General features: G+C 45.2%; 2 long non-coding RNA genes across 3 annotated transcripts; both read left to right on the top strand.

Annotated features, from left to right (window-relative positions):
* The first annotated feature begins 31705 nt into the window (after positions 1 to 31705).
* On the top strand, positions 31706 to 51378 carry LOC109145113. Of its 2 annotated transcripts, XR_002046360.3 has the most exons (5): positions 31706 to 31934; positions 32018 to 32139; positions 38233 to 38307; positions 38684 to 38737; positions 41665 to 51378. It is a non-coding gene; the product is annotated as an uncharacterized LOC109145113 (long non-coding RNA). The 2 variants fall into 2 exon arrangements; XR_002046359.3 differs by having other exon boundaries at positions 31706 to 32139.
* A 6048-nt stretch (positions 51379 to 57426) lies between these two features.
* LOC109145114 lies at positions 57427 to 58957 on the top strand. The gene is made up of 2 exons (XR_002046362.2): positions 57427 to 58130; positions 58661 to 58957. It is a non-coding gene; the product is annotated as an uncharacterized LOC109145114 (long non-coding RNA).
* Positions 58958 to 71480: the final 12523 nt, after the last annotated feature.

Genomic DNA, 71480 nt, shown 5'->3' with positions numbered 1-71480 from the left:
CCATACTTCTTTCTTTTTTAAATGTGCAAGGATATTTTTTTGAAAGGGGATGTTGTTCATTGGCTTGTCAGTCCAATGTGTATTTGCAAACACTGGGGTTTGGGTCTGGCAGAGCACAGACTCGTGGTTTGAACAGATTTAGTTTATTCATAAAACCAAGTTGGAAGAGAAGGTGACTGACAACAGCATACTAAGCAAAATACAGATCATGTGATTTCAAAGCACCAGAAATGCTTTTTTTTCTCCCCAAAAAAGCCTTTTCCATAGTTATCTTGTGTGATATATCACGTTTTAAGAAGAAAATCTTTTATTTTAATCCAAATGAATGGAAGTCTCGAGCAGATTTGAATGTGGCAAACAAAATAATCTCCTGCATATTTCTAATATGATGAGAATATTTCTAATAACTGACGAGAATCAGCAGGAGAAACCTTTGCTAAATTAATGTCTCTATTAAACACGGGCACAGGTAGAAGCCAATTTTATTAACTAATACTTGGCTGTTTTATGGCACTCTTGCCCATAGGTCTCCACAGTTGTGGGTGACTGCCCCATCTGCCCAGGGAGGAAAGGGAAGCAATGTTGTATCCAGGTTTTTGACCCTTCGGATCAGCTCTTAGCAGCTGCTCCCTGCCCCAGTTCACCACAGTTTTTCTGCACAGCTTCCCAGACTGGCCAACTTGCCTATACTGACAAAGGAGGACCAGATAATTAACCCAAAGCACCTCAGACTTCCAGCTGCTTTCCCAGTAAAGAAGGTGGGCAGGGGAGTGAGGAAGTTTATGGAAGCAAGGAAAATCTGACCTTAGTGGGAGCAGCAGAAGAGCCAGAGCTGTGTAAGCATTCACACAGCGAGGCTGGGACACTGCAGTAAACACAACATCAGGTGCATTTTCAGCTGCCATATTCGGGTGAAAGAAGGAAATAAAGAGAAGGAGAGAGGGGATGATGAGGAATGCCTGCAATCACTGCAGTAGCCAGAGCCCAGGGATGGGATCTGGGGCAGCAGAGAGTGGCAGGCACCACTCACGGATTGCTGGGTCCAGCAGGGAAAACGCAGCCAGCCACCTCCAGGGGATGCCAGGTGATATTTAATACAGACAGCACAGCGTTAGCGCTGGGTTTGGCAGCTACTCAGGAACCCCCTGAGAATTCCTGCCACTAAAATGATATTCTTGGGCAGCATTTTGGAGAGAAACATCCTCTCTGAGCATTGTTGGTGTGTCCCGAGCCACAAACTCCTCTTTGAGACAACTCTAATCCTAGCATTGTTATCAGAGTATACAGCACCCTCCTCCAGCAGGATCAAAATAAACCTTTGCGTAAAGTTTTTTCCTTATTCCTCTGAGATGGGATGAGAGGGGAGAAATAAAACTGCATTTCAGTTGCAGTGAGATATTATTCTAACCAGAAGTGTGCTGGGGAGGTAGGAAATGCCAGCTCAGGGCACTCATTTGCTCCATCAGTTGAACAGTTGTCCCAAATGATGGCTAATCAGAGATAAAGCAGGCACCAGCCGTGCAGTTTCAGTAGTGCAGCTCCAGCAGATTTGCAAGGGAAATTCAGATCGACAGGTGGTCCTTACCTTTGGCAGAAGGTCAAAAGAACATCACAACTTTCTTATCTCCCTGTTTTATCTGCCAGAGGTGGGGAGAACTGGGGAAAATATCTGACTTTTTGTAACCTTAACCATTTAAATTGAGACACATCCTTGCAGGGGCTGAATGATGTTTTCAGGATTTTAAGGATGGCAAAATTAGAGGGTTTTTTTCCACAGTACAGAGCTGCAGTTTAGAGCTTGTTCTCTCCATGGAAAAGCTATGAATCCTGATATTCAGCTCCATGAATATTTGTTTAAAAGTTACTGTGGCATTATTTTTGACAGCTTTTTTTGCAGAAGGAAAAGAGGTTTAAAACTGTAAATTTTGTTGATTCTCATCTTCTGTATCATTTTCCCCTTGCTCAAGCCCTACAAAAATCTTTGTTACGCTGAATAACCCCAGGAGTTCAGGTGAGATAATGACTGATCCACACAGCCCTTGATGTCAGGTCATTGCTGGATGCCAGGGTCAGGAGTCAGATCCAGATTTCTGACACTCCTGCTCAAAAGGCTGGAGGTTTGGAGCACCACAGCAGCTCCTCAGCAAGATCCCTGATCAAATCAACTGGAGATTTTTCCAGTCTGAGCTATCTTTGGTATATTGGTAGTGATATCCTGGTGTCATTCCTTGGGGATCTGTGAGGATGGGAGAAGTTTTGAACTGGTGTCAAGGTATTTGTGTGTATTTTCTCCAGCAAACCACATCCACTCAGGTGGTTTTCTGTGCTGGAGCTGTCCCTGAAGCAGGTTGGCAGTGGGTACAGAAATCTCCAGCTGTTCGTCTGCCATCTTCTGCTATGCAGCTGGAGCTGTGTGGGTGATAAAGTGGCTGCAAAGCCACTTAAAAATAATGTTTTAAATGTAATTGAAGGAAAAATAATTAGATTATTCACAGCTGGAGAGCCAGAATCTTTCTTTGTAGATCAATGATGAGCCACACAACAGAGCCAAATAAAAATTATGAATGTTCCTTTTCTTTTTGCAAGAATAAAAAGTTCTGGCTCATTCACAGCATTGTTGCACAGATGGACAAGGGGGACAAAAAGTAAAGGTGATTAATTAAAAGAAGAAGAAGAAACAGAGGGTCAGGAGAGGCAAAGTGATGTGAAAGACAAGACAATTTGTACTCTCTGTGCTGTATAGTTGTAATAAACGTTACAGATAAATTTGTTGTTTGAAATACATGCCACAATCGTTTACCCAACTGCACAGCTAGCTCGGGCTGTCAGCTGAATTTCTGATTCTGTGATAAAAACTTGTGTTTGGTCTCCCCAAATGCTGAACATCTCCTGTTCCTGGGACCTTCAGAGACCCCAAAGCATTATCATTGTCTGCCTTTTCCTTTGGCTGAGTTTTAGAGTGATTTTAAATTCCTCACTCGGATGGTGTTGCTGTTCCTTCCTTGGGAAATTCTGAATACCTGTAGATTCCTTTGTATCTGCTCTTCTGGATAATTCTTTGAAGAGAAACACGACTTTCAAAAGAACAGGAAAGTTTATTTTAAGTGTTTGATTTCCTAGTGAAGAGAATCAGCTTTGCTTTTAGAGCAGATCTATGCATCTGTGGGCAGACAAGATAGGTTTGAGTTCCAGTTTACCAAGTTGGAGCAGAGCAGGTAAATCTTTGGTTCACATCTCTCACTCTTTTTTGACTTTTTTGTGGTTTTTGGTTTTTTTTTTTTTTTTTTTTTTTTTTTTTTTTTTGTTTAGGAAACCTAATCAAGGTAATTGACATTTAGCAATCAGGTTTTAGGATCTTGACAGTTCTGCAATGTGGTTTGTGTCACTGCTCTGGGAAAGCAGCACTGAGGAGGAAATGGGAGCTATCATGTCATGGGGATGAGTAACTGGCTCAGACAGAGCTTCCTTTGTGTCAATGCTTGAAGTCACACTGCTGCCTTATTACAGCCTGTGGCTATTGCAATAAAAAGCAGGTGCAGAAGGGAAATAGGAGGAATGGGAAGGTTTTTAAAAATTCCTCTTTTTTTATATATGAACTCTCGTTTTTTTAAAACTAACTATAAGTCTTGGGATGTATTTGAATTCTTCAAATCTCTGTACAAAACTGACTAAGTAGATTTTGTCTGCAGTGTAATTTACTTTATCAGTAATCTCAGCATGAAGCAGATTTTTAGCAGCCACTCTTGGGTGTTTGTATCACTCTCAATCACACACAGGTAAATGTTTAGCTCTTAGGAAAATGACTCACCTGTCTTAGGTGCTTGTAGCTAAATATTTATGTTCTTTCAACCAAATAAGAAACAATACACAATTTAAACACTCGGCATGTTCTAAATCATAATTTGCTTTTGAAGAACAGAATTGAAACTAAGTACAGAGTTGAACATGGAAATGCATTCACCAAATCTCCCTGCTATCAATTTGGCAAAGTAAAAATCCTTCAGATGCTTGGCTTTATGTGTTTAGCTTCTCACTCAATTCCTGTTTGCTATTTGTTTTATTTAAGCTCCTTTATTTCCTTGCTGGGAAGAACTCAGCAGAATAGCGCTGGGAATTAATTACAGGCTCAGGAGTGGTGCCCCTCAGATGTCTGCACAGCTTCTCAGGCACCAGAGAAGTACAAAAGATTCTTTTGCAGGATCTAGCCTGTGTTGCAGCACAAAATTTCAGATAGATGTGTAAGTTGCTGTTAAGAGCCTGTAATTGCACTTTGACTGATTTAAAAAAAATCTATTTAGGAGCAGCAGTCTGTGTATCCTCACAGAGAGCAATTCTAACTTCAGAGCTTTGAGTAGACTTGAGTGGGTTTCTTGTGGTAGGTGACTTTAATTCCTGCAAATCTGCTTTAGAGAGTTGACCATCACAGTCATCCCTGGATTCCCCGGTACAGTGCCTGGATGCAGCAGGCTGTGTGGACAAAAGAGGTGGTGGGAATTCTTCATGGCCCTCTGATACTGATAAAGATAATTCAGCCTCTCATCAGCAGCCCTACAGAAGATTAAAATGTTTCCATATGCAAACTCTCCAGGAATGCTGGTTTTGGGAAGCACGGCTCAGCTGATGTGGGTTACTCTTCCAAGGTGTCATAGCCAAGTTTGAGACACTTGTTGGGAGGTTGAGTTTACCTCAGGCTGGGCAAAAATATCAGTGGGAGTTTTCCACAAACCCCTGCTGTATTCCCATGTCTGTGTTTGCATTAGCAGGGCTGAGCAAGGCCATGCTCTGCACTGCTGGGCTTTGGAAACACTTTGCAGGTGCAGCAGCATTTCTTTCACCTCTGACAGCTCAGGTTGCCCTCAGACTGAGGACTCCCCATCCCTGGAAGTGTCCCAGATCAGGTTGGACAGGGCTTGGAGCAACCTGGGATATTGGAAGGTGTCCCTGTCCATGGCAGGGGGTGGAATGAGATGAGAGTTAAGGTCCATTTCATCCCAAACCATTCTGGGATTCTATGCCAGGATGTCAGACCTCAGCTGGCAACAGCTCTGGGCAGAGAAACCAATGCATTTCTTAAATTCTTAAGCTTCCCTCTAGTAATATATGAATAAGCCTAAAATTAGTTAAATAATTATGAAAAAACCAGAATTGTTGGTGGCTGTAAATTGTCTCAGCTGAGCTCATGTGAAAAAAAGGTGGCTCTAGTTCTAACCCTGCAAACTGAAAAATCAGGAGTTCCCTTCCCTGTGGGGTATTTAAACCTGTCTCATGCTGGGGAATACAGATGAGAAAGGCAGATATCAGCATATCTGAAATGACTGCACTCACACCAACCCTGGTATCTCTTCTATGCTTTCTATACAGCTAAAAACCTTGGGTCTATTTTTATAGAATGTCATTATTATTATTATTATTATTATTATTATGATGTTATGACAACTGTAGAAAATGTTTTGAATTGCAGGAAGTTTGTCAGGGAAATAGTTTGTCATCTTGTTTGCCTCTAGCACTGTTTTGATAAGGAGTACTAACAAAAGTTTATTGCCTAAGGTGTTAGTGATATGTGTTTTGTTAGCAATCTGTATGGAAATGCTTTCATGCTCCCAGATTTTCCTTCTCTGGTACCACTTCTAAGATTTGTTTCTCTCTTACATCAATACCATCTCGTTTATGTGCCTGGCATTCTGGAACTAATAGAAAGATCACAGTTAGGGTAAAAAAAATACCCCAAAATCAAAGTAAACCCTGTTTCCTTGTGCTTAAACATGTCCCACAGTCTTGACAGGTGTGAAAATTAGAGGTATGTTGCCAATAGGTTAAATCATGGAATGGAGTGAAGATCACTGATTTTAATGTTTAAATAGTCTCCAGCACTGCTTGGGAATAGCTGCTATATATCAATTACACACGGAGTAGGAAGTTTTAAGACAAGTGGTACTGCTAGAAATTCTGCCTGTCAAATTTGTCATAGTTTATTTAATTACAAGTATGAAGAAGAAACAACCTGGTAGCTTTTCACAGGCTCCCCCCAAGGGCAGATGGGTATTAAAGCCAATTCAGTCTGTTTCCTGATTGCTTCAGGCTACAGAAAATTGTTCCCCAGGGAAGAGAAGTAAATCAGTTATGATCTTTAGTCTCTCAGAGGGAGATTAGAGCCAGCACACTGGTGAAACAGCAGTAGGCTTCCTCTGTGTAACTGATTTCACCTTTAATCCTGCCATTGATTGAATATTGCTAAGAACACTGCCATGCATTTTAAGGTCAAACCGATGATGAACACCCCAGGGAAAGGAAGTTATTTACACAGAAAGGTAAAGACGAGCCTTTAGCTTTACTATTTCAAAAAAGCAGTAAAACATCTACTTTGGGGGAAAAAAAAAATATTCCAATTTCAGCCATCAACCTTTCCCAAGGTTTTGTAAGGCTGCTTATCACAGTGGTATCTGATCATCTTCCAGGTAATATGGAATTGTGAAGGCTTTTGTGGGTTTTACTGAATGTCTCACTCTTCTTTCTTTTCCAGGTAAAGGTTGTCCTTAATGTGAGGCTTTTATTCTTTGTCTGTTGGTGTTAATTTTCTTCTAGGATTAAGTAGAGTTGGGACAAAAAGTGACCCTAAAGTTGCAAGAGTGATTTTATGGCAGAAGACGGTTTTATAGGAAAGGGGAAAAAAAAGTTTTCTAAGAACCCCTAAATTTTCAGCTACTGCTGAACCTCCTCTCTTAGCCTGTCATTTTATTTTTCATATCACAGTGTGGTTTTTTTTTTTCCTTGATCTATTATTTGTTTTTAATCAGTACAAGAGGATTCTTCTATCTCTGCTGGACTGGAAAGCACAAAATGTGCCTCACAGGAAAGCTTTGTATGGTTGTATGCAAAACCTGTGTGCACAGAGCTGTGAGAATTACTGAGTATAGGCTGTGAAAAACGAGCACAATGTCTTGATATGGCTGCAGGTGAGATCTGGCACAGAGAGGTTCTCTGTTGATTTTGTGTTGCTGCTTAGAAACACTGATTGTTGAGAGATTCATTTGCCTTTTAATAAGGATGCACCTACCCCTGGAAGGAGAGCGAGGGTAATTTCTTCTGCCCTGGATGTTTCAGTAAGCCTTGTAGAGCTGTTTATTTGACATGATACTTGATTAGGTCTGCAGATGTTAGTCTGCTGGGAATCTATAAAGATCAATCTCTTCTTTTTATTCTGATTCTTTTGTGATTTTATATATCCAGCCATAGCAGGATTTGTTTCCACTCCTTCACACTTGAAATGAACCTCCCTGGTTTTCCATTGCAGAGGTTTTCCTCTAGAGTGAGAACTTGTATTTAGAGCTCATAATTACGTGTTCCTGTCTCTGGAATGCAGCTCTGATCTCTTGGGTTATCTTGGACTCCTATTTTCCTTTCCAAGTGATATGTGTGCCTCTTTCTTATACTGGACGTTGTTGGGGGCAGAAACTTGGAGGAGCCAGCTCTTAAAAGAACTTCAAAACTTTTGGGAATTCTGATGATGACATATTTAGGATAATACAAGCCACAGTGAGACCTAGAAATACATGCAGAATAGGTACTTGGAGATAAATTACTGGACTGAACCAAAGTTGAGAAAATATATTAAATGAGAGGCAGCCCTCTTTTAAAACAGCTTTGTTTATTGCTTGGTGTTTGGGACAAAGTCCTGCCTCCTTCATGCGATCACAGACTTTCTGAGGTGACCTTTGCCTGCCTTAGGTATGCCCTGTATCTCTGGTTTGTTGCTCCCTGCCCAGGACCCATCTCACATGATGCTGCTTGGTGCCAAATGTCCTTTATCTGCAGCTTGGGTCCCTGCCCTTTGTTGCCTCTTAATCCCAGTATTGTGGGAATCCTGTCAGCCACTTCTGTGCGTGGGAGCATGGTTTCATCAGTAGCCACAGAGCCAGTGCTGGTCCGTGGGCAAGGAGCAAGGACCCAGCCACCTCCCTGCCACGCCAAGGCCTGACTTCGAACCAGCAGGTCCCTTGCAAGTCTGGGGCCATTTAGGACCTGCCACCCACGCCTGGCCTTGTAGGGGAGAGTTTGGAGTGGCTCCAGCGCATCTCCAGGATCAGTGGGCAGCAACCATTTGGGCTCTGTCCGACACCATCAACTCCCCAGAGCAGGTTCCCCCCAGCCCAAGGCAGCAGGGCCTGCAGTGCCTCTGGAAGGTGGAGGTCAGTGCTTTACTGACCACTGCAGATCAGAAGCCAATCCCCAGGCTCAGGCTGACCTTCTCCTCTGCACAGGAGGGGGGCACCCAGCAAAGCTGGCCTTATTCTCAGGGGCTCTTGGTCGCAGCTCAAGCCTGGCTCCTTCCTGCCCCTCACACAGGGGATTAGATGGATTTGCCGCTTCACTTCGCCCAGGGCAAGCCCCACTCCCCTTCCCCCTTCTCCTGCCTCCTGCTGGGAGGAGTTTTAGGGCCAGGACTCCTGTTTGCATCCCAGGACTCTGTGAGGGACTGGGGGGCACGGGGGGAGCAGGCAGGCAGGGGTTGTGCCCTCCTTGGCAAGGAGGTGTCTGCAGAGTTACACCATTATTTTGCAGCCTTTTCTTGCTGTTTTCCTGGCTCACTTCATGCGCGTTCCTATTCCCAAGCACTTCTCTGGGTTAGCCACAAGGTGCCATCAGTAGACACTTCTACACCAGTATTCCGGGGGCTGGAGGCAGAGAAAGCCAGGCAAAAACGCCCTGATGGAGACGGAAAGGCTGATTAATAAAAACCATAAGCAGGAGGAGATCAAAACACAAAGGAAAACACACCAAGGACAGGCAGCTGGACCTGTGTGTCCCTTGCAGGGTTTTTGCTGCTGCACTGACCATCTCATCAGTTCCGATTTTGGTGGGGTTTTTTGTTAAACTGGTTTTAATCCCCAGTGCCCCTAATGACAGTGGCAGCAAGCAGTGTCCGTGCAGCCCTGCGTCCCATTGTGCTGGCTGCTGTGAGAGCACAGATCAGAAGGCGTGGCCCCTGCCTCCGATGGAAGGCAGGAAGCACATCAAGGGGAAATAATTGCGAAAGGGAGAGCCAGAATAAAAGAAAAGTTAGGGGGAGAGCAGATCTCCTGGAGCATCTTCCTGAATGTGGAAGTGCATTTTCTGGTGAGCTTTTGCTGGGTCCCTCTCAGGTGGCTGCTTCACACAGGCAGAGGTCTGCTAAGGCAGGTGACAGTGAATTTACAGAGCAGCTCTGGAAGGAACAGCAAACAGGAAGGGAAATACAGGACCCACTTGAAATCCCAGCAGCAGATCTGGTGGAGACAGGTGTTGTTTACAGAGCAGGGCAAATTGAAGTCTTTTCAAGTGTGTGATGCCTCTGCAGAGTTAACAGTTGTTTTCTTACAGGCTGAACTTTGGAAATTGGGATATAGCTCTTGGAAAAGCAGGTTATCCTCCCTGGGAAAGCAGAGGACATCAAGTTTTCCCAACATGAATAATTATATTTTTTGCTCTGTGGCAAAGTTTGGGTGGTAGGGGCTGATTCCCACTAGTCTGGAAAGGAAGAGCCAAGATAAAAGTAGGTGACAGTGGGAGAAGTGAAGAGGATAAAGATGATTTTGGAGGAGCTGCCGTGCACAAAAGCACAACACCAGTGCCAGAGCATGGGGGTGAACGGGAAAGCTTGGGAGGAATGTGGGCAATGCCTGGAGGTGAGGCATGTGTTACCTTCTTGGATGTGAGGAACTTCTCCCTAATTGCATTTCTGAGTGCCTCTGACACAGCCTAGTTTGTTTGCCGAGTTTCCTTTTTGGCTCCTTACAAATTGACCCATTTGCTTTACTTTGTGTGTTTTTTAATTTTCCTTTGCAAAATAGCCTCACTTTGGGCTCATTTGGTAAATTAATATTAGCGTTTCAATAAGGCTGCTATCACTCCTTATTTTACACTAAATCTTTCCTACAAGTTTTTCTTCCTCCCTCCTCCTCTCTATGACTAATAGATATAATTCCAACAGTTTGACTAACTGCCATGTTACAGAAAAGGCAGTAATTTATACTGATGTAATGGCTGTGATAAAAATCATTTGTGTGCTGATTTTATAAATTAGGTAGGAAATGTGAGTGCCTCTGAAAAATGAAGTGCTACCACATGAATTCCAGTGTTGTTAATGCTTCATACCTTTCTGCTTCATTAAACCAATTTCACGGGGAGATGAGTTAGAGGAGGAAGCTGTGCTGCTTAAGAGACGCAACAATGGTTTATTGAAAGAAATGGGGATAAGATTAAATTAAGTGCTACTTGAGAAATATGGAAATACAAAAATATTCAAGCTTAGAGATGGCGAATTCAAAAATACGATAAGTTAGCTCTTTCATACCCAAAGAACTGTCTCATCATAATTGCATAGGCTGAATTCACAGGCTACTAATTAATATTGAAGGCTTTCTTGAACCACTCTTATAAATGAATCAGAGTGCCCTAGAACTAATTTATAACTATTTCCTTTTGGAAATCAAGACAACTTAAAATGCTTTGCTTTCTGTGCATTCCTGTCTTGGCTGCTACATCCTTTGAAATGATTTCTGCCATATATTTTATATTTATTTATTATTTCACATGTTCCATTTATCAGCTGAATTTAAAGGGAGCACTAAACAAAAGGTGTAAGATTAAGAAGCCTTCAGGTCTGGTAAGACCCTTTTAATTTAGGATAATGATCTGGAGCAGCCTAAAATAACTTTTCTGACCACTTTTTGATCTGAATTCAGCTGCATTGAAACCAATGCGTTTCAGTTAGATTTATACCAGAATTTTATTCTGATCGAAGCTGTGGAATATGTAACTTAAGAAGGAATATGTTTATGTCCACAGAACGCCTTGGAGATCAGGTAAGATCTACAACTAAGAGGCTAATTGATTTTTTACCACTTCCATAAAATAGCTGCAACTATTTCCACCCCCCCCCCGAGGACGAGAAGTTTTCATTCTCAAACCACTAAACCCTATTTGTCCTGTGGATGGTGGAACATGTAAATACAAAGGGAGTCATTCATTAAATAAGAGGCTTATGCATACACAAGTTTTAAAAAATGCATAGTTTCAAAGCCCAACTGCGAGGCTGCCATTTTCCCCCTGCTTCACAATGAGAACCCTGTGTACAAGTGACCCAAGTGCTGGGATTTGGGCCAGCTCTCAGATTAGCACAGAAAACACGTCGAGACCCCATCCCCCTCCCCCCGATGATAATGGGGGCTCAAACTGTGCCCAATGGGGCCGTGTGTGGGATCTCAGGGACAGCAGCACTGCCCTGCTTTCTCCTGGCCACATCTCTGGGGGTGCATCCCTTCATGCCAGCACTGCTGCCCACATGCTCTGGTTTGAAATAAATCACCCTCCGAGGTGGGATAATGGGCCAGGCAGCTTTGAGGCCGCATCAAGTGCTCTCGATTCCCCACGAGGGGTAATCAGAGCTGAGGATGCTCAGCGCTTCTCCGGAGCAGCTCTGGGGTATCACAACACTGCTCATGGCAATGCTGGCAGGGATCTTCCCAACAAAGTGCTGGGCACCATCCAGTCCCAGCGCTGCTGGATAACTCCAGTGGGATTTGGCACCTCCTGGGATTGGCCTGTGAGATGTAATTAACCATTCAACTCATCTGCAAGCACAGTGCATAGCGGGGTTTACTTCTCTTCCTCTCTTGCTTCCAAATCTGTTTGTTAAGGAAGGAAGGAGGGAATAGGGTAGCAATAAGAATGGAATTTCTATTCGTGCAAAAATTCTGAGGGTCCAAAGCCTTCGTTACTGCACATAACAGAAAGTTACAACCTTGGAATTTGGAATGATGAGATTTTCGAAAAAATCTTGTAGAAATAACATGTTTTGACAATTCTTTTTCAGAAAAACAAAAGGAACCTGTACATCCCCATCAGGATTTTTAGTATAGACATCAATTTCCAAGAAAAAAACTTGTGCTTTGAAGTAGCCATAACTGCACAGGACCCATATGGCTCATCTTTGAATTACTCCTTCTGTGAGCTTCTCCCTCCTAACTGTACCAGAATAATGTTTTTCATTATCCTGTGGAGATACCCAGACATTTTCTCTGCAATTTGCTGAGGTTTTCAGGGGTTTGAGCAGGAAATTTCATTCTCTGTGTGAGTTTGTTCTTGCCCATTTGCAGGCAATCCTTTCTTACTCCTGCTTGGATGCTCAGGATGGAGCTGAGGCTCATGCTGGATTTGGTGTGAATTCCTGCCTGGCACTGGTGTGTCACTGGTATGTCACTGGTGGTGGTTGTTGTCACCCAGGCTGGCAGTGGTCAGATCTTGCTGCCACTGGGCTCTTCTGAGCAGGGATGAGGAGCTCTGCTTGCTCCTGGGGGAACTCAGTGTGTTTATTTTTAAGATATAGATTTCTTTCTCTCTTTGATCATGTATTTGATTTTATCTTTCTGTCTCTTTTGAATAGTTTTTTTTCCCTTTTTTTTTGTCTCTTATTTTTTCCTCACTCTTTACCTTCCCCTTTACTTTTTCATCTCTGTACTCTGCCTTTTATCCTGCACTGAGTGAATGCAGCTTGTTTTGAGTCCAGGAATAGAAATGCTTGCCACTTCCCCTTTGCTCTGCTCCAGGCATGTGTAAAGCAGCAGATAAATGTTGACAGCATTTTGTCTTTGTACAAGTTGGGCTTACTGCAGGCATTGAGTGCAAATTGCAGAATAAATTCACGTGCTGAATACTGGAGAAGAATTACTTCAAAGATCTAATAATGAGCAACAGAAGCTGCCCACAGTTGCTAAAGCATTTAGCTTAGTGAGACACTTATAAAAGGTAAACATAACCACAAAAAAGAACTCTGTAGTTTGCCTGTAGAGATTCTTGAACTCCATTCTTTTTTGTATCAATGTGCATTTTGAATCAGTTCATTAGAAGAGAATGAAAAATAGAGTTTGGTTTACAGTGGCCACAAGATTTTGGCACGTTATGAGATATCTCACTCTTTTAAACACTGAGTGAGCTGTACAAGAAAGTCTCACTTCCTAACATGTTTTCTACCCCCAATTATATTATTACCCTGGTTGGTTTAATTTGGAGGCTTTCTAGACTGAACATTCAGTATGGAAGAAATGCATGTTTGCTTTTATTAAAAAACTGCTTGTGCATCTTGGGACCAGCTTTGCTGTTTATGTTAGAAAAGTTGTGGGTTTCTTCTATATTTTAGACAATCTGTATTAATTTCAGAGATTTAGTGGTAATGAGTGACTATGTCCAGAAGTAGAACTTTGTAACAAAAGTGTGAAATTCCCAGGATTGAGGCTCTTGACCTCTGCTGTTTGCGTCAGTTTGCCACAAGTCTTGCTGCTGCTGCTTCCAAATTTCCTTCCCATTGAAACCATGGCTTGGTAGGAGAAAGGACTGAAATATTCTTTATCTTGTCCTAAACTGGTTCTTCTTTGTTCTTCCCAACTGCTCTCAGCTCTACCAAGTGAACAGTTTGTGCAAAGGTGTGGGATTTAGATTCTCCTCTCTTACTCCCCACTGTCATATCAATGATTTCCTACCCTCAGAACTTCTGGTGCCAACAGGAGGGATTGATTTGTTTTGCACAGTGGGAATGGGAGGGCTTGGTATGCTCAGCCCATGGAAAATCTGGGCACAATGAAATGCTTTACTGGTTCACCTCTAGGTGAGTTTCATGCACATCTCTTGCAGAGTTACGAAACCAAACTCTCCAGAGTGCAAAACAAAAGTCTGAATAGTTCTGTGGCCCTGCTCATCAGCTGGCAAAAAATCATCAGCTCATTGAGGCTGGATGCCTCATGCTGTACACGGCACTTTCTGGAATGTTTTATTCACTCACTGAGCATTTTGAGCCGTGGAAGTGACTCATGAGCACAAATCCCAGTACGTTCAGCCTTTTTCACTTTAGGTTGTGTGCTTCCAGCATCAAACATTTGTTGGATTTTCCTGTCAGAATAGCAACCTCTAAAGTGTAGATTCAGTGCCGGCATCAGAACAGACTGGTAAAAAATCCTCTGTCTGATATCAGAATGGGGCAAATACCTTTCTTTTCTATCCCCCATTGAGATGCATGTTCAGACTTTTGAAAACAGCATCTGAAGTTTTGCATTTTGTCTGATTTCACAGCCAAGACACTGGGCAGAAATTTCTGGGGGGCTTTTAGTGCAGCTTTTCCCCTTTAATGAAGCTGAGCAGAGCTTGTTCACCACCAGCTTTAATTGTTCACCACCCCTGTGCTCACCAGGCTGATGATGCTACTGGTGAAGTAGAGATAAAGTTTACTCACCAAAGTTTTTTACTCACTAAAGTCTTGCCATCAATCATTTCTAAACAAGAGTGACAATCCTTGGTTAGCAGAAATGTCAAAGAGTGGGTGGAACGTTCATAACAAGGAGCTATCGTGATATCTCGAATAAAATAGGAGGGAAAACATGATCACAGAAGGGACCAATGATCAACACCATTTGTAGGCAGTAAGAGGCCTCCCATCCACTCCCCCAGCCATGGGCCTGGGGTTTTCATACTTTCTTATCTCTTGACATCACTGTTTCCTTTATGTTATTGACCTGCAGGATGTCAAGTGTGAGGAAATGAAAAGTGCTTTTGGCAATAATGTGCATGACTCCAGAGATGTGAGGGGAAAAGTTAAACTGAGAACTCAGCAGTGCAGTGGGAAGTGGTGAGTGAGCAGAACTGGCCCTGATAAATAGCTCAAGTCAGTACCATAACGAGCAGTGCCTCTGTTCAGGGTATTTTTCTGCAGGAGGTTGCTGTTCTTTGGCTGTAGAAGTGACACATTTGCCTTTTTCTGAAGGCAGTGGTCTTATTTTCTCTAAATGTGCCATAGTAAAAAAAAAGCCATGACACGCAACCATGATGACTTGGCCTGCCTTTATCCCCGTGTTCCCTTTCTGGCAGTGCTGGAAGGAGAAATGCTGCACTTGAAAGTCATGTGGCTGATGACTTAGCAGAGTTGGGCATCTTCTGGCACAACCAAATATATTCTAATGCCAGGAAAACATTTCACAGAGCAATGGGCCTTTGACCCTCTGTTGGAGCATTAAAACAAGGTATTATAAGTTAATTTTAACATCCAGCTTCTCTGTCTGTTGAGGAACTACAAATCCCCTTCCCTCCTTAAGAGTTTCAAAATCAAGTTGTGGCCTATGTAGCCTATTCTAGAGACCCTCATAAATGGGAATAGTGCCAAGACAGGCCATCAGGAAGGTGTTGCTATAATTAGTGCTCTTGCAGAGAAAGAGAGAAAACTAGTCTGAGGTTTCCTCTTCCTTTTATGGATAAGAAATATAATAATATATTACCTGATGATAGCATGATTCCAATGCAAATGGCAGGGGCTGGTGGCTTATTTAACAGGCCTGGCCTGTAGCAAGCCTCCCTTCCCCGCTTCAGTTTGAAATTGATTATTTTAATACAGAATTCCTGAATGAAAGAGGTTCTTGGCCTTTTCCTGGGCTGTTGAATAATGTATGTGGGAGAAAGCAAATAGAAGCAGAGGGTCTCAGCTGCTGGAACAATGGGCTGAGCACAGAGCTGAGGGGGCACATTAGTTTATCATTGCCTTGTCAATCCTCATAGGCTGGGAATCGTGGGATAGCCTGGAAAGAAGCAGCTGCTGAACGTGTGGTAAACTGACCGGGGCACTTTGGAGAGACGACTGCATTTACACATCTGAAAACAAGATATTGATTTTCCCCACAAAGCTGGGGAGAAATGGCCATCCTGAAAAAATGTATCTGGATCGTGGCTCGTTTGCAAAGCCCTGGTGCTTTCCTGGCTGTGCCCAGAGCTGGGAGCTTCCTCGTGATGGGGCTTGCAAATCTAAAAATAGTCTCTGCATAAACTTTGCTTTTCCTCCTCGTTGATTGACTGCCCTCCTAATCCTTTTAGTGATTCAGTACAAGTGAAATGTAAATGCAAGCCAGCTTTGTGAGTGTCAACAAAAATATTTTCCCTCGATTAGTAGATTTCTCTTTATTTTTTAAAAGTTACATACTCCCTTTCGTGGGCCAAATTGATCTCGAAGATTCATTTGTGTGATATCCCTGAAATCACAGCCCTGCCGTTTCTAATAGAAGTGGGATTCACTTCTGAGTGCCAGTTTTGGTTTAGGACACATCTTCAGGCAGAGGAGTTTCTTCAGAGCTTTCAGAAGCAACAAAAATAAGAAAGTGAAGCAATGCTTGACACGAGCAGAGTGGGATGATTAATTATTTTAAACAAGGAAAGGTTTAAGGCAGAGATGAGCACCCATTTCCGAGTGATTAATATTCAGTAAGATGCTGATGTCTTGCTCTAGGCCCAGTTATTATCTGGCTTTATTGCCACAAGTTTATGATTATTATTTTAGCTATCAAAAATCCTATTTATGACGCAGGGTTTTCTCTGCTGGGTGCATACAAGAACGTGTTCACCATGTGAATCACAGTATGTTAAGAAGTTTCAACTGAAAAAAAGTGGCTTTCCAGAAAGGACACATTTTTTGTCTGTGGAGGTCTAATTGTGGATCCAGATTCCCCACAGGAGTAATGAGCTGGTTTGTCCTTATCTTTGCAGCTTGAATGACATTGCAAACATGAAGATTCTTGGCTTCATGAGCTGCTTTCATGATTTTGTCTGTCAAAAAGCAGCTGCCTCAATACTCACAAGCTGGTGTAAACCTTCCATTTTAGCACTCACAGTATGTGTTGTAAAATAAAACACTTAATGCTTTGATATTGAATATCATCATCCATAGTCAAAAGGGCCTCCAAAAGCAGGACAAAATGAAGGCATGAATTTGCCCAGGGTATTTCCAGATTATTACAACGTTTTCCATCTGGGCAGATATAGGAAATCAGGCTCCTCATTGCCTTCCGGGCTGGTACTGTGAGAGCAACAGTAGAATAAAACAACAGAACAGAATAAAAAGAATTTTCTGCATCTTTTTAAAGTCAAAGAATGTTTAACACCTGTAGTGTGGTTGGATTCCTCTGTCAGTGAGCTGTATCACAAGCTATTACAAAATATAACCCCTTCAAATCAGGGTTCTAAGTCTGCATCTGATAAATGAATAAATGCTCAGAATAGTTTTCTGGTGTTCAGAGAAGCCAGATCTTCCTGCTGACTGCAATGAGAATTCAGTGATTTTAAAACCAGTTTCATTCATTCATATTTAGACTCATTTGGGTATAGGCAGCTGTTGTCTTAGTTAATCATTTCAGAATAAGGGATCGAGGCAGATTTTGCTCTCAAATGTGATCAAGGTTAACCTCTTAGGAATTCACAGATTTCCCATAGAAAACCAGAGGCTTCTCAAAACACAGTAATTGTGTTGTGTGATTTCCTGACATCTCTGGGCTCTGGTTTGAGCTGGTCCCTGTGAATGCTGTCCTCAGGAATACCCACAAACAGAAAATGTGAGGGGAGACACTTAAATTCTGTGGTGAGAGAATCCTGACTAAGCAGCGAGGAGAAAAGGCTGAGTGACATCAGCCAAAACCCAAGGTTATCACTTACTGGAACTTCACATTATATTTGCTTCAGAGATCTTTTTTGAACAGTCACAAGCTCAAAGTGCCCAGCCTTTCATTCCTTTCCCTGTGACTTCAGCAGGAATTTTGCACAGGGTGAGCCAGAAAGGATCCTCTTAAACTGTGAGATAAAGGAAGGGTTGTTTCTCCTCATAGCTGTACATTCATATAATCCTACAAGGTTTACTTGAATTAATTGCATGGGCAGAGAGTAGTAACAGAGCAAGATGAAGTTTTGACCAAAAAGATGCTGTTTCAGTATCTTCCCTTGGTGAAATAAATGCCAACAATTTATAAACAAAGGAAGATTTGGTGCAGTTTTACTGAGCACTTTTAAGATGAGCCACAGACTCTAGATTCATTAAAATTCATTAAAATTCATGACTTATAGAGTGATGTGCCTGTCAGCTCAGCTCAGTTTTCATTCTGGTGGCACAATCGTGCCTCTTGTCCATGGGATAATCTCATAAGCAGCATGTCCCAGGTTATATGTTTGTCCCTTTTCCTTAAACTCAAAGCAAGAACTGCCTCAGAAGTGAATATAATGAGGGAATACACCCAAATATAGGCAAGTGTGCTCAGTCTGCAGATGCAGGGGTTGTAGATCCCAGACATACCTGGAAAAACCAGTGGAGATGGTGGGTTACTCTCAAATACCACTTGCAGAGTTAGCTGTCACCTTACTCTTCTCCCAGCTGGACAAACACTCCGTTCTTGTCCTGCTCTTCCTCACTGAGCAGTGCCCAAACCCTGCTGTTCTGGCCATCCACTGCTGGCACAGAATCTCCTTTCCCCTCTTCCCACTGCAGGTCAGGGACTTTTGTGCCTCATTTCCCCCCCGGACTGGCCCTGCCTTGCCAGGCTCCTGCAGCATCCCTTGCTCGTGGCTGTTCCCATCACACCCCAGCACCTTTCCCTGTGACCTTTCCTTGTTTCTATTCACATTTCCCTTCTCCCAGTTTACAAAGCATGCTGCAAAGTTAAACACTGATCTGCCCTCACCTCCCAGCCCCAGAAAGGTGCTACCACGCTCTGAGTCCTGCCTTGGTAACAGGGCCTCTATTACAAGGAGAATAGCAATATTAAAGTAATTTTCTCAAAATATTTCCTTTCATGTGTGTGTGGTGTGGGGGGAGAAGCAAGAAGGAATACCTGCATTTTCCTTCAGAGTAAATGCTCTTCAAATTACTCATTCTGCAGAGGAGCTAAATGCCTTTCATATTCCCCTAAAATGTCTTATTAAAATAGGGGCTGAGAGGTATGCTCCCATTTCAAAATATTTTTGGAATATATGAAAAGTTTTAATACAGAATAATTAGTCTTGTTTTGTTTCCACTGATGTTACAAAAACATTTCATTCTTTTTCCAGACCAAGAATGCTTCGTAGAATACAGTTTTAGAAAAGGTAATCCATGTGTTTTGTTTCAGAGGACAGAAATAAGATTAATCAGAGCTGTCTCTGTAGCATAAAAAGTAGTTAAATTTAACTTCAAACAGTGAGGGGTTACAGAAAGACTTTCAATGCCCTCATTCCTTCTTGTCCACAGTGTTTGGCACTGGATGTGGTCTTTCACATCAATTTTTTTGTGTATAACTGGCACAAATTACCTGTTGGTAATGTTGGTGAAAGTGCAGGGAGCGAAGCCCTTGATTGAGAATCTGAGTTGAGTATCCTTTTCTTTTAGTAAATGGTTTGTTTCAAATTTGTTGCTTCTGTGCCCTTCCTGCTGTGTTAACCTAGAGGGAGAGGAAACCCGGCGTTTTTTGCTCCTCCTCTCCCTGAGTCCTATCTCTAAAATCAGTGATCTCCTTAATCTGGGTCCCCCTTATCTGCTAAGCGATAAGGCTCAGTGGCTTGGTCAGAAGTTAAACTCTTCTCTTCCAACTGGTTCACTGTGATTTATCACCTTGTTATTGTTCAGAGGAGATGTCCCAGCCAGGTGCAATGTCAAAAAGCAGCCCTTTGCTACCAGAGTGCCTGTTGGGTTTGTTGTTTTCAATACACTGCATTTTCTTACTGTTCCACTAGGAATTCATCTACCAGCTGATGGTCTCCGCTCCGCCTGTCTTTCATGGAGAAATTTCCTTCTCCTGCTAGCAATTGCACTGTCTTCCACTCCTGGAAGAGTTACCTTACCCTGGGGGGGGTGAGGAGGGGAATTTGTGAGTGCTGTCCCTCCGCATTCAGGGTAGTAAATGTGTTCATTTTCCCTTGGACTTAAAATGAAGCTGGTGAAATATAAATCCAGTTTAATGTCATCTGATGGAGCAGGACCTGTATTTCTCTGGGATATCTGCCAATGCATCTTGTTGCCACACCTGAGAGCTTCCAGGCTTCATCTCAGCAAAGCATTCATCAAATTCACCAGTTCTTTTCATGCAGGATCGAGTATTTCCAGATGTGGCCAAGCAGCGGCCGCAGGTCCTCTCTGCACTCAGGCCCACAGGGAGGCGGCTTCTTAACCTCACTTGTGGTGTGGAAATTGAAAAAAACAAACCATTTTCAGGTAATCTGTAAATATCTCTGTTACATTATGCACTTTTCACTAATTATTTTCCTGTATGAGTCAGACTGAAATCAAAGGCAACTTTCTGTCAAACCTTGCTGACACTGCTGCAGTACGTGCACCCAGGAATTCCCCTGTTTTCCTAAACCCCAGCATTGTTACACTGCTGCTGTCAGGGACCAAACATGTCACTGTCAGCACTCACTGCAGCTTCTCCTTTGTAGGAAAGGCAAAAACCTGGCCTGATGTGTGAGAGATCTTTATATAGGTGTCCATACAGAAGTCCATACAGACTTCTCTATTTAGTGAGGTGAATCCCCCCCCAAAACAGTAGTGCTGCAGAGGTTGTGTGTGGAAAAGGTCTCTGTGGTTATTTGTCCGGTGAAAATGTATTAATGTGGTTGGCATATGTCTAATGCCATCTGTATTCAGATAAGTCTGGACATCAGTGAGATAAGATTCATGCAGGAACTTTGTCTTCCTCCATTCCCCACAGATTTTAGGAGGTTATTAAGGTCTGTTTGACTTTGCTTAGTTTAATGTTGTAATGAAAAGTGACTTCTTCTACCTCCACAGCATCAGGAAACTCGGGTCCCTTCTGGGGGATAGGGTTCTAAATCAGAAAGTTCATCTGGATGCTCAGTGCTCCTTGGCCAGCCTTGGCTTCAGGCAGCACTGCTCTGCTGCTGGTGCCACTCCCAGTCAGAACCAACTGCAGGAGAGCAGAACTTTCCAGGTAACACTCTCACAATTGTATTCTGCACAATCCAAGGACTGCACAACCATTTCTGATCTCCTTGGAGAGAATCAGCCTCCTGCTCTGCTCCTCCAGCACAGACCTGCTCTGCTAAATGCTGAATATGGTCCATGTGGGAAGCCCAGAATGGGACCATCTGCTCTGGCCTAGAAGAGCATTTATTAATGTATTAATCTGTATTAAAGTATTAATACAGATTAATACCTCAACTTTTCCTGGTCAAAAAATATAGTCTGATGTGGCAGTGTAAGAGGAGAGGTGAAAGGAAAACTCAGTCCCCATGGGGGAAGGAATTTGTACATTGATAAAGCAAAGAAAATCTCAAAATTACAAATGTTTCATCTTGCTTATGGCTTCACTGATTGCTAAACTATGGAAAGGAAATTCCTAACCATTTTCTTAGAGGTTACTCCAGTTTCCCCAGTTAACCTTTAGATTGCCTAAAATGCTAACATTTTCAATATAATCCATGAAATAAATACAAAGTGAAAATATTCAATTAATGGGAAAAAAAGAGTTTAAAGATAATTGTGGGCAACTATATAAGCTCAGCTTATGAAAGATCTCTTTATCCCCAGTCTCCTTACATTTTTTAAAGTCAGCCTAAAGCATATTTTCTTGTGCCAGCACTGCTAGAATTCAAGCTGCATCTTTAACTGGTTTAACGGAGCCACAAGGCATTACATTAGACAGCTTTTTCCTAGTTCACAGAGGTCATATTGACATGTAACTCGTGGCATTTCCTTGTTTCCAAGATAAGATAAAACAAAGGGGAAGCGTTCAGTTCCAGGTGAGTGGGAGAGGGCACAAGAAATGGGAAGGAGATAAGAGTGTTTGATGCAGGTGGGAATTCATCATGCAGAGTCTTTTTCCTCTCAGGTTGCAGTTGCAGAGGAGGCTGCCTGCTCACAGCACCTCAGCCCTGGCTGAGGAATGCAAGCAAATAAGGGAATGATCCAGTGGAGGAATGAACTGTTGATCAGTCAGTGTCTCCTTTCAAATCTCGTAAGGCTGCAGCAGGTTTCACAATGCAGGTGGAAAGATGCTGGGATAATTCCCGGGCTCCTCTCATGTCAGAATAGCAGAATAAATGCAGGTAAAAGCTTCTAGTGGGTGGTTTTTCAATCCTGTCCTCCCAGCAGAGTCGAATAAATTCCACAGCTGCAAAAAACTGGATTGGATGTTAAAAGTGGAACGCAACTTCTTTTCAGTAAAGAGATTTATGAGTCTTCTCCTCTCTTCAGTGAAGTGTCTTCTACACCAGCGCAACCTTGGCTGGCAGTGATGGCAGTGGTCCCTCAGTGTTTACTGCTGCCCTTGCTGAGTGCAGCTGAGCAATGGCACAAAGCTCCTAAGATTCCCTTGTTCTAGGATTCCCCTTCCCACTGGGAACAACAGCTCTGAGCCTTCTGTGCAGCTCTTGTAGAGGTGAAGATGTCCTCTCAGTCTTTTTCTTAGGATTTTCTTAGCATTTCTTGGGCACCAGGAGGAATTTCCTCACAGAAAGGGCTGTTAAACTTGGGAAGGGGCTGCCCAGGCAGGTTTGGAGTCCCCATCCCCAGCGATGTCTGGATGTGGCACTCAGTGCTCTGGGCTGGGTGGTGAAGGTGGGGATGGGTCACAGGTTGGGCTTGATGATCTTGGAGCTCTTTTCCAAGCCATTAATTCTGTGATTCTGTGATTTTTTGCCAACTCGTGGCTGCAAGGGACAAACTGGAGTTCATGATCAATGGCATTGCACACGGAGGATTATTCTTAGAGTGGCTTTTTGTGTCCAGTTATCTTGAATGTGAGCATTATTTTTGCTTCCAGACTTGGGGCTCACTCTTCAGTGGATGCCATGGATTTGAAAGGCAGTGGGGATGACTGTGGTCATCTAATTTAACTTCAAAATCTGGTGGGAAAAGTTTCTCCTCACAAAATACATCTCAGAGCAGCTCTGTCTCATCGCTGAGTTTAAATGAAAGGGGGAAATAACCATAATGTTGCCTGCTCCCAAATTTTTCATCGTCCAATTAATATTTTACTAAAACAACATATTTAGGCAGAAAAAATGCTTTGGAAAAACCATGGTGTGTTGTCAATTGTTTCTCCATTATTGCCTTAGCAGTGCACTCCCCTGTGAATTATTGCTGCAAGATCAGTATGTCAGTAGAATATCATCTTTAAAAATGCTTTTACTCATTCATGCACCATTTCTCTTGACTCTTGGATTCTCTAGTATTTGTTTTTGTATTATAAAGGCCAGATTTCAGGAACAGTAGCACCAGTTCTGGGTATGAGGGTAAAAATCCTGCTGTTCCTGGAGATTCTTCTGCTTGTGTGCCCCAAGATTACACTGGCTCCTTGCTCCTTTATTATGCAGGAGATTAATTTTCATCCACAACCCCGCAGATTTTTTTTCAAAGTTTCTAGTCCCCCAGATAGATTCCCCAGCCTGCTATTGTGGCCTGCATACTTTATTTCCAGGTTTGTAATCTTATATTTGGCTCTACTGAGATGTGTATTTGCTCATATTTGTGCACAATTTACCAAGCCATCCAACTTACTCTGTATTGCTGGTCCAGTCTTTTTTAATTAACTCTAAAAATAATACCATTGAGACCAAGAAAATATCCATCTTCTTTACTGATGGATTATTTTTAAATAGGTAAAATAGCCAAAATGAAGATTGCACAGATAAACATTGTGATGATTTTTTTTTTTTGAGATCTAATCATCATGCAAAGCAAGAAAATAAAATTACTTTATGATACAGTGATAGCTAATGTTGAAACATGTTAATATCTAGGGGTAAAATACTTGCATTAGTATAATGCAGCACAATTATTTCTGTGCTGTTAGATTGTATCTAAGTACAATCTGGAGTAGCCTTTGTTCAAGAAAGCAGAAATCCGTGAGCAATAATACCATGTGTATATTGCCTTGTGTGTCTCTTTCCCTGAATATAATAAGCAGTAAATCACCTTCAAAATCTGATGGGAAAAGTTTCTCCTCAAAAAATACATCTCAGAGCAGCTCTGTCTCATCCATGTGTTTAAAGAAAAGGGGGAAATAACTGTAATGTGGCCTACCCCCAGATTTTTCATCATCCAATTAATATTTTACTAAAACTTCATATTTAGGCAGAAAAAAATGCTTTGCTAAAACCATGGTGAGTTGTCAATTGTTTCTGTTATAGAGCCTCAGTAGCTGCAGATGCAGATGAGCATTGCCAATAATTCTTCAACAGAAAATGCAATGTATCACCTGTATACTTAAATTCACAAGCCAGAAAACTGGATAAATGATACAAAGAAACAACCTGCCCTCTCTGTTCCATAGGAATTTTGAGCAAAGCATTCTGGATTTATAGAAAAATTAAGAATTTTCTGAGAACAGTTCTTAGAGCGGGTGCTGAGCTGCTGCCTGGTGTGTTGACACCAAGTCAAAAACTCATTTCTGGAAAGCCAACGCTGCTTCTTTCCCCCTTGGGGTGGGGGGTGACCCTCTCTGCTGTGGCTGTGGTGGCACAGAGGGTGCAGTGGGGCTCTGAGCAGGAAGGGTTACGCTTTTTGGGAAGTGCATTGTTCGGAGTTTCCCAGCGGGCGGCTCATCTGGCAGCGCTGCATCGAGGTGCAGCAGTCACGGAGCCTCATGTCCGGCAGCCACGAAGTCACCTAATCAGATGTGACTGACGCTATTTGACATGACAAGTCACCCAGGAAACTGCAGGGAAACAAAAAGCATATTTTTTAATGAAAATTTCTGGTGAAAGCCGCTGCGTTTCCCCAGGTTTTGTTCTACACCGCGCCAAAGAACGCGCGTTTGAGAACGGGGCAGGGGGAGGGAAAACGCATGAAAAGGTTTCCTGAGGTAGAAAAAACACAAGCTGCTGTCATGGGGGCGCAATAAAACTCGTGCAGAAAGTGGTTTCTTGCAGTCTTTTCACAGGGGAAGCCCTTGGGAACATGATTTGTGTTTGGGTGTGAGGAGCTGAAGGGCCAGCAGTGCGTTTGTGACGCAGGAACACACACACTGCACACACGGGCAGGAGGGCTTGGGACAGGCTCTACAAAAGAAATCGGCCACCTGTGTAACTTTATATCATACTGGAGATTTCTGCTGTTTGAAAGTACAGTTCTGGCAAAAAAAAAATACTGAAAAATACCCCTGGGTTTCGCAGACCTAAGGAGAAAGGCTCTTCTTCCAGCAGAGCTGCTCTCTTTGCTTCTGGCTCAGTGCCGTGCTCAGGCCATGAGACACAAAAGTTTCACAGGACTTCCAAAGTTATTCTCAGGATGAATCACAGCCTTCTTCCACTTCTGCTTTGCCTGAGCATCCACGCACAAGGATTGCAGCTGAAAAACCCCTTGTAAATCCTGTTACACCTACTTAGAGTAGGGATGTTCTTCACTTCGATTTCACTTCTCTTGGAATGCTGCATAATTAGAAATGTCCAACAGGTTTATGCAAAGAAGAGTTCAGCTACGCCTTTGCAATGGTGTTCTCTCTTTTTTGTTAAATAAATAATTGATGGCTGTATTTAAAAATTGATTTCTTTTTATTATTTACATATTTATATTATACAGATATCATTTATATATTTATTATGTTTATGTTTATGTTTATGCTTATGTTTATATTTTTGTAGATGTAGATGTATATTTATATTTATATTTATATTTATATTTATATTTATATTTATATTTATTTCTATGTAGTTTGGACATTATGACAGTCTTGTAGGAGAAATGCTTGGAAGAGGTTTGTGAGAGTTCAAACAACGTAAGATATAATAGTTAAAACTGGCTGAAGAATGTTCAGGTCCTAAGAAAATGATCCCATAATTAAATTCTTTGTGGTTTTCTATTTAGCTGTCTTATTCCTTGTAGCCTTTTCTCATTCTTTCTCAGTGGAGTTAAGCAGGCAACAACTTACGTGCAGGAAAGCATAAAAGTGTAATGTATACATACATATAATGGTATAAAGTTCAGGTTTCTACTGCCAGGCAATGAGACATCAACATTCAAAATAATGAAGGCATTTGCTTCCTTTGTTGTTACATAAATGTGGATTTAGGAGTTTAATTGTAAGTCCCTGAGTTGATGTTTTGTGCCATGTAACAGTCAGATCCGTGCTGTGAGAAAGTGGCACCTCAGGAAGCAAGATACTGACGGATCAGCTTTCAAGAAGCTGCCTTTCATTTTACTTCTGCAGTATTTATCCCCTAAGACTCCTGTCAAGCACAGGAGGAGAAGCAGCTGTTTAAAATTAGAACAGTACACATGTTAACAAGTGCCCGTACATCCCCTAGCAGGGGCACAGGAATACACTGGAAAATAACAGGCTTTTAAGGCTGCTTTAGCAGCACTGACAATTGTTGGTGTCTGAGAGCTTCAGGTTTCTAGGTGTGACGTGTTTTCCAGCCAAGGCTCCTCAGCTGCCTGCACATTTTCTGTAACCTGCCAGGGAGCTGGGCAAACAAGGAGGAGGCAAAACTGGCAGGACACCCCTATTTTGGCACAGATTTTGTATTGGCACAGAGCATTCTGCTCTAGAGGAGTTTCTGTGATGTGAGCGTTGCTCCCATGCACAGTGTAACACTGGAAGTCTCTGATTTCCTATATAGAGAAGTGTTTATATTCAGCCAAGCACAAACCAATGTGCTGAGTTGGTGACTTGCCCTGCCTGTGAGTGTCAGTCTCTCCTCCCAGGTAATGAGTGACAAGCTAGGAGGAAACAGCCTCAAGTTGTGACAGAGGTTTAAGTTGAAAATTAGGAAAAATGTCTTCATGGAAAGGCTTGTCAAGCACTGAACAGGTTGTCCAGGGAAGTGGTGGAGTCACCTCCCGTGGAAATGTTCAAAGAACGTGTGGATGTGGCACCTGAGGACGTGGTTTAGTGGTGAGCACGGTGCTGGTGCTGGGCTGATGGTTGGAGTTGGTGATTTCAGAGGTCTTTTCCAACCTGAGCAATTCCAGGATTCCACACCTGTGCTTAGGGGTAACTTGGCCTGAGTGGGGCTGGTGATCTTTAGTTTTGGGATAATTTTGCTCTCACTGAGAGCAGGGAGAGCATCACTCATCCTTCCCCTTGCCCTGCCCCGGATGTGCTTGGACAGCTCCACATCCACATCTGCTGCCCCTTCCCGGCTCCCAGGGTTGCCTTGTCCTCAGAAAGACCCTCTCAGCCTCCTCTCCCCTGGGGGACTGGAAACCTGAGCCTGTGAGCCTGCAGCTCCCAGGGGAAGAGCTCTGCATTAGCCTGGAATGGTGACCTGGCCAGTGGTGTTTCCCCAGGGGTCTCACAAGATATTATTTCAAACCTGGGATCGCCTTCCCAGAGCCTCAGGACTGAGTGTCAGCAACATCCCCTCTGTGTTTCCAGAGCTCTTCCACTCTAATCCTTCTGCTCTCCTTTTCTTTCCCTCCTGGCCCTCTTTTCCCCTCACAGCAGCTCAGTGTCCAGGTGAATCTCTGCATTCTTGGGCTAAGTTTGTTACTGTTTGTGTTCTATAAACCCCACCCTTCCAAAAACATGGATTATTGAGGTTCTTAAATATAGGTACCTTGCACTTCCCAATAGATGGTTAAGGGTCGATTTTGTGTGCTTAAAAATTTCTTCCTGGAGTTTTCCAAGTCCACTTAAATAAAAACCAAACAAATAAAACACTGTAAGGTGGCAGTAATAGAGTTCTTGAAGATGACAGTTGAGACCCATCTGTGAAGATGAGTCTGTATTACTTCTGTTTAAATCACATGGAAATAAGGACTGTACTGTAGACAAGTCCTTGGCTACTCTTTTGTAGTATCAAAAAGAGCCTTTCCATAGTGCTATGGTTTTGTTGCCTGTTACTCTGACAAGAGGTTGCAGAAAATATAAGGTTAAACTTCATGTTGCTCTCCCAGTTCCCTTAAAATTCTGTTTGTCATGCGTGATACAGTCATTAACACCTGGATGAACAAAGCTGTCTTGCAGAAGTACTTCTGAATATTTGATTCCCAGCTTAGTGGATTGAAGCAGGAAACATAATTATTCTGTAAAGTATGTAAAAAGAATTATTTCTCTTCTCAAAAATAATAATAGACCTTTCTAAATTAATTTGTACATATCCTTTTTTCAGAGGAGATTGTTTAATTCCTGCTTACAAGTGTTTGGCTTTTGTTACTGTGGTTTTGCTGTAAGTTCCCTCCCCCCCTTTTTTTTTTCTCTTTTTCCCATTAGAAAGCCATGCTGCAACCTATTTGCTCAAACAAAGATGTTTCCTCTCAATAAATCATCAGATGAGCTATTGGCTTCATAATCTTTACTTAAACCCAAAAATATCCACATGGGTGCACAGCATTTGGCTAATTAATTTCTGATAATTTGCAATGTTCACAGCCAGCTGCCAGGGGCTCCTGTGAGTGTTAATCTGTTAGCCATGGTAAAATGATTGGAGATCTGCTCCTGCTGGTTGCCAGATAAATTCTTCCTATGACAATGTCACTAGGTTAATTAATTCAATTAATGACTCCCAGCGCAATGTTTTTCTTTGTCTTTTTCATTTGCCACAGGCTGCTGAACAGGTACTCCCAGGGATGTACTCTGGAGCTGTGTCACAGATAAGGAATTATGTACCATTTTCATGCCTAGTTCTGAAGTGTCTTAATTTTTTAAAATGAACTTTAGAAGCTGTTAATTCCATCAGAAACCAGTTTGTTTTCTGTTTTCTCTTACATGTAAGCAGTCAAAGACCCATCACCTTATTATTTTCAGGTACAGTCATGATTTTAGGTAACTTTATTGTTAGATAATTTTTATTCACTGTGTAACTTCACTCTACAGATGCCACAAACTGCAAATTTGCTTTCATCCTTGAAAAGAGGAACTTCCAAGCTGGACCAGACCTCAGGTGTATCTTCCTTATCACCCCAGCTCCAATAATAGAACTGTTCTCTGTTTTGAAGTTCAAGAAGCAGAAAAATGTGTCTTACATAAAGCTGGTGGTTTTTTATTAAGGAAAAAAGTGAAAGGAAAAGTGCTTCCAAAAGGGACACGTGGAAAGAATCTCAGAGGCACCCTCAGAGACTCTCAAGACTCCTCTCTCCTGAATGCCACCTCATTTTTCTGGGCAAAACTGGGAGGGCTTGGAGAGAGCAGCCTTCATTTTTCAGATTAGCTCAGATAAAAGTGTGAGTAAAGCATAGAGCAAGCAGTGAAGTGAGAATGAAAATCAGCTTTTCTTCTCGAGCTTCAGCTAAGGAGCAAAGCAGGGGCATCATGACACCCATCCCAGTTATGGTCTCTGTTGATCTGGTTGTGCACCACCACCCCTTGGACTTCCTGCAGATCCCTGTGGATTTACGTTATACACTGATACTTGTACTGAGCTCACCCTGTATTCACTCTTCTCTGCTTCCCATCCATGGCTTTATTTTTATTCCTTTTCTTGACTGTGAGGTGAAAACACGTTTGAATGTGAATTCTGCATTTGGAAATGAACGGAAGCAAGTTGTAAATCCAAATCCCACCACCACCACCGAGGTTCTGCCCTGGCAGCTGTTTTGGGTTAGCCCCCATTTGGTATGTGACTAAATCAGACTTAGAATAATTTTAGTCATCTGGATGACTGATTTAAACCCAGTGAAGGCTCTAAAAGGCTTCTAAAAAGCTGTGTCTTGCCCTGGGGCATCACAGCAACCCCGAGTAAAAATGCAGTGAGGAACAAGTTGAGCTGTTAGCAGGAGATCCGTGCTGGCTGTTAGCATCCCCCAAAAGCTGAGGAACAGCTGCCAGCTGATGTCACCTCTGCAGTAAAGGTGTGAACGTGAAACAGGAGCTCTCTCTGAAGGACCAGAGGGAGCTGCCTGTTCCATTCGCCCCGCAGAGGAATACCTGGCATTTGGGACTATTTCCAGAGACTGCCAGCTGACTCCCAGTGCCTTCTCTCCTTTGCCATATTAACCTCTCTGAATTGTGGATTCCAGGGTCAGCCTCCCCTTCCCAGGTGAGCTGAGGGCGAGCTACTCCCCGTTGGTTTGTGAGGTGTCTGCTCTCCCCAAACCAGGTGCCCACCCTTGAGCAGCCCATGCAGGGTGGGGAGGGAAGGGGGGACACCTCAGGTTCACTGCTGAGCCCTGTGAGCCTTAAACAAAGCCCGCCCTGAAGTTTATGGCATCTTCTGACACTTGTCATCTAGTGAAAAGCCTATTATCCCCTCGAGGGGGAAATCACCATGTGCTTCTCTTTAAATTCAACCCAAACATATAGGTTTTAAATAGAAACACTCTGGTGGTTCATGTCAGGGCCCTTTAGCAGAAGCAGCTGCCCAGGCTCAAGGAGCAGCAGCAGCAGCAGCAGCAGTGAAGCTGCCATTTCCCTGCAGTAAATGCTGTCCTTTGTCTCTGGGAGCTGAGTGATAGAAATCGGGATATGCAAATTCGGGCAATGGATCTTAATTATGAGCAGCAGGTGTCTGTGCAAGAGTGCTCAGGTGAGGGGGGCACCGTGGTTCCCCTGACTTGCCCCTTGTGGTGTACAAAGGGAGGGCTGCAAAGTTCCAATTAATTATCCACGTTAATGAGCTCGGCGACCCAAGTGAAAGGAGAGGGCCTTGTCTGCTGCTCCAATTTAATCTTCTCCACAAACAGTGGTTTAAAAGCCAGTTATGCTGCTCAGCCTCTGAAGAGCAGCAAGAGACAGCAGCAAGGATGAAATTACCATGATAAACCTCAAGAAATCAATTTGTGGGAGTACAGACTATGATGGATCGTCCTGCTGGAGAAATTAATTGTCTGAGGAACATTTCTTCAGGATGTCTTGACCAGAGGAGCATCTTCCCAGCGTGTTGGGTAATGTGACCATCTTTGGGGAGACAACGCTGTTTACCTTTCACTGATTTAAAAATGGGTAATTATTAATGATTCTTTTAAAATTTTTGTCATCGCACCACTAATCACACTGAAAGAACTAGGTCAGGTGAGCTGGGGGCATAATTCATGGCTAAAATAACACAGATTAGTGTTGGGCTGTAGTGTCTCTGCCTCATGTCTGGACAGGCACAAGCAAGGGAGGACACACAGGGATGGTGCCTCCAGACCAGGTAAAATCCACACTTTGTGCACTCTGAACCCTCATCTGAGTGGATAATTCAGTTTCTATGTCCATTCAACGATGATTTTTGTACCAAGGGTGTAAATATTGTACTGTTTATTGAAAAATTAACCATTATTTTTCCTTTTTGCTGAAGTCTGCTTTGTAATGAAATGTGTAAAGTGCGAATTATACACTGTGGTTTCAGCTGATTCAAGATCTGGCTGCTTTGTGAAAGAGAGAATCTCTGTCCCTGGTTGTGTGATGCTGCCCTGGTCCTGGCTTTGACACATGTGAGGCTCTGTACTGAGTCCATTCAACTTGCTGACCAACAGAAAACTAACCCAGAAAAAAGCGCAGGTGGCTGAGATCTTCCTTCTTCATCCCTTGGGGTTAGACCATCCCTTTTTCTCCCACCAGAGACATCATAATTCTCTTTTAAGTAGGAAAGTTTAAGTAGTAGCAGACAGGAGCTCCACATGTAGGGAACAATCTGTCAGCTGGAAAATGTATTTTAATTGAGTGTGGTATTTTTGGGTTGAGACGTTGGGCCATTTCTGGCATAACCCAATTTTGTTATTACACAGCTCTTGGGTTGGAGCAGATTCTGTTTGCGGCCTTTCAGCCAGTCACCTTCCCAAACTTGTTTGTTTGTTTGTTTTATTTCTTCTTTCTGCCCTCTCCAACTGTGGCAATATCTAAGCAGACATCTGGGCCCTGATTATGCATACCTTGTGTGGCCACTGGCCCAAAGTGGGCGTTAAGCAGCACCATCCTTGTGTGGCAGTGCTTTACACCGCCTTGGTAAATGATTACCCGAGGTCCAGAGAAATAAAGTGTCAGCCTCAGTGCACCGCAGAGCAGTTCTGCCACAAATAGGGAGCGCTGCAGTTTGAAGGAATCAAATCCTTTCCTCCTGTGGGAAACAAAATCCAGCCCCAAAGACACAAAACCTCTATCCACTGTCACCATGTGGAGGAAAGGCGTTTGGCTGGCTTACAGCAGAATAACTTCATGGGTGACCTCACATGCGAAACAGTCTAGAGAAACAAATAATTATTAAACAAAACCACTTCTCTGGCCCTGCTTCTTCCTGCAAAGTCCCTGGTTTGTTTTTCAGTAGAAAACTTGTGGATACGGGTGCAAGTTTAAAATTGTGACATCCTATCCATTTGTAACTCTTTTCACAGCCAGGAATATTTCTGAGTGAGAACTGAGGCATCTCTGCTCGTTTGGAGGAAATGCTGTTACACAATGCAGGACAAAACAGTTCAAGCCACTTTAAACAGGATAAATGGATGAAGGCTTCAAGGTAGGATCATCTGTTTATTTACATCCATTGTCTCCTTGTTTCCCACACAAATATATTCTGTGTTTAAAATTTATAAAGCTGGGCAAGCCCTTCTCACGCTGTTCTCAGTAAAATATTGCTCGCTGCATCTCTCTGAGGGGCTGCTGACAAATAGGCTCTTGTTGTCTAACTTTCCCTCTGCTGAGGTTAATGATTAAGTGGTTCAGGAGGTTAATTCCTGGAGATAGTGTTGTCTTTGGCTTGAACAGATGTTGGTAGTGCTTTAATGTGGTTATCAAACTCTGCTGCCCTTCATCCTTTGCTCTGTGCAGCCCTGGGCATTGTTCCCCCGTGCATTCCAGGCCCCCTCTATGGAGATCTAGCAGAGCTGAACATACCATTGCCTGAGGGCTGCCTCCCCCGGGGTCACGCTGGGTAATGCCCAGATCTGCCACACAAACTGATAACAGCGAGATCTGTAAATATTTGTCTGTGCAGAAAGGTGCAGAATACCTGTTGAGGCTCATCTGTAAAGCCACTTTATATCATCCAAAGCCCCCACAGGGCAGAGCATCACCCCGAAACTTGCCCCTCCTCCCCCCAGCACCTCCTGTCTTGCCAGGATATGAATCTCAAGGGTGGCTGAAGTGTTCTGTGGTGTAACCAGCACCTTTAACAGCCCGGTAAAACCCTGGGGGTTGGACCAATATTTGCAGCTTGAAGCTGCATCATTACAGGAGCTGCTGGATGTGTGCAGAAGTCCTTTATTCCCAAATCCACATGTCATAACCAGCCACCAGCAGTTAAAAAATTAAAAAAAAAGAAAAGATAAACTTTATGATTTCTATAAACAGACCCTGAAAGGGTTAATTTTAGGCTGGCCTCAGGCTGGAGTTGGGTATATTTGAATGTCAATACTGCCAATGCCAAGTGAAACATCAGCTTGGATTTTTCCTGTTTGCCGTTATTTGTGAAATTACCTCCTCTCCTCTCCCTACTCAGCTCCAGACCTGCTGTCAGGAATCCAGCTGGAGCTAAAAGCATCTAACCTCACTCTGTCTGGATACAAGAGTATCATTTTAATTACTGCATTGGTATTCTTATTATGTGCTCCTTGGTATCACTAGCTGATAAATTGTATCCAGGTCTAACCCAGTGTAAAGGACTGAATTTTAATTTGGGGAAGAACAGTGTTAGTTCGGAGGAGTTAACTGGTTTGTGGAATCAGGGCATTTCACAAGAACCTTGTGTTTCTGTAATACTGAGATTTTTTTAAAAGAAGTTCACAGCTTCAAAGAGAAGCAGGGTCCTGTGACCAAAATACACACTGGTATTTTAAATAGTAGGATGTAAAAAAAAAAAACCAATACCAACTTTATGATTTCTATAAACTGTCCTTGAAAGGGTTACTTTTAGGCTGGCCTCATGCTGGTATTGGTTATATTTGAATGTCAGTGCTGCTTGGACTTCACCTGTTGGTCATTGTTAGTGAAGCTGTAAACGGAGAGGAATTGTTGCTTTTTGCTTTTGTTTCACGACAAGCTGAGATGAAACTCTTTGTTGGCCTGTCACTGACTAGAAATTCCCTCCCAGCCTGTCTTTCCCTTTCTCTCTCTCTTCCATCTGAGGATCTTGCTCTCTCTGCTTTTACTCCTTCTTTAAGGGCTCCCTTGCTGTATTTGCTGTTGGTGCTACAGAAGACACAGCTCTGATTTAAAGGTCTGGAGTGATGAGAGCCGTGGGCAGGGACACCTTCCACCATCCCAGGCTGCTCCAAGCCCCATCCAGCCTGGCCTTGGACACTTCCAGGGATCCAGGGGCAGGCACAGTTTCTCTGGGCACCCTGTGCCAGGGCCTGCCCACCCTCACAGCAAAGAACTTCCTCCTGATATCTACTCTAAACCTTCTCTCTTTTACTTTAAATCCATTCCCCTTTTTTATTCCACTCTCTTGTAAAAAGTCCCTCTCCCTCTTTCTTTTAGGCTCCCTTCAGGCACTGCAAGGCCACAATTCGGTCACTCCAAAGCCTTCTCTTCTCCAGGATGAACACCCCCAGTTCTCTCAGCCTTTCCTCACAGGAGAGCTGCTCCATCCCTCCAACCATCTCGGTGGCCTCCTCTGAACTCTTATACGCCTGATGTGAGATAAAAATTGTAGTGATTCTATAAAACCCTGGAGGAATAGCTGCCCCGAATATTTCTGTGGAGAACCACAGGTGTGGACAGATGGGATAGCAGGGGATGGAGGGGACAGGAGCAGGGACAGGGACAAGAGCGGGACAAGAGCAGGATAGGAGCAGGACAGGAGCTGGGACAGGGACAGGGACAGGAGCGGGGACAGGAGCGGGGACAGGAGCCGGGACAGGAGCCGGGACAGGAGCGGGACAGGAGCGGGACAGGAGCCGGGACAGGAGCGGGACAGGAGCCGGTAAAGGGACAGGAGCGGGGACAGGAGCGGGACAGGAGCCGGGACAGGAGCGGGACAGGAGCCGGTAAAGGGACAGGAGCGGGGACAGGAGCGGGACAGGAGCCGGGACAGGAGCGGGACAGGAGCGGGACAGGAGCCGGGACAGGAGCGGGACAGGAGCCGGTAAAGGGACAGGAGCGGGGACAGGAGCGGGACAGGAGCGGGACAGGAGCGGGACAAGAGCTGGACAGGAGCGGGACAGGAGCCGGTAAAGGGACAGGAGCGGGACAGGAGCGGGAGAGGAGCGGGGACAGGGACAGGAGCCGGGACAGGAGCGGGAGAGGAGCGGTGACAGGAGCCGGGACAGGAGCGGGAGAGGAGCGGGGACAGGAGAGGGACAGGGACAGGAGCCGGGAAGGGAGCGGGGACAGGAGCCGGGAGAGGAGCGGGACAGGAGCGGGGACAGGAGCCGGGACAGGAGCGGGACAGGAGCGGGGACAGGGACAGGAGCCGGGACAGGAGAGGGGCCGGAGTCGGGAAAGGGACAGGAGCGGGACAGGAGCGGGGCAGGGACAGGAGCCGGGAGAGGAGCGGGGACAGGAGCCGGGAGAGGAGCGGGAGAGGAACGGGGACAGGAGCCGGGAGAGGAGCGGGGACAGGGACAGGAGCGGGGACAGGAGCCGGGAGAGGAGCGGGACAGGAGCGGGGACAGGGACAGGAGCCGGGACAGGAGAGGGGCCGGAGCCGGGAAAGGGACAGGAGCAGGGACAGGGACAGGAGCCGGGACAGGAGCCGGGAAAGGGACAGGAGCCGGGAAAGGGACAGGAGCCGGGACAGGAGCCGGGAAAGGGACAGGAGCAGGGACAGGGACAGGAGCCGGGACAGGAGCAGGGACAGGAGCCGGGCTCGGGGGTGCCATTCCCCCACTCGAACAGCAGAGGGCGCAGGAGGGCCCGGCCCGGCGGCGGATCGGCGAGAAGGAAAAGGGGTGGAAAAGGGGCAAAATCAGGAAATTAAAGCTTTTATGTGCTTAACACAATGCCTGGCACATAGAGAGAAACGCAGGTAACCACACAGAGCTGGCTGCAATACCATAAAAAGAGCGGGTGTGCTTCAAACTCACAGAAAGTCGCTGTACCCCAGAATCCAATCCCCTCCGCACCATCCCTGCCTTTTTGGGTCCGTTGTCACTGGGAATGAATTGGAAATCATTTTGACGCTGTCCATTCTGAGCATAAGCAGGGATACACCTCAGTGAGGGGCTATGGATTTCCCGGGGGCTGCGTTTCTCCTGGTGAGGTGCCGGGCACCCCTGTGTGTGCCTTGCGCCGGGATATTCATTCCCATTGCTCCATCGCCGCCTGGAGCGGCAGGGAATGCAGAGAATGGGAGCGGCTTGGTTGGCATGTGTGTGACTTTGGGGTGGCTAGCGGCGTTCCTGTGATGTATCTGCTGTAACTGGTGTTGGCAAGCTCCGGCAGCAGATGAGGGCTGCAATAAGTGTGGCTCCCTCTGAGGATGCCTCGCTGTCCCCTGATCCTTCAGGAAGCGTCTCCTCTGCCGAGACTCAGGGGTGATTCGTGCAGAAAGGCAGCCCCTTGTCCCTGCTGCTGATTTCCAGCTCTTCTCTGGCTGCGGTGCTTGTAAAACACATCATCAACTGCGGCTGGCTGAAAAGTAGCCCAGCAAAGATAAGGAAACGATCCTCTTTCAGCTGGAGCAATTTCCCAGCTTGGCTCATCACAGAACCGCACACTTGCCTGTGCTCTTGTGGCACAGGCACAGGAGGAACAAGAAAACCAGGATGGAGAGGGCGATGTGAGTGTTATCCCTGGGCCAAGTGCCTTTTACCAAGCTGGCACTGAGCAAAGCTTGTTCTGAATTAGAATATATGCTAAATAAAAAATTGCTTGTCATCCCTGGAAGTATAAAATCCATGTTCAGCACTTTCCCACAGTGGGGGAGAAATACAGCTCAGAAAGAACTATTTTTGTTTTGAAATCTTCCAAGGGAAATTGAGCCCAGACCTCCACCTCACGGGGCTGGGGGACGTGACTACTTAGCCCGAGCTGCAGGACTGAGCCCTCTCACACCACAGGAGCCTGGAAAACCTGGGAGGAGAGTTAATTAACCATCCAGCACAGAGGAATGATCTTGGTGCTGCAGAAAGAAAGCTACTAAATAAAGGGAGCTGGTCCAGAGGAATTAGGGAATTAGGCTCGCCACTGGAGCAGAGCAGGCAGCCCTGCGGTGGGAAAGCACCACGGGGCAGAAAGAGTTTTCCCAAGGTCCTTGTGAGGAGGAGGTGAGTTTGGTGCAGGTGTTCCAGCATTTGGGACACGTCACCCCTGTTCTGTTGGGTGCCAGAGGTGATGGGAAGCAGTGACACTGAGCTGAGGCCTTGCCATAGATCAGTGACAGAAGGGTTTGGATTGGAAGGGACTGCAAAGATCATCTCGTTCCAAGCCCTGCCATGGGCAGGGACACCTTCCACAAGACTGCAGCGAAGAAATTCAAGTCGTGTTCTTAAAGAACTGTACAAACCTCAGTGAAAAGGGGAAAAGTGAACTACAAGTAAGCAATCTGGCGAAGTTTTAGAATAGAGAGCAATAATTTCTCCTTAGCTGAATTTGCTATAAAGGAGCAGAAAGTCTGGAAGATTTTTTTTTCATGACTGTCGAGGCATAAGAAAAAATCCACGTTCATTTTTTTTTCCTTGGTTACAGGTGTGAATTTTCAAAGTCAACTAAGAGAGTGGGGTACAAAGATTACACTAAGATTAAAAACCAGCTAAATACTTACAGGCACCATCAGGCCCCCTTGGAAAGCCTTGTTGGCTGCAGAATGTGTATGTTTAATTTGTAACTTTTTGGAAAAATGACAGTTTATTTCCTGCAGCAGAACATTGGAGGTCTCAGGATCTATGAAAGTCCTTTCAAGATCACTCTTTACTTGTGATAGCCAAGAGTGAGACCACAGTGGTGCCCCTGTTATTTAAAAGTCTGCTGCACTCTAGAGGACGAAAATATTTGTGGGGCAAAGACGTGCCTTGGATCCTCTCTTCTTTACCCACCTCCCTGGGTGAGGCATTTTTGCACTTTGAAACAATGAAAGTTCACAAAAGAAATGTTCAATTAACTGTTAAACACTCTCATCAATTCAGGGATCATTTCCAAATCTGATGGATGAGTTCAAAATCTCCAATTCATTCTAACCATCAGGCGGAAAAACAGTTGAACTCCTGAGGAGAAAAGAGCAGATAAACGCTGGAATGAACTTGCATATCTTTGAGAGGTGCAGTGCTCTGCAGACAGTGAGTTATGAACAGGAAAACTTCCCAAGTGTGTACTGTAAGCAGAATAATGATGGTCAGTGGCTCAAGCAAAGGGTTTTCTTCCTCTGGCTTCATTTAGATCCCAGTTTAAAAGGCATGGAGGTTTTTTTTGTGTACACACGGAGAGAGTCTCACACCATGCACAATTAAATTATTTCCCATGACAGTGAAAAAAAAAGGGAATTCTATTAAAACCAAGAACCTAAAAAGTATGCAAATATTCAAGTGGAAGAGGAGAAGCTGAAAGAGGACTTTATGAGTTCTTGGCTGAGGAAGTCATTTCTAGAACTCTCAAAATTAATGACAATTTTAAGTTAGTTTATTTGGATAGTTAGGATATATTCTGAATTTTTAATCGGTTCTGTTTCTTACAGACACATCCGATGGACTCGCGCTGCAGGAACTTCTGAGGGAGTTTTGAATCAATGCACCCCATAAGCCACTGAAAAGTGAGTGCAAAAAAAATGCAATTCCCTGCTCTATAATGGTAGGATTCTGTTTTGTCAGCAGCACTCTTAAACTCACAGATTCTCTATTTTATTAAAAATAGGTTATGTAATATGAAAAAAAAAACGTTGTGGAGTATATTTTTCTGAATCCCATCAAGGTTTCCTGTAATTCTGCATTATTCATGAACAGACTCAATTACACTTCCACTAGATTTTTAGACTCTGGCTCCACTGGCTTCCATTCAAACCTGCATTTTGAATATGCTGAGCTATGAATTAAAAAAACAAACCCAAACAAAACCAGCAGTAGGTGCACTGATAGCAGTGGAACTGTCTTTTTTTTTTGCCTGGTAATATCCCTCCTGTTACTTTTCAGAATATCCAGATTCCAGCTGTTTCTGCTCTCATGGAGTGATGTGACCTGGCACAGGTGAGCCATTCAACACAGAATAGAGGTCGGTGTGTTTGTTTAAACAAGCATTTAAATAGTAATGAATTAAATAGTAAAAAATGTTAATACAAAAAAATGTATCCCGGTTGCTCAATGGATTCCCAGGAGCACAGTCTCCATTCCATGCTGAGGGTTGTGTGGAAAGGGCCAGGAAGCTGGGAAAGAAGGAAGAGTTCTGCCTCCCATTTTGCAGGCAGAGAGTTCTGTCCTTGAGGCATCAAGAGACAAATCCAAGCTGATTCAGGGAGTTGGTAAAGGAACTAAACTGAGCCTAAAATTAGAGAGTGTCAGGGTGCAGTTCCATGATGCAGCTGAGCTGCTGAAGCTGCAGGTCCTGCTGGAAAAGGAGACTCATTGAAAAAGGAGATTCACTGAAAAAGGAGATCCTCTGACCCAGAGCAGGGGGTCCAACAAGCCAAAATCCCAACTCACCCCTACTCCTGGGAGTGGGAGAAAGGAGAAGGCCGCAGGGCTCCCCTCACTTCCTCCTGCTGTGTTTTTTTGAGTGGTTGCAGAGCTCTGAGGATGCTCTGTGAGCCTGTCCCAACACCACAATCCCAGGGCAGCAGAGATCTGAGAATGGAAAGGGATCCTGCCCTGCTTTCCACCACCACCACTCCTCTGGTTCTGGTCTGTCAGGGCCTGGCACTGTTCCAGCACAGCTGCCTGGATTTCACTCTTAGGTCTGTATAAAATACCAACAGTGCAATCAGTTTCTCCTCACCAGCTAGGTACTGTGGAATAAATAAACTATGGGCACATGGAAGAAAGTTAAGTTGACAGAAAATGGCATTTATGGTAGGTATGTATCACTTCCTATCACTTGCCAACTCTTTGAAATAACAAACTTCACTCCTTGACCCAAATATAAGTCCTAACAATAAACGGATCAGCACCACTTTGCTTGGTTTTTACAGAATAAAAGGCTCCTGTTATTTTCAGAGCCTGATTTTTCCATTTCCCTTAATGCCCTGACCTCTCTTTACTAGCCCACTTATTAGTAACACTTATTTTGGGAGATTGTAAAGTTGCTGAAAGCACAGAAAATACAATTCCTCCAGCCATTAATCCTTGTCTTGATGCTACCTCCACAGCACAATGCCTCTCTCTTTTACTCCTGGCTTTTTTTCTCCCTCTTTTTCTTCCCCTTTTTTATCCCCTCTGTTTACCCCAGTGCAGCCACTCCACGAGGTAATTCCCTTTGTGACAAGCTTGCTGCAAACTATCTCCTATTTACATTGGCTGCAATTTTCAATTAAAGACAAGAACTTAACTTTCGTGGAGGGTCCTATAGAAGTCCAGCATTTGGGACTTAAGATTTGCTTTCCCAGCTTGAGACTTTGAAGTTGGGAAGCTTGAGAGAGAGCCTGGATGAGGTGGCAAAGTGTCTTTCACAGAAGAGCTTTAAAGCAGAAAACATGTTAACCCCCAGGCTCCGGGGCTGGGGAGAAACAAAAGGTAGAGAAACAAATCTCATGCAGAAATGATGTGCAGGCCTGGTACCCAGAAACGTGATTTAAGTGGCTGAGTTAGCCTTTGTACAGTAGAATAACCTCAGCAGCATAAAAACTGGACTGCTTTTAAAGAATATCTCCAACGTGTCCAGTCTAAACCAATTAGGCTGGGAGCAGAAGACTGTGAAATGCCACTTAACGTGCTGGTTTAGGCTTATAAAAACCAACTGTAGGGAGGAGGAACTGTAAACTTTTTTTGTTTGCTAAATAAGCAGGACACACGAGAAATTATTGTCAGACAACGAGAAGAATTCCAATGCACAAAATTCCCCTTACAGTTTCTTATTTATGTATATTGGGATAGCTTGGGAGACTGCAAAGCAATTTTTTATTTAAAAGATGGCAGGTGCCATTTATTTTGTCTGTACCTACCACACACTATCTCACAAAAATTGGGAGGTTTTCTGGCTACATGAAGTTATATATAAATGATCTATATCTATATATCTGTATCTTATAGTAGAGAGGAAACTGCCCTGACTACTTTTGATCCTGCCAGCCCCCAGCTGAAGAAAAACCATATCTAAACCAACCTTTTTTTTTCAATTTCTGTCAGCTCATCAAGGTCCAAACCCCCTACACGTTGCCTGCTAATAAGAATTAAATCATGCAATAGCCAGTGGATAAATTAGCTGAGCACAAACGCAATGCTTTATTTAACAATTTTTATCATTATTTTGAAGCATCCAAGAAGAACAGGGTCTGAAAAGTTTTAACTCTGAATTAGCTTAACCACTTGTGACAAGTTTACACATGAGAGACATCGAGACTGTGTGTTCTACTTGCTACTTTGAGGTTCGTCCTGGCTTTCTGTTTGAAAGATCCCAGCCAAAGTTAAATCAACCCACCCTTTGCTGATTTCCAACATTAGACATGTCCCCAGCTCTTTTTTTTTCCCCTAACCTTGCTTTCAGGCTGACTTTCTCCCAATTGAAATTCAGTCCCTGAATGGTCGGTTTTTCCCTTGCTTCTAAACGTTGATAAAAAAGGGTTTTCTTCACTCCCTCAATTTGATGTGACAGGGCCCTGACATGAATAATGGACGTGTTTCTTTCACAGGCAAATCAACTTAATTTAGCATGCTTTTATACTTTCAATAGCAAAGCCACAAGCCTGTAAATTCCATGAGATCCTTTAGGTTTGCAGAAATCTTTAGAATTAGCAGAAAATGTATAAAGTAAACAGCACTTATTTTGTCAAAATACTTGAATAACTTTTATACAGGAGCTAGAGATGAATATATCACTGCCTAATCAGATTGTGATTTACATGCAGTTGAGGATGGGCTGCCCAGGCTCAGCCTGCCCTTTTGCAGAGAGAGAAAAGAGGGGTAGGAGGACTAAATAATCACAAATATTAAATCGAATTAAAATCCCAAACTCTCTTTTGAAGGTGAAGGAGAAAAGTGGAATTTGAAGAAGGGGTTTATTCAACAGAGGCTCTGTCAGGAGAACTCCATTCTCTGCCCGTCTCCCTGGAGAAGTTGCTGCTTTTGCAGCTCAAGAAATGAGGAGAGAAAAAAGAATATTATTTATTATCTGCAGAGGAAGGTGAGAGACCAAAACAATCCACCAGCTTTAGGAAATAACCTGCCTGTGTGCACTGACAGGTATTGTTTTGGAGAGGTCAAACCCAGTGCCCTCGGAGCCCTCATGGCACCGTTTTACGTGTGCCAGCTCCATCTCCACTGTGCTGGACAAGGTGTGTTAAAGCAGGGCTGGAAGATTTCCTTTATGCTGAACAACAGCAAAACTCCTCTTTGAAGCTTCAGAAAGCAGCTTTGGGCTCCTCCTCGGCTGTGTGGTTTCAGGATGTACCAGAACTCCCTCGTACCTCCCTTCTGACCTACCATAAATCTCGTGTGAGGCCAACAAATGCAAGGGTGAGTTCTGCTCTCTGCCCCCCCAGAAATCCAAGGAGTGGAAATGAGGGGAACTCTCTCAGCTTGCCCTTTTCACCTTTAGGACTCATCTCCCAGCAAACAGCCTGGTAACACTATCAAAGGAAAATAGAGGTTAATTCTATTGTCATTACTTATTATTGTAACATCAGGCAGCTGTAACAGCTTATTCATTAAAATATCCTGATAGTGCTGATAATGTATCAGTGAACAGGAAATAGGTTGGTTTGGGGTGTACAAACTTCGCTGCTAAAAATCATTCTGTTTGCATAACAGAGTGTTAAAAAAAAAAAAAAATCCTTCCCTTTCCTTGTAGCATTACATAAATAAAATAGAAGCTAGTTTAGAAAAGGGTCTTCTCAAATGAAATCCTGCTTGACTCGCAGCCATCAGGCTGGGTAGGGAAAAGCCAGCCCTCAGAGATGCTCTGCTGCATTCAGCCTTGCTTCCCTCGATGCAATCAACGTGGCTAAGGGGATCCCACATACCTCCAGGTCTGTCTGCAATAAGTAGTTAATCAGCCAATTAGGGGAACCAACAATTACAAATTGGGAAGAGGAGAACAAGGGGAGTGAGTCAAGGTAGGCTGCAACCCCTTTGAAAAGGTTTCTAACATTAACTCCCAAAGAATTACGTTGTACCGTACCTTGACTGATTTGTTCCCCCCCTTCCTTCCCCCTTTCCCTTTTCCTACTCGTTGGGTCAGTTAATTGGCTGATTAACTAGCAATTACCTCTGGGACCAGCTCTATATAGAGTCTCTTAATCTAGAATTTTATTGACAAAGGCACGAGGGCAAATTCATCTCTGGTGTGAGCTCGCTGAGTGAATGGACTGACACCCAGGACAAAGTTGATCCATTGTACCACAGGCACTGTGTTTTTAAAGCATTTGATTAACTTGGAACTTTTAAAATTACATTCCTTTTCTGCAAGATCTGCTCGTTTTGGGTAGGAGAGGGAACAAGAGCTGGCGAGGGAAGTCAGTCAGAGGGGCGATGATGTCTGGAGCAGCAATATCCCCCAGCCCCGCTCTGGTTGATGACAGAACAGCTACACGGGGTGACACCTCCCCTTTTTCTCAGGCTGGCACTGCTGCAGGCTTGCTGGCATGGGCTTTTTCCTCAGCATGTGCACAATGATTAATTGGCAGCCCCGGAGGGTGGGGGACATCTCTTATCTTTGGCCTGGTGTGCACAGCTGAGTTCCCCAGCCAGGGTTCCTAACAGTACTGAGGATTCAGTATAGACAGTAAAACCCTTCAGCTTGTCCTTGGTCCCTTTTCAGGCCTTGTCTGGACCATCTTTTACATCACTTTCCTTCTCCTTGTTCCTGGCACTCTGCTGGATCCTTGCAGCCCTATGCTTTGTGCTGCAGGAATCAAACCCAGCGCATTTATTGCACCAGAAAGCTCAAATGGGACACCGCAATTAGAAATCCCTCATTCTTGTACATGCCTGTGTTGTCTGGAGCTGCTGCTTCCCCAGGCTGCTCTGCTGGGAAGGGAATGCTAAACTGGGCTGGACCCTGCACGCCGTTACCAGGCAGTAGGGAAAGCACGATGCAGGAGGGGATGGAGATCCTGTTCTGGGAGAACTCAGACCGAAGAGCCAGCTCTGAGCACTGGAGCCAAAAGGCAGAGGATCAGATTATTGAGGGATCTGGCAAATTCCCTAGAACACTGGGGCCTGGCAGGAACACATCCCTCCCTGCATGAAAGGGGCTCTGTGTTTTACAGTTTCAAACAGCTCATGGGTTAAAGATAGGCTAGCCTGGCAATAGAACAGCTCAAAGACCAGGAATATGGGATATATGTGGTGAGGAAAATGGCAGAAAGAATGTCTTTTTCCCTTGCTGTGGCAGGACAAAAAAAATCCCACTGCTGGGTGCTATTTTCTAGGCAGGCAGATGAGGCAGTGACACTTCTAGCAGCAGATCTGTGTCTGCCATCCTGTTTGTGCTGCTCCAGAGGCTGCCAGGAGCAGCACAGGCGAGGCAAAGCAGTTTTGCAAATTCAGAGACAAAAGGCAGAGGTACAAGTCATAAAAATGACAGTGGATATTTTATAGAGGTAGAGGGGCAGAGATGGGGCATAGAATTGCATCCTCTCCCTCTGCAGCTGTCCAGAATCAGTGGTGGCACCTTCTGTAGCGAGCAAGGCCAGCTGGAAATATCCCTGTTTCTGCCTGGAGGTCACCTCTGCATGGGTGCTCACTCTCAGTCCTGTGGTGAGGGCATAATGTAAATGTTTTCTAGGTACAGACCAAATTTTCCTGGCTAATCCAAACTGTCTTGTTAAAAATGTTTATGATACAGGCCCACATATAATAAAAAATGCTGGCATTTTGATAATGCCTCGTTGGTCCTTTCTCTTTCCGACTTCTGCACTTGGAATGAAAGGAGGTTTTGGCTGTAAAGAAGCATAGAAAAATGGGGGAAAATCACCTTTTTTTTTTTCCTAATGAAAACATGCTATCTGGTTCGGGGAAGAGCTGAAAAAAATCACTGGAAGAAAAGCCTTATCATAATTGGTCTCCTTGCAAAAGACACTTGCTTTGCTGAAAAAACTCCGTTATACTCATGGAGATAAGAAACTTGTAATAGAATTCCCGGGATCTGAGGGCTGTGGTTATCAGAGAGAGGAGCTTTGCCTATCTTTGAAGTAAGTTCAACCCCACAAGGTATTTTTGAGTCTGAGAACACCTGATACCCAGTTTACATGTGAACTAGAGAATAATGCATTTGAATTATCATAAAAGCGATAAAAAATGTTCCTCAGATCCAGACAAAGCCCGTCACTTTGGTGGTCACAGCTCTGGATTTCCCTGGAATACAGCTCATCCTAAAGCTAGATATCTATCAGTGTTGTGGAGGGATGTAGTGGAGAACTTACCCAGAAACCTTGTGGATTACTAAAAACCATTCCTGTCTTTAATGCTAGAAGGTTTAGAAGCCTCAGATTAAAACCAGATATTCCTCAGATGCCAAGATGGGCTGCATTGAGGCAGGAGGCCAGACAAAATTCTGTTTATAATCTTTCTAAAGCAATGTATATTTACCTTATCAAGATCCAAATTTCCAGGCAGAAGCAGTAGCTCTGTCCCTGGCCATGAAGGGAGAAGGGAAGTGCAGGCAGTCAGAGGCCCAGGAGTGCAGCAGTGTCTCTGATCCATCTCAGTGTAGGAGCTGCTGCTTCTTCATTCCTCCTTCTCTCACCTGTGCTCTTTCCACAAACCATTACCAGAGGTCTTCAGCCATGGCAGAGTATGAAGGGAATGGGTGACGCTTCCAGGAACATATCCCAGGACCCGATAAAATCAGGATTTCCTATAGGTAGAAAAGTTCTTTCCATCCTGAGCCAGTGGAGGTCTATAAGCCAAGAGGCGGATGCTATGCTGGGCACTTAAACATTCCAAATCCTCTGTCCTTGCAAAGGGAATGAGGGAAAAGGGGTTTTGTGTGAATTGCTTAGTAGAAGACAATCTGGAGAAGGCACAGTTAGTCCTCTGTAGCAAAGGACACCATTAGGGATTTCATCTATCTAGAAAAATGCACAGCCTGGTAGAAGTGATAAATAAAAATGATTTCTCCCAGCTTTTGAAACTCCACTTGTCGTGAGCAGACAACAGTCAGAATGATGGTGGAAAAGTGTGGTTAGTGTGGTTTTGAGATTTGCTAGAGAAACGAGGACCTGAATGCAGTGTGTGAAAGCCAAAGGAGTATTTTTGTTTATCACATTCTTATTCTCTATTCCTTTGATGTCTCTTAATGTTGTGCTGCCTTCAGTATTCTGATGGGGTGGAGGGAGTGGGGGTCTTTAATGGGTGCTAGTTTACACCTAACATGGTGTCACCAATTCACTTTTAGTGAAAGTGGCCTGTTTTCAAAGGTGTGGGATGGCAGATCCTCCTCCAGTTCTGGGCTGGGATTCAGGCAGCTTTTCTTCACTGCTAAACATGGATTAGACATGTCAGGAGTGACAGCTTAGGCAGTCCATCATAACAACAGTAAAGACATTCCAGAGCAGGACAGGAGGAAGAGAACAGATTGCTTTTTAGTTAATCAGCCTTGGGATGTGCTGTGCCCCTGCCCTGCAGCCCTTCTGGCCAGGAGGCTGCTCCCTCCCACTGGTGCCAGAAGTGACCACGATAACACAAACAAGTTGGGAGCAATGATACACTGTCACCTTTATAAAAAATGAAAAATACAGGAGTCCAGTTCTTCTGTTTCCCTTCTCCTGCCCCCATGCATCACTGCAGAGCCCTGAACAGACGAGCCCACCATTACAATGTTGTCAGGGCCCTGCTAGTTTTCTAGTTCATGTCCTTGTTCATGCTGTTTGCTAAGTACTTGTTCACTGTGACAGCTTTCAGCAAAACAGAACACACTGAATGCTTCTTTCCAAACAGCTCTGTCCTGCTGGGCTTCAAGTGAAACAAGCCCTTCAGACTCCATCATGTGAACTTTTCATAAGGAACAATCTCCTTTAGACAATTCCTTTCAGAGATACTATCCGTGAAACTGGGACTTGGGGATGAGGTGACATCACAGCCTTCTTCCTCTGGCCAGGGTCATGGCCACCAAAGTTGTATTTGTTAGGAGGCCTCCACATGGCATGGTGCATGATTTCCTTAATTACCTAATGTTTCCCCATTAAAAAAAAAAAAAAAAGAAAAAATTCTGCAACCCCTTGAAAGTGTATTTTAGTATGTTTTCTGTTGAAAGAAAAGCAAAGGCTCTCGTGCAGACAGTCAGATCCTGGCTTGTGAAAATCAGAACCGATTAATGAAAACATAGCTCGCCTGCAGTTAAATCTTAAAGGCAGATGTGCCAGAGCTGATGGACCAAGACAGGCAGGTCTTTGCTAATTCCCTGGCTGGTGTCTGGACCTTGTGCCATCCCCTTCACGTTCATCTGTGCCCTGGGTGGTGGCAGCCAAGTGTAGGAAAAAGCAGGAGGTTTGAAGAGCAAGGCAAGGTGTGCATGTCCTTACCACCCAATCAGCACATAAATGGGAGAAAAGGCTGGGTGACAGAGTCTGGGAGTGTGCAAAGTGTTCATGTGCACTTCAGCACAAAGAACCTGGCCCCGTGCATCTCCTCCTGCCTCGCTGCTGAGGGGAGAACTTAGAAAGGTTCCACCACTTTTCCAGGAGCTGGAATTGGAATTGCTGACCCATGAAAGGTGTCCCAACCCAAATATCACCGAATATCCATCCCCCCAAATATCTACCATGCATGGGCAGGGGAGGAAAAGTAATGTGGTAAAAGCAGAGAAGAAGTTACACTGAGGAAACGTTTCAGGTTTAGGATTGGGTGCAGAAAATGGTCCTTTGGGTGTTGGTGTGTCCCACTGATATGGGAATAGAGATTTAAGTGGCTTTGTGCTTTTAACTATTCTTGGTTTGGTAAATTAAACATGGAAAAAGATATCTCATGAAGGGCTTGGTATTTTATACTCTTATTTCTCTTTTACACTGGATTAAAAAATTGTTCTTCTGCACTGCATAACAAAAAAAAGAGAACTCCAAAGTGCATTAAGAAGGCGTCGCCCTTAAATAACTTAAAATGCTAATTGGAAAACAAATCTAAAAAAATGTCCTTCAACCCAAGTGGTGTTTGATTCTTCATGAAAATGTGCTAATAGCATGTCAGCTGCCTAGCAGTGACATTTGTAGCTGAAAACATTTTGTTTATCCAACTTCCATGATGAAATGCAAGAGAATTGTGAGCTCCACAATGTGTCTTTCCCTTAACACCGTTGTAGAAGATGTTGATTTTTAACACGGTGCTTTTTTCCCTCTGCGCTTCTCTAAATGTTATTTTCGGGACAAGGTTTAATTTATGTGGCTGAGTCAATCCGTGGGCCAAATTTAAAGGGCAAGTGATTTATATGAAAATTTTGTCTACCTGTGTATTCTTTGAGATACTTTCTGTACCATCTTTGGATGGAGTTAATTGAATAGACTGAAAAAATTTACTTTGTTACATGCAGAAGTAGCAATTTAGTTTTTCTATCTGACTTCCTGTAAATCTTCATTCATTTTCAGTCAGATCAGGGAATTCCATCACTCATCTTTGTGTCTGGCCAATAATTTAGGATTAAGAATGTGAGACACCAAAGCAGCAGGTCTCTCTTTTTATTCCACATGCTTCTAGCAAGAAATATTAATTCATAACTGCCAAAAGTTATGCATTTTGCCTGCAGGGTTCTAGATGAAGTCAGTAAAAATTGGAGCAAGCTTGGGGCACAAGTTACTCACAGTCCCGTGGAATTTTGTGCACACGTGGAATTGTGGAAGCCATTGTTCTTCCCAGCTGCGTCCCACCTCAATGAGAAACCACTTCCATGTGCAATTTCGCACGTACTTCTGTGCCCTAATAAAGACGGAAAATTTGAGGCCAAACGTTGAGCAGACAATACCTCTGCTACATTTCGGTTGGAGATGTAATAGCTCAGTACTTGTGATTCCCTCACTGATATGGAAAAGGGAGAACATCCTCAAACTCAAGTGTTAACATCTCTTTCTTTTCCTTTCACAGCTCAGTGCTGTGTAATTCCCACTGAGGGCACTGGGAGCTTTTTTAACATTGTAATTTTAGATATTAAAGTAATTTTAGCAACAGTTACTGCCTAATTAATCCTGCTAAAAGAAAAGGAAAGCAACAGAAAAAAGAACAACAGAAGGCAAAGACCTCTGAAGAATCCCAGAATATTTACAAATCGATTTGCCTTAATGTCCATTTCAAATGTAACCATAATGAAATCATACTTGGCATTAATAATATTGCTTTGGAGTGGTTTGCTCTTAAAATGCTCACGATATCTCCAGCGGTCCAGTTCACATTCAGCTGGGACAGGCAGTGACAACAATTTCAGGGGCAGCCAGGTGTGGGAGTCGGTCACAGAGCTCGGGCTGTGTAACCTGCGGCTGTGTTGTACAGGACCTCATAAACAACAATTTGTTCCTGCCTGTTCCGTGCCTTTTAAACTCAGAACGCACGGAGGAAAGGAGAGCCAGAAGAGAAATGCCTGCGTGTGGGAGAACTCGAGCACGGAGCTATCTGCAATCGTGTATTGCCTTTGTTTATGTGCGCGGAGAAGAACAACTCCCGTGCTCCGCTATTTCCCTTTAAAAGCGCCCATCCCAGGTTTCAAGTGCAGGCTGGAATAAACACAAACAAACGTCGTATTCATTCAGCTGGGGGCTTCTCCCATTCACCGCTCCGCATTCTCTCATCCCTCTCAAAACTGAGAAACGCACGTTTCCAAGTGGGGGGGGATGAGGGGGCGCTGGGATTGAGCTTTTTCTAAGCAACCCTTGCTTTTTCACGATTCATTAAACGCTTTCTCCCTCGCGTGTAATTGGACCCCTCTCATTTACATGCATGGGGGATGCATAACTCTGGGAGAGGTGCTGTGGTCGGGGGGAGAAAAAAAATTAGAAAAGAGAGGAGCCGGCCCTTGGGCCAGGGGAAAGGAGCCACGGGAAAACTTGGCGAGGGAGAGCCGTGCAGGGGCTTTGGATGTGTGGAAGGAGCTGGTGCCGTGTGCCAGGGCTCGGGGAAGGGACGGATGCTGGGGGAGATCCGGGCTGCCTCGCCTGACCCCGGCGCTGGCCCTGACTTCAAACCCATCTGGGCAGTGACCCCGGCTCCCCAGAGAAGGGCTGCTCTGTGTCTGAGGCAGCGAACTGCGTGTCTGCCCGGGAGCCTCCGCACAGAGGCACCCGGCTGATTGATTAATTAATTAATTAATTAATTGCTGATAGAGCGTTCGGGGTGATGGTGCAGGCTCCAGAGCTCACACCCCACCTGCTGATGCTGAACTGGCAGTTTTGGGATGGTGGAAGGGAAGAGATCCCGTTCCTCCCTTCCTTTGCACTGTGGAAAATAACTCTTCACAGCCAATGGATTTTTTTCTTGCAAGACAATGTCAGAATTTTAGTAACCTTGTTCATGGTGGGGAAAAGTCTCCAGCAAGAGGGTGAAATATTTTAGCTGGCTTTTTATATTGTTAAATTTCTGCATCCTGCTCTTGGTAGAAACTCCTCCTCTCTTTCTCTGCACAGGCTCTGCGTTGCTCATCTTTGCTCAGCTCTTAAAGTTGCTGTGGCAATGCTGAGCTGTGTTAAAAAAAGCTCTAACATCATATCCCCCACCGGCAACTCCTGATTTATCAGTAAGGTGGAGATAAACTCAAGCTTGTTGAGATCTGGATACTGAAAAGCAAAGCTTATTTTTTAAGCTGTGTTTTTGGCTGTGCAATGCATGGGCCAGACTGCCTGGGTATGTCAGACAAAAAATGAGGGTCTGGTATCTGCCCTGCAGGAGAAGGATTGCTCCCTCTCCAGGAGTACCTGCTCCCTCCTGCCAGCCCTGCCCGGGGCTGCGCTTTCCAGCCCTCCTTCAGTGGGAACAAGCAGGAATGATACTTTTCCTGGTCAAAAGGAACACAAAAGGCATTTGCTGACTGGTGCAGTGGGCAAAGTGAAAATATCTTTACGTTCCAGAGGAATCTGTGGGAAGGGACCCTGCATGGCATGGAGCCTTGGCAATTCACTTCTAGAGACAGCAGTTGGCTTTACATGTCTTAGGAGATGCTGCTTTATGGTGGTAATAATTTGGTAATTTTTAAACCTTTAACAGAAAACAAGGAATGGGATTTGACCCTGTGGCATAGCACTTAGAGCTGTGTCTTTTGTTAAGGTTTTTTTTTTTAGATTTTATTTGTCTCATGATTTTTTATAAACCGGTTGAGTACTTTTGATGGAAGAAAATATTGAAACACTATCAGGGCTAATATTTATTTGCCTGTTGCTGATGGGAAAAGTTTTTAAGGAATTAAATAAAAAGAGTACATAGATATATTAATGAGTGTTTCTTTTAAGCTCTTACTTTATATGCTCAAGCCCATCTTTTAGCTTAACTTCTATTTAAAAAGTTGAAAGAAACGAGGAAATCCCTGCAGAGAACATCCAGCCACACTTCTGAATTTCAATGTGTCCTTCTAGACGAGCGCCTTTTATTTTAGATGGTAAAGTTGTTGCTTTAATCAGGAGGCAATCCTTATATATTAGTTGTACTGGCTTATAATTGTAAGAGTTAAATGATACACAAAACTGGATACACATCTTTGCAGGCCGATTAATGGGGAGGACTGAAAGCAAAAGTAAACACTAACCTTGCAAAATAAAAGAAGTTAAAAGATAAGTGTTAAGGACCCTTTTTTTTTTTTTCTTTTTCTTTTTTTTTTTTTTTTTGGGAGAATAAAACAAGATTTAGTAGCTTTCCACTTAATTTAAATGAAAAGAATCGCTACCTTACATATTGCACTGATAATGCGGGGGAGAGCGAAAACAAAACCGCCTTTGTGGCACTGACACCTCCTTTAGTTGTTGTGAAGAAACTTTTCCCCTCGGTATCTGCTAACCAATTCTAATTAATGCTGCACATTCCTCCACTGAAATCATTTAATGCATAACAAGGGGGTGGGAAAAAAAAAAAAAGTGAGAGAGAGAGAAAGAGAGAGAGAGAGAGAGAGAGGGAAGAGATTCTCAATGCTGATGATTGCCCTGTTCGAATTATGGGAGTGAAAGCCCGGGCCCCCCTAACCTACTGTCTATAAAGCAGAGCTTTGAAAGAGAGCTGCGCCCTACAAAAGCTGTCAATCTCCCCTGCCCCGAAAGCCTGGGTTCACATGGATTCCTGTGACAGCCCTCCTCCCCCACACACAATACATCAATCTGTCTCTCCCCCGAGCACCCACAGCCCATTGTCCGGCCCGCAGGTGCCTCATACAGCACCCATGGCTGCCCCCGGCCCCTGGGAACGGCCGGACAAAGGGCCGGGCAGATGGGCCGAGGGGAATGGGGCAGCCCACGCCTACTTGGGGTTTGGCTTTTTTGGGGGTGTCTCTGCTTCAGATTGGCATCTTCCATCCCCCTTGGCAAAGCTGGTCACCCAGCAGTGAGGAGGGTTTGGTGCTCGGTCTCTGGCATCATGAGAAGTGGGTGTTGAGGTGGATGGCGGCGTTTCTGAGGGGTCAGGAAACCCAGAGGCAGCAGCTGCTCCTGCCCAGGGAGCTGGGAAGGAGCTCAAACTCTCTTCCCAACATCTCAATGGGCAAGCAAGCCCTGGGCACCTGTCTGCTCTGAATTACCTGTGTCTGTCTGGCACAAGGGCAGGTGGGCACCCAGCTGTCCAGTCCTGGTGGCCCTGAAAGGAGCTGACTGGCCACCTGGTCTTGGGCAGTGAAGGTCTGCCCTGGAACAGCATTCCAGGTTTTCTGCAGACCTTGAACAAACTGCTGCGTCCCTTGGTGTCTCAGGCGGCCTCCATGTGAAATGTTAGTGTTAGATTTTCTTTTCCTTCCTTGTTGGTAGGAGCTATAAATTTTGGGAGAGGGGGATGTGTCTGTGTGATTGCACAGGAGGACATTCCTGCCCTAAATTAGTGGCAGCAGTAATGTGGATGGCACAGAGGAGCTTCTGACATGCAGTGATAAAGGTGACACTGGTTCTGCTGCTGCTGCTGTCCCCGTCTGAGCTGGGAATGTGCCGTGCTCTGCCTCTCCCCATCCCCCTTTAGACCTGCAGGACTGAGTCAGATTTGGAGAATCCAGAGGACAGCCATGGAGCCTGGTGTGACAGGGAACTGCACAAGGAGGCTGAGCGTGGAGAAGAGGGAGCTCATCCCTCACATGCTGGCACAAGGGGTGTGTGAATGGCTGTTAGCTGCTGGGTTTTCCCAACTCTTTAGAGCATAGGGCTTCTAATCTCTTCCAGTGGAAATACACAGTCTTCTCAAGAAGAATTGTAACCCTAAGAGTTGCTTAATAACCTTGCCTTTACTGAAGTTAAAATTTGCATGAAATAAGCTTCTTTCAATTCCCCTTTACGTATACCAAAATCAAGGAAGCAAACAAAAAATAACAGCGCAGGCTTGACTCCTTAAAGCTCCTTCCTAGATAATTTTGTTCGAGGGTGTCCCAGGAAGTCTCCTTTTCTCCTCAGCAGTGCCACAGCCCCGTGTTCCAGAGCCGCACCCTCAGCTGCAGGTTTGGCTGGGTGCTGAGGACATCCCAGAGCTCCGTGGTGTGGCTCCTGCAGCCCTGAGCTGAGTGCAGGCTAATTGCTGAGGGATTTCCTTTGCACTGGCTGAGGTTCTGCTTCAGTGCCTGCAAATTAAAGTGACACTGCAATTCAAGCCAGCACAATGCAATGATGCTCCTGCTGCTTTGATCTTGGTCCTCAGATAGATAACTCCTTAAAAATAAGAAAAAAGAGGAACTGCTGACTAATTTGGTACGAAGCATCAGCCAGAGATCAAAAATGTCCACATGCAGAGCCTGCTTGTAGGTGTGATGATGACATCTGTAGGTGAAGGCGGGTAAAAATCTGGTTCACCTGCAGCAGGTGTGTTCCACTTTGCTGGCTGAACATCTACATTTCAACTTTCATTTCATTTGGATGTTTTATAAACATCAGCCAGAGCTGGGGCTGAGAGAAACAACACGGTCCAGGTGAGCCTAAGGACAAAACAGTTTGCTTTGAGCTTATTTAAGGAAAATATCTCAGATGTAGGATGCTCTGTAGCAGTGAAGCAAGGAGCTGAGTGTCTGAACAGAAGTGGTTTCATGGCTGTTGACATTTGCTCAGTTTGGACTGACAGAGCATCTTCAGGCAGATTTTGAGCCTCCTGCCAAAATACACAGCAAAAGTAAATTCACATTTCTGTTGACTTGTTTCAAAAACTTCTTACAGTATGAGAACAAATGATGCTGTTGCCTGATACTTCTGGTTTTCTGAATTCTCCTTCAAGAGTAGGTGAGTGTATTCCTCAGTGTATCAGAACATAGACAAGCTTAGCTGATCCAAGCTGAGCTTTATTTGACAACAGGTTCCTACTGCTGTCAGTAGTAACATTGCTCCAGCTTCAAGTGTAGGACCGAGTCTTAGAACAGGGGTTTACAAGCAATTCTCATCCTCACTTCTGTGAATGTTGCTGTCAAGCAGCAGCTTTTGTTTCCTTTTCAGGACCAGGTTGGCTCCAAATCTCCTCAAAGATTCAGTGTTTAATACAGTTCACTAAAGACAGGTGTGTTCAGCCTGTGCTGGGACAGGCCAACTGTGCAAAATAAAAATTAGCTGGGTAGCATCACAGTTTGCCTTTCTTCTGGACCTCAGCTTTTAAATCGTTGTGGCCACAAGTGACATGGAAATGTTTCCCTGAAGGCAGCAGTTCACCAAAGAGGGTTTGAGAGGGACACTCTTGCCTTGAGCAGGCAAAAACCTCCCTGATGTGCCTGACCACTTTGTTGTGATTATCTGCACAAGAAGTCAGGGTCTGGAAGTCCTGGCTACACAGTGCTCTGAATCAAGCTTTGTTCTCCTGAACTCAAACACCTGAAAAGAAGTTTAAACCTACAGGTACAGGAATAAAGTAGTGTAAATATGATACCTCTCTTTAGAGGTAGCTGCTATCACTCAGCAATAAATAAAACCCTCAAGGCTGGGTCTTTTGAAGACCTATCTTCTTTCTGATATAATCAACCTCTTGCACACACACGAGTTAAAAATAAAGGCACAGCCTGGCCACTGAGATGAGCTTAGTGAGATCTGATGTACGATTTGCAGTGAGGAAAGTGCAGCTGAGCTGTGGAAGTGATTCATTACCCGTGCATTCAGCTCCAGCACAGTGTTGCAGACAGTTATTCTGGGCCTTAATTGCTTCTGTTAACATCATATTCTAGAGCTCATTAGTGATAAACAATGTGTATTAATATCATTCAGACAAGAACTAAAGATTAAGGTGGAAATCCATTTGCTGTGATGGCCATTAGTCAATTCAGAGCTGTTGAATGATGCTTGAGAATCTAAGATGAATTGGGAGAGTCAATATTTCATCAGGCAGATCCTCTCATCCTCCTGTGAAAAGTTCTTTGTCTAGAAAAAAAGTTACTTAATGAAAAGTGCATGCTTGGAAAGGACACACACTGAGTCCTGCCCTGCTGGTCTCCAGCAGTTTCAGTCCTCAAGGGTGGATAAGGCCTGTCTTGGGTCTGAGGGAAGTGTGTCTACTTTGGGAGAATCATTATGCTTCTCCCAGTGTAAGTCTGGCCCAGTGTTGCCAAATTAACTATTTTCAAATGTAGAGACTTCTCAGCTTCAGTTCCATTTTCTGGCCCAGGCAGGTCACTTGTTTTTTTAAGTGAATACGTGCTGGGATTTCTCCAGCTGTGACTGACTGAGGGCACAGATTATTGCTTAGTTTGTTCTTAATTAATACTGGGGAGACCCCACAAATGGCTCAGCACCAGGGGGATGAACATGAACAGCACCAGTGGCACAAATAATATTTTCACACTCAGAAGGGTTGCCTGCTCCCTTCTCACACACCTTTTCTTCTCCCCTTCTTCCTGAGTGCCAGAAAATGCTCATTTCTCTTCATAACTTTGCTTTGAGTGTCTTTTTCTTTATGATATGGAAGATCCACGGTGCTGGAGCCTGGGTGATCTGAGGAACAAACATGGTGTGGGTGATGTAAAGGCAAAGCAGCAGCTTCAGTCTTGCAGTGGGGCTCCGGTTCCAGGGCCAGCTGTAGAATTTTTTAGTAGGATCTGGAATATCTTGAGAGAGTTCAAAGAAAAACAAAATATTTAAGATTAAATTCAAGAAACTGCCTTTTTAAAGTTTATTTAAAAAAAAATAATAGAGAGGTAGTATGATTATTGAGTTACTTATAAATCAGGAGGTCTGGAAAGGAGTTTATAAACGCACCTAGCCCAGCTACAAGCAGGAATTTCCTATTTCCAGTGAAGGTGTGATTTCTTAATAATAAGAGGATTGTACAATGAAAGGTCTTGCTTGGTATCCTTGTTTGGAATACATCTCCAAGATAAAATCTGTTCAACTTCTGGGAAAAATGCTGTAACCTGCTTATGCAGGAGGTCAGACTGGAAGATCCCAGTGCTGCCCATAACAGCCCTCAGAACCCAAACTTCTGTGAAAGTTGGGAAAGTGCTAAAAATTCAGCTGGATATATTTGAATGAAATGATTTCCATGGATAAATTTTATGTGTGAATTGTCTGTCCCTCACCAAAGGGACAGAAATTTCTCCTACTTTTTCTTCTGTTTGTTTGTTTGTTTGTTATCTGGGATGCGATTCAACTAAAGGAATTACTCCACCCCACACCTGAGAAAGTCAGCTGAAAGTTTCTGCTGTCAGAGATCACCTTTTGCCCGTGCTGAATGACTGCAGAGGTGTTTGGGGTGATAATTGCCAATGTCAGCACAATGATCTCATGTTTAGCCTCGCTTTTTATTTATTCTCCAGCGCAATCATTATTTTCTCTTTTCAGCAGCATTAAGAGGGCATTTCAGTTTACAGGAGGCTGCACAGCTGAGTGAGTGGCTGTCTTTGCCAAACCTCCGGGCTTTTCAGAGCACAAATGCCTCGAGTTACCCTTCTCACTTGGCTCAGCGAGAGGCTCTAGGTGTCCAATGCCCACGGCTAATCCTGCCTTTATTCCTCCCAGCTGCGAGCTGGATGGGCTTTGTAGCTCCCGCGGGAACCACTGAACAGTGCGGGGCTCTTCCCTTCTTCCCTGCAGCGGGGGAGGCTCCTCTGCCCAGAGCCGAGTCCTGGGGACACCCAGGGAGCAGCTCCCGGGGACCTGCGGACAGGGAGTGCCACCTGCTGCGGGTACCACAGCGAGCAGGATGCTTTGGGAGTAGGTACGCACCGAGCTGGGTGCTTTGGGAGCAGGTACGCACCGAGCTGGGTGCTTTGGGAGCAGGTACGCACCGAGCTGGGTGCTTTGGGAGCAGGTACGCACCGAGCTGGGTGCTTTAGGGGCAGGTACGCACCGAGCTGGGAGCTTTGGGAGCAGGTACACAGCGAGCTGGGAGCTTTGGGAGCAGGTACACAGCGAGCTGGGAGCTTTGGGAGCAGGTACACAGCGAGCTGGGTGCTTTGGGAGCAGGTACGCACCGAGCTGGGTGCTTTGGGAGCAGGTACGCACCGAGCTGGGTGCTTTGGGAGCAGGTACGCACCGAGCTGGGTGCTTTGGGAGCAGGTACGCACCGAGCTGGGTGCTTTAGGGGCAGGTACGCACCGAGCTGGGAGCTTTGGGAGCAGGTACGCACCGAGCTGGGTGCTTTAGGGGCAGGTACGCACCGAGCTGGGTGCTTTGGGAGCAGGTACGCACCGAGCTGGGTGCTTTAGGGGCAGGTACACACCGAGCTGGGTGCTTTAGGGGCAGGTACACACCGAGCTGGGTGCTGTGGGAGCAGGTACGCACCGAGCTGGGTGCTGTGGGAGCAGGTACGCACCGAGCTGGGTGCTTTAGGGGCAGGTACACAGCGAGCTGGGTGCTTTAGGAGCAGGTACACAGCGAGCTGGGTGCTTTAGGGGCAGGTACGCACCGAGCTGGGTGCTTTAGGGGCAGGTACGCACCGAGCTGGGTGCTTTAGGGGCAGGTACGCACCGAGCTGGGTGCTTTGGGAGCAGGTACACACCGAGCTGGGTGCTTTAGGGGCAGGTACGCACCGAGCTGGGTGCTTTAGGAGCAGGTACACACCGAGCTGGGTGCTTTGGGAGCAGGTACGCACCGAGCTGGGTGCTTTGGGAGCAGGTACGCACCGAGCTGGGTGCTTTGGGAGCAGGTTCCACAGCGAGCTGGGTGCTTTAGGAGCAGGTTCCACAGCGAGCTGGGTGCTTTGGGAGCAGGTTCCACACCAAGAAGGGTGCTTTGGGAGTGGGTTTCACATTGAGCACGATGCTTTAGGAACAGGCAGCAACCACCTGTAACATTTTAATTCACCTCCTTGTCCGGATTTTTCCAGGCTAGAGCTCAGGTAATGCTCTCCTCAGCTGCCACTGATGGTCAGGGTGCTACAGGAGGAGAAGCACTGACTGGATTGCTACAGTTTGTGTAGGAAAAGGAATTCATTGCATGTGAGTCCTCTCTTGATTTGATTTTTCAAACTTAGAGCAAGTTTTACTTTATATTTTAACTTCTGAGAAGCAGCACGCTTTCAGAAGTCTATAACACTGACAAAATTCAAAACTGTGTTCCAGTTCCATAATTCTAAAATGTGTACCAAAATGACATTTTGTAACCTTAGCCTTTAGTGGATCATACCAGCAGCTTATCACCACCGTTAATCAGAAGAAAATCTTAATTTATAGCAATTGAGGGTATTAATTCTTTTAAAATGGTGAATAGGAAAAAAAAATCATTTAAAACGATCTGTCTGTGAGTTAGGACCCTCCCTCTTGCAATCAATGACTGTCAGAGCCCTGAGGACACTAATGGGTCCTATCCCAGTCCCCTGGGTTATCCCATCCCTTTGCTGCAGCCTGAAAATGAGGAGCTAAACCAAACTCATTTACAGCTGCTGCGTGCTAGCAAACCTCACTACAGACCAGGCTGACATGATGCAGTTTTAATAGAAATGCTGACACCCCTTCACTCTTTTCCACAGCTCAGAGAACTGGGAAGAAGAAGAGATTTCATAAAAAGCAAACAAACCAAACCAGAGAGGATGCACAGGATAAAGAGTATTTGGCTCCACACCTTTAATCACAGTGCCACGTCAGGGAGCGTTTGCATTGGTGTACCTGCTTTATTTTACCTTTTATTTTCACCTAAGAAATTGAAGCAGTTGTGACCCACCCTAATTTCTAGAGCTGACATAATGCCCTGGCAAGGCAGCAAGACCCCTGTCCCAGCCAGGAGCCAGCTGCAGAAGAGTAGGGAAAATAAACTGCTCTGGAATTTCCTGGAGTGTGAAAGCGCTTGTAGGTTTTGAGTTTGGGTTTGGTAGTAGCTGAATTAGCTCACGCATCTTTTGGGAGGGAATCTTCAGCCTTAAAGCACCTTGTCCTAAAAAAGGGCTTCCCCTGGTCAGGTCCCTCACACAGGGTTGTACTCTCTCGCACTCCTTTGGGTTTCTCCCACCTGATACTGGGCTCTGTGGATTGTTTTTCCATGTCCTGACAGCTGGAAGTCTGGCTGGTTCCTCTGGGCACTTAGGGCCCTGCTGTGGACGTTTCTCTTGTAAAGACATCACCAGAAGCTGGTTTAGTGCTTCTGGAATCTCCTACAAGAGAACATGAGCTGGTGAAGGGTGAAAGCACCTTCCCTGCAGGCTGTGAGCACAGCTCTGGGGTGTTCAAAGCCGTTCCTGTGTGGTGAGAAGATTACTCTGAGACCTTCATGACAATTCTAGTTCCAAAGCAGCTCGTTTGGGGGCCCTGTTGCCAAAGGGAAGAGTGTGCAGAGGTGCTGGGGCAGAACTGCCTGACCTGGGATGGGTTACTCCTGTCCAGGAGTAACTCAGGTTGGAAGGGACGTCTGGACATCACCTCTCCCGCTGCCTGCACAAAGCAGGCGCAGTTCTGGCAGGTGCCTCAGGACCCTGTGCTGCTGAATTTACAGCTGCCTCATGTTTTGAAATGCTGGAACTCTTTGCTGGCAGGAACAGCCCCCTCAGCTGTGCCTTGCCCGGGCTGAATTGCCGGTGGGCACTGCCCGTGGAAGGGGCAGCACACCCAGAGGCAGGCGCCGGGTGACTTCCCAGCTTCGCAGCGCGCAGGTTTTTAGAAGCTGTGCAGTGATCCTTGGTTCTTCTGCCATCGTGTGGATGCCAGAGGGATGCTGGGCTGCGTCCTCTGTGCCGGGCAGGAGTTGGTTCCCTCAGCAGTGACAGCTTAATGAACCTAAGGTCTGCTAATGAGGACTGGCTGCGAGCTTCCTCCCTTGCCTCAGCCCTCCACCAGGAAAAGGGATTTACAGGACTCCGGCAGCTCCCACTCCTCACCAGCACAGAGGAATGGTGGAAAGGACCCCTCAGCTTGGGGTGGAGGAGTTTGGGATCTTTGTTCCCACAGAATCCAGGGTGCAGGGCACACACAGCCTCCAGGTGCTGGGCAGGGGCTGCCCCAGGGGGCTGGTGGGGAAAAGCAGGTGCTGTTTTCAGCCACCCCAATCGATGTCCAGCTCTGGGGCCCTTAGCAAAAGGAGGACATGGACCTGCTGGTGCAAACCCAAAGGAGGCTGTGAAGATGGGAATGGAGGGAGCACCTCTCTCTCCTATGGGGAAAGTCTGAGGGAGCTGGAGTTGTTCAGCCTGGAGGAAAGAAGGCTCTAGGATGACCTTATTGCAGCCTTCTGGTGCCTAAAGGGGTTCCAAGAGAGCTGGGGAGGGACTTTTGACAAGAGGCTGGAGTGACAGGACAAGGGGGAATGGCCTTAAACTGAAAGAAGCAGGTTTAGATTGGATACTGGGAAGAAATTCTCCCCTGTGAGGGTGGGCAGGCCCTGGCACAGGGTGCCCAGAGAAGCTGTGGCTGCCCCTGGATCCCTGGAAGTGTCCGAGGCCAGGCTGGATGGGGCTTGGAGCAACCTGGAATAGTGGAAGGTGTCCCTGCCCATGGCAGGGGTGGGACTTGATCATCTTTAAGGTCTGTTCCAACGCAAACCATTCCATGGCTCAGCTGTGCCCTTCCTGGCGAAGCTGAGTCCCCCTGGGGATTGTTACTGAGATCAAGTAAAGTGACTGGGAGATGCAGAGCAAAAAGGCAGAAGCTGTTCCCAATCTTCTGGTTCTTTCCAGCAATATTAGGGTGGGAATGACTGCAGTGTGAACAGCAACATGTGTGAAAGCACAGGGAACAAACCCTTGGGCATGTGATGGGGTGTAAAAGGATGAAATCTGTCTAAGAATGAGCCCAAGTAGGTTAAATCGTGCTATCCAGAGATACTGTAAATAAATACAAGTTCTGCAAGCCCTCTCAGTCCTACAAAGGAACAGAAAGAAGAGAGCCTTAAATTTTCAATATTTATTTACATTAAAGCAGTACAACTCATTAATTTTTGACTGATTTATGGTCTTGCAAATAAAACAGATTTCTGTAAGGAGCTGAAGTTACACTTTCATCACTTTTGTGAAAAGAAGGAGAGAGCAAGGTGGTACAAGAAGACCATCTGTAAAGAGGGAGGAAGGGAAGGAAAAGGTGGGAGAACATTTCCTTTCCCAGCTGTGATGCACTGAAAGGAGAGGGGTGATGCAGCTGGGAGATGAATGTGCCTCTGAGCAGTGGGATCTTCCCAAGGAGGACCTGAGTGAAAAGCAGCACTTCTCTACCTTCTGACCACCCTTGTCTGGGGTGGCCTTGTGCTTCTCACCAAGGCTGAAAGTTCTTTCTCTCTTTATTGTATTGACACAGCACTGCCCGTGGTGGTCCCTTGTGAGGAACTCAGAGCAAAACTGCAGTCAGAAGAACACAACCCTTGAGCCAGATCTCCCAGTGCCAGGTCTCTTGCCTATCCACAGGCATTTATTGCTCACAACACCAGACCCAGCTTCCTCCAGGACAGCATCGTTTGAGTAACGTGGCAAGTCTTTAAATGGATGGCATCCATCACTCCCTAAGGCCAGAGCCTGGCTTGGTGCAGTGTTTTGGTCCTTTCTGCACCCTGCAATGTGTATTTACGCTCCAGGTACAGGACAGCCCTACAGAAAGCTCCAGGGTGTCTCTTTGGTTGGCACAACACACTTCACCGTGGTCAGAACTGAGGTGCAGCCTAAGAAAGGCAAGTATTTATACCTCGTGGCTCAGTGGCAGCTGAAGAAGTTCTCTCTGTGTTAGAAAGTGTCCAGAAATTGCCTCTTCACACATTTCCCTACCTTGACACTTTCCTGTTAGAAAAGGGAAACGGTGAAAAACCTCAGTGCCACCTCCTTTCCTTCAGCAGTGATGCAGCATGCCAGGGCAGCTGGTACTCAGTGGGGTACAGCTCTGAGCCCGGGTTATACCCTAAACCCACAAGGTGCAGCACACAGGGCGTTCAGGACATTGTCCCCTGCAGTTTCAGGAATGTGCCTGTTTAACTTGTTTATTTCTGACAAAGCTTTATTTTCTGACAAAGCTGTCCTGCTGAGGGGGCTGTGCAGGGCATGGAGCAGCACAGCTCAACAGCTGCTCAGTGATTCACATCTGGCTGTGGCTCCTTGGGCTGTCCTGTGCAGGATGAGGACTTGGACCCAAGGAGCTGGATGGGTTCCCTCCAACTCAGCACATTCCATGATTCTGTGTGTGCCTTCACACCTTGAGGCTTTCACCTTATTCCCAACCCTCTGCCACCCTCAGTGCATGCTCTGTGCAGACACAGAGCCTCTCTGAGAGCTCAGCAGCCACTGCAGAGCTGCCTGGGAAAGCTCATTCCCCTGCCTGGCAGCCACAACTGCAAGGTATAAAGAAGATTCACATCCTCCACACACCTGTCGTCTCACCTCTAGGATATTTCTGGATAGGTCCATTTCCCTGACAACCTCTCCCTCCTCAAACAGAAAGGGAATGCTCCAAACCACACTCCAAACCGTGAGTTTCTAAGCCCAAATGTTTAAGTATTTACACATCCAGGCACTAAAAGCTGCTTCAGAAGGTGAAGGACAGAGAGGTTGCAGACCAGAACTTAGCATAAAAGCAGCTGAACATTTCACTCCAAGGGCACTGCAGCTCCAGAGCCTCTGCCCAGCATCACACAGGCCTCAGTCCACACATCCTGGAGCTCCTGACGGACCACTTGCTCCACTGTGATGCCTTTTCCTGGTCTTAAAATCAAGAGTCATACACGGTTAGAAGGAGAAAAGGGATTTTACCTTGGTATTTATTTTAAGGATCCTTAGGTGTACACGTCCAGGTCATGTGCATCGAGATGCACCCCGCTGAGTCTATGTCTGTCCCCCTCCCCCAACATTGGGTATAACATTATAGGTGTTACTAATTAGCAGATCTATCAAAGATTCCCCAATGAGAGGCTCAAGTGAGCCCCCCTCCCCAAGGAACCTTCCTCTGGATGGTTCTATCTTGGTTTACAGAATGTGTTCTGGAGAGGACCTTGGGCTCTGGGGCACACTGATCCCCAGCTACAAAGCTTCTAAAATGTTGAGTTGCTTAGCTTGACAAACAAGTCCAAGAATGTAGGCAAAAAGCACCAGGAATACAGAAGTTGTAAAAAGGTATAACAGGGGTATAAAAGAAAAGGCAAAAATCTTCATGGCATCACTGTGGTGCAGACAAAAGGCTCAGAGCACTCAGCAAATGAAGATTTCAGAGAACACTTAAAAGCTAAATCTAGTATCACAATGATGCTTGGCAGTGCTCCTCTAATAAAAAAGTTATTTGCCTGAAGACTCTCACCTTTCAAATGAGAATTTGATACCTGATGAGAGCTGTTTTCCAAGCACCTTGTTTTCCATTCCTAGAGTTGTCATTGTAAAATCCCAAACGCTGTGTTGACTTGAATTAAACTGAGAACCTTTAAATGTCCATGCTGAAGTTCAGGCCCCTGAGGCAAAAAAAAATCAGTGCTGTTGCCCACCCAACAGTGCTCAGGAATTCAGTTACTCGAAATGAGACGTGATAATCCCCTCCTGTGGCTTGCTGAGGGACACAGAGCAGAGCCAAGGGCCGCTCTGGGCTCCCCAGCAACTGCCCCACAACACCCCACAAAGCACTTTGTCACTCAGTTGCTCAGAGTAGGACAGGGCAGTGCCACAGGCTTGGCTAAAGCAAGTAGGGCTCTTCCTCTGCTCTGTGAGAACCAAGCCCACTCCCATTTGGGAGGGCAAGAACCATTTCGGTTTTTACCTTTTTTTCTATGTTCTCTGTATTCTTTACATGTATATTTGTAGCCTATTGCATCAGTGGGTAGTTTTCCCAGTCATTTTCCATGCCCTTTTCCCTAGGCAGAAAGACAAAATGTATTCCAAGGGCCCCTACTCCATCTTGGCTCTCCCTGGCTACCAAGGTTGAAAACAGCTCATAGAGACACATTTTCATAAACAAAGTACAGCCAGTACCAAGGGAGGGGCTCCAGAGAAGGGGTTTGACCTGGGGGGAATTGCATCACCACTTGTCCTCCTAATTGGTGATTTTTGTCAATTATGCTAAATCCCTAAAACCTATAAAACTCTATTCACCCCCGTGGGGGTGGGCTTTTTTGGACATTTTTCCATACCTGCCCCTGGAGGCCTTCAATAAAGATCCACTTTTATATTACCTCTGATATTAACATTGTCTCGAAAGCATGTGTTTTTTCATTTCTAGGTTGAAAAAGGCATCAAAGGTACAACCACTCCAGATGACTTTTGTATCCTGTCGAGTCTCAGTGTCACCTTTCCTCCCTGCTGCATGGCCCTGTGTCCCCAAAATGCCCACTGAGCCTAATGGGAAGCCAAGCAGACACACACCCATGAAATTCCCTCACCTCCCACCCCAGCTCTGCTGACCTCCGTGGCTGATTTGCTTCTGAGTACCTGCCTCTGTCAGAGCCAAGAGAAGTCCTTGCTCTGCAATAGCACATCTGATGCCTTGTGCTGCTGCATTAGACTTTATGACATGGATATTGAAAGCAGCCCGAGGTTATCAGCTGTAAAAGCAGCTGATATGACAGTGGAGGTTTATCCAAGCATCGCTCCCAGCCCTGGGACTGACAGCTCATCAATGGGGAAGAGACACTGGGCTCCAGTTCAAACAGCACATCCTTAGAGAGGATGATAAAAATAGGAGAGCAAACCTGCTCTTTCCCAGAAGCACAGCTGCCTCAGGGCACGCTCAGCAGCACTGTCCCCAAAGCCACATCCCAGGAGGGCATCTGCTCCAAAGTCAAACACAGAAGCGTGTGCGGCTCTCCCCTGCTTCCTGAACAGTTACTCAGCGGTGGTTTGTATCACAAAACACCCAGGACCAAAGAAAACCCTTCCAGAAACTCCCAAGCTCCTTCTGGGGGCCTAGTGGGGACCAGTGCTCCAACAGAAAATGTTACTGAGCCTCAGCAGCATTGGTGAGGCACCCGGGCAGGGGAGCAGAGAGGAACAAAAAGCAGCGGGATGTTCCTCAGGGCACTGCAATTCCAAACAATTCCCCTCCCACCAGAGGATGTAGATTCAAGTGGAATGGAGAACCAAAGCTCAGCTTTGGTCTGGACTTACTCAGCTCAGTGCCAAAAGTACAAGCCAAGCGTGTCTGAAAACCTCAACAAACCATTTCCACGTGTCCTTTGCTGCTGATCTTTCCCTCTTGCTAAGATTTTCCTCATCTCCTCTTCCTTGCTGCTCCTGCCCAAACCTGGCTTTAGGAGCACCTCACTCTGCTGACCACAGACCTGGGGAGGCTGAGCAACACCTGCAGTGCCACAAAAACAGGGCTCCACAGGGTTCCCACCTGCCCTGCAGGACATGTCTGCAGAAAACACTCTACAATCATGATGCACGGACCCACAGTGGATGAGAGAGAACAATTAATGGGTTTTAAATTGCATGTTGTTTTTCAGCTGAAAAAGAAGTCTGGGAATTTGGAAGACGGGTTTTTTTTTTTTTTCCTTTTACCTTTTTTATTTTTTTTAAGCTGCCTAGTATGTCAGGGGGGAAAAAAAAAGCAGAAAAGAAAAAGAGAATCAGCCTTTGCATGTGATTCATGTCTAAAAACACCCACGCAGCTCATTGCACTGACCTCAAAAGACAGAAATGCTGCAGCAAGACACTTCCAGAGAGAGAATCCACGGGCACTGAACCACGGTGAACAAAGAGCTTGTGAATTATCAGCTCCTCAGAGCTAATCTGCCAGGCAAATATTAATACAAACACCGTTGATCCCCAAGTCTCATTGTTTCCAAGTGATACTGCATTTTTTGAAGGATGGAAACTTGTCACTGCCTTCAGCAGATCTGAGCTGGGAGAGAAAAAATGAAAAAAGGGAGAAAAACCTAATAAACCAAGGAAACACTTCTTCTCCTACTGTGTAAGCAAACAGCAACTGGGTATGGGCAGAATGGCAGAGGTGCTGCTGGGTCTCACCAGGCTATTCAGGAACACTGTTCTCCAGCTCTCACAGTCCTAGAAGTGAAGAGGATCTTTATCAAAGCATGACCCGAGGCCAGGCACAAGCTCATCCCTGCAGCCATCACTGGATCCAAGCAAAGTAAAATCCATCCTTTCCTCATCCCAAGTAAAACCAGTAAAGGAGGAACTTACTGCCTGGATATCTCCAGATGAACCTGCACGAACAGTTACAAACTCATCTGTGATTTAGAGAGCTCTCAGACCTCAGAGCTTGGTTTCCAACCTCTTTTCCCACTGCTTCATGTGGTCTCCAGCCAGTTTCTGACTTCTCCAGGAATTTTTGGACTCCTGGCAAAGCAAACCTCTCCATAAAGATGGAATCACTGGGGAGTTTGCAGAGAAACCCTCATTTGCTCAGTGCACATCCAGGTTTGGAACCGTAGCCCTCAATGTTCACCCAATTCTTCCTCAGCAACAAGGAGCAGGCTGCAGCTCTCTGTGGTGTCGAGCACCTCTGTCGAGAGACAATGAAAAAGCTGGAACACCTTTTCCAGCTATGAAATCCACAGCAAGAACCTCCAAAGATCAGCCACAGATTCAGCCCTTTGAGGATGGGGAAGCCTCTACAGCCTCAGGCTACAAGAGTCACAAGATAGTCATAACTGAAAAGAAAAATCCCTCCTATGACAGCCTGAGCACTGAGCCTCCCAGCCCAGACCCCTCTGAAAAATTCCCTTCTTGGACTTATTTTGGAATGAGATGACCTGGACATCAGAACAACAAGCTCTTACAATTCATTAAAGCTTTACCTGCATCCAGGACAGTTTTTCACATTTTTAAACATTGTTCTGGGAAATTCATGAGCTCAAGATGACTGCGCTTCAAAAATGATGTATGCCTGAGGGCAGAACATCTTGTGCAAATACAGAACAATATCAACATGCAAACCTGACATTTTTCCCTAAAAGATAATGAAAAACAGTTACTAATGTTCTAACATACAGTTTAAGAATTTTACAAGAATTTGCCTTTTGTTTTCTAAATAGAAATCGTTTTTACAGTTAAAAAAAAGCTTGTAGAATAAAAAAAATGTAAGAGGGCATAAAATTGAGTTTGAGAAATGATGAGTCGCACGCCTGTCCACCAGTTCCTGTGTCACCTCTAACAGAAGCTGAAAGCAAAGGGAAAGAAGGTAAAGAGCAAGACAGGGCTGTGAGATACTGATTCTCTCTAACACCTCAAAACCCTTCCAGCTCCTGGGACTGTGAGCAGATGCAATTCCTCTGTCTTTAGCAGCCCTACAGGGATGTCTTTCACAAACTGGCCATTACCCCCTGGATCCCATGTAAACCTTTGCTCCCCACGACGTCCCTTTGCAGGAAGATCTCCAGTTCAGCTGAGTGAACAACCACAACTTTTCCTCGCCTCCAAACTGCTCCTATCACTTTTATTTGGTGGGAAAGATGTCAGCAGTGAGTGCCCAGCACTCTGCTCATGTTGTGTGTACGTGCTGTGGGCAGAGAGCTGAGGTTTTGGAGTAGATGCTGAAGAGTGCAGCAGAACAGACACTGGAATTGGCTACAATAACATAAAGCCTTCTGAGAGACTGCTAGGTTCCCTCCCAAGTTGTCACAAGGCAAAAAAATTTACAAAGGCTTCACTGTCAACCTTCCTGCATGAATAAACAATTCAAAAATAGCAGAATTCCCTTTGATACAAAAAAAACCTGGCTTCTGCTAAGCAGTGCTGTTGAACAAGCAGCTTCTGTGGCACTTCTCCTCTATTGTTTCTTCCCTGAGACAGGCTCTGCGCTGTCCCCGTTCCAGGTGACGCCTGTTAGCGGCGAGAGAGTGCGACAGGCACTTCAGAAGTTTCCTTTTTCACCTGTTCCGGGGAGGAGAGCTCTGAAGCTCGCAGCCCTGAAGTGATTTCTTGCCATTTCCTCTCTTTGTGCTTCGCTGCAGGTTTCCACCTCTGGTCTGCAGCACCCCAGGGAAAATACATAGTACTTGTAAGCTGTCAAGGCAAGGTAGCTCACTGAAGGAAGTCATAATCAGGAGGCTAAAATTAGCTGTAGAGCAGGCTGCATCTTCAGTGGGAAACACTTGGGTGTTGCATACTGATCGAGATGGAAAACAGGGAGAGCAGCCCTGGATGCAGAGAAACGACAGGAGCAGCATTTCCCTTCTCCCTCCTTGCCCTGAAATACGGCTTCCTTTTAATTTCTGTACACTCCTGGTCTCTAGCCATTTTAACCAGAGCGGTGCAGAGGGTTTCCTCTCTCTAATGCTTTTGTATTGTTTGTTTTTGTTTGGATTTTTTTTTTCTTTCTTTCTTTTCCTCTCCTCATTTGCCCCTTTTCCTTTTCTCCAAAGAGCTTTCTTGCATGGAAAATGGCAGCCACCTGCTCCTATTGTGAAGCTGCTGCAAATGGGAACAGCCACTTTACTGAACACAACTGCCTTTGGGCAGGAGCAGGCCCAGCTGGGACTAAGATCTACAAGTGGACAATTAGCAGCCAAGTAGTGGACTGGAGCTGGTTATTTTTATTGCTGCCCCGAGGAGATAGGTCAGGCAAGGCAAAACATTAGGATAACCAGCAAACTGTAAGCATCTGAAGCTCTTGCAAGCCCTGAAATGCCTCATTCCTGCTCAGCACCGGGCAGCAGGGAGATGTTTTTCTCATCACCATGTTTGCAGCATTCAAGCTGTTGAAAGAGGAGCTCGATGATCATTTTTCATGTGTGATTTTTAAAAGCCAATTCCGCATTTTTTTTCTTTGCTCACCACATCATGATCTGTCACTGCCAGCTGCCACTGGTCATTGGTCACTGGTGGTGCCAGAGTGGCATTTTCCACTCAGGTGTGCATGAGGTGAGACCCTCTGTGCGAAACCCACATCTCTAGAACCAGCCCAGAGACACAGGACAGCCTCCATGTGACCCATTTGTCCAGTCCTGCTGCCAAAGGAACCAAAAAAGAGGTGGCCACAGTTTTGTCATGATTCTTTGGGCATCACTACCATCAACCAGCACTGCCCTGCAAGGCCAGGATGTGCATCAGGTGTGGAGATCAGGAAGAATTTCTGCATGGAAAGGGTTGTCAAGCACTGGCACAGGCTGCCCAGGGAAATGGTGAAGTGCCCATCCCTGGAAATGCTCAAAACCTGTGTGGATGGGGCACTTGAGGACGTGGTGGTGGTGCTGAGTTGATGGCTGGAATTGATGATGTCAGAAATCTTTTCCAGCCTGAGTGATTCCATGATGGAGAAGTTGCCTTAAGCTGTGGTGGGTATGCCACTGGAAAACTGCAAAGCCTGCTAGGAATGACCTCCCTATTCACAGACATTTGGCTGGATTTTGCTTCTTTCCAATTTTCAGGTGTGTTTCATTGCAGGAAAAGCAGAGAAAGAACAGAAACCTGCTTGTCTGAATCCTCCATGTGCTATTACGACTGCTTTTCGAGCCACAGTGACACCCTGTGTAGTGCCAACCTGGCAGCTGAGTTCCCAGAATAGCTGCACAGGACTTTTTTAAAATCTGTTGTGATGTCAGAAAACTTCCCTTTTTAGCCTTTGCCTCATCTATCAGCTATAACTTGCTCGTGGTTGCTGAGCCATAAATAGAGGCTGGCAGTTAATGTAGGCTAAGGTTCACAAAATCATTTCAAGGAGTTAAAGATCATTAGGAGAGAGCCAGAATCTCCTACAGGGTATTTGTTGCCTTAACCTTATAGCAGGATGAGAGGCATGAAAATGGGATGAAAATGTGCAATACCTTATCGTAATGCAGGAAAGCTTTTTCAGCATATTTTGTATCTATCATCATGAAAGACTTAAGGCACCAAGCAGATAAAAGGCGTTGTTTGACCTAAAAAAGTCAAAGGTTGAGAAGGGGGGGGACAGACAGAGGGACTTGTGCTCAACTTCCAGAGCTCAGTTCATCTCTCCCTGCAGCGACTGAAGGAATTATTTTCCACAAGGCAGCTTTGGGTGAAAATTTTATGCGGAGGCATCTGAACACACATCAGAAGTGAAACAAGGAACTGGAGCCTGCCCACGTGTGGGTGCCTGCAGCTCCACCAGTGCAGCTCCCCAGCAACTGGGACATCCAGCACAAGCTGAAAACTGGTGGGGACCCAGCAAGGAGAATGCAGACTTCTCCCTCCTCACTCCTAAAACCCTCTAGGACCTTCTGAAGTTGTGCCATTTGGCAGGGCAATGACCATTACTCATCCCAGGCAGACCAAACCCCACCTCAGCTCTAAACATCTCTGCCACAGCCAGAGAATCAGAAACATCACAGAGTCCAAACAGCAACAGGAATGTAGCTAAAAGCTGCTAGAGATGGACATTTAAACCAGAAGCATTTGCTGTTCTTCGTTCCTGGTTGTTTGCCACAAAGCAGGAACGTGCAATGAGGACTCACGTGCATCCAGTCCTTGAGGAGTTCACGAGCACACCCAGGGCTCACCCATTGCTCTGGCAGTTGATAAAACCTTGCTTTGCAGGGTCAGATCCTGGGGAAGAGAAAGACCAAACCTTGAGGGGAGGAATGAAACAGGAAAAACCTTCTCCCCTCCAAACCAACAGTGAAGCACCTTATTTTTCAGATTTCCATTCACTTCCTCCTCTTTCCCCAGTTCAGAGAGGGCAGCTGTGCCTAAATACTCAGAAAGAAACAATTAAATGGTGAGTTTTGGGAAGCAGGGAGACTGCTTCTTTGGAGAGCACAGTCTGCCTTATAAATCTCAAATGATGCAGGACAGAAGGCTTCGTCCATTTCCTTCACTGAATTCCTCTCCTTGAACAGATGTGCTGGGACTCTGCCACCCCCCCTGCTCCACTCCAGCCTCAGCCACACTTCATTCATCTCCTTCCCTTTTCTGAAACCCGAGTTATGCAATCCCAGATCATTCATTACACCCTGGCAACCCTGAGCCAAGTGGAGCGTGACAGAAACACGGGGAAAACGGAGCCAAGGAGCAAACCTTGATGCAGCCCATGGGAAAACTCCTGCACGTGGCACACACATCCCTTCAGCACGGAGCAACAGAGCTGTGCTGCAGCACATGGAACAGCAAAGGTCACAGGCAGAAGGGGCTGGTATCTAAGAGAGGATTTTATTTTCTTTTAAAAACAGTTTGTCAACAGCCGAGATAATTTCCAGTTCCTTTTTTTCTACTTGAGTTGGAATCTTCGTAATTTTGTATTTCTGGTGTTGTATCTCAGATTTACCATTCTGCCACTGCATCTTTAGCAGCAAGACCGCATCTTTCACCATCTGATCATATTCCCTCCTCCTCCTCTTTTTTTTGTTTCTTCCCATTTTTTTACTCATCGGGCTTGCCAAGGCATCTCTGTCTCCTTTACCTGGGAGCCTTTTGTAAGAGTAGCATCATGGACCAGCCACCTATTGCACAGCTGCTTGCATCTACTTGTTATGAAGGAATTAAC

This window comes from Corvus cornix, chromosome 4A (genome assembly GCF_000738735.6).
Source record: "Corvus cornix cornix isolate S_Up_H32 chromosome 4A, ASM73873v5, whole genome shotgun sequence".
Lineage (NCBI taxonomy): Eukaryota > Metazoa > Chordata > Aves > Passeriformes > Corvidae > Corvus > Corvus cornix.
This window is presented reverse-complemented; position numbering and strand designations above follow the sequence as displayed.